Source organism: Perissodus microlepis, chromosome 8, assembly GCF_051167445.1.
Source record: "Perissodus microlepis isolate ML-2025 ecotype Zambia chromosome 8, ASM5116744v1, whole genome shotgun sequence".
Lineage (NCBI taxonomy): Eukaryota > Metazoa > Chordata > Actinopteri > Cichliformes > Cichlidae > Perissodus > Perissodus microlepis.
In genome coordinates this window covers 20,165,844-20,227,110 of record NC_140468.1, presented here as the reverse complement: position 1 = coordinate 20,227,110, position 61,267 = coordinate 20,165,844, and the positions used below count along the sequence as shown (strand labels likewise).

At 41.9% G+C, this 61,267-nt stretch overlaps 1 protein-coding gene across 1 annotated transcript; it reads right to left on the bottom strand.

The window, feature by feature from the left end:
* Positions 1 to 2,534: 2,534 nt before the first annotated feature.
* Positions 2,535 to 60,861, bottom strand: fam20cb (FAM20C golgi associated secretory pathway kinase b). Its single transcript, XM_084938112.1, has 11 exons — positions 59,538 to 60,861; positions 59,175 to 59,350; positions 54,589 to 54,667; positions 11,604 to 11,696; positions 7,560 to 7,675; positions 6,844 to 7,024; positions 6,438 to 6,547; positions 6,132 to 6,213; positions 5,042 to 5,101; positions 4,683 to 4,833; positions 2,535 to 4,253 (listed from the first exon to the last, which is right to left on the bottom strand). The coding sequence occupies exons 1-11, from the start codon at positions 60,047 to 60,049 to the stop codon at positions 4,137 to 4,139; spliced, it is 1,677 nt and encodes a 558-aa protein (XP_084794238.1). The 5' UTR covers positions 60,050 to 60,861; the 3' UTR covers positions 2,535 to 4,136.
* Between the last annotated feature and the right edge of the window lie 406 nt (positions 60,862 to 61,267).

The following is a 61,267-nucleotide window of genomic DNA, read 5'->3' as shown; positions in this document are numbered from 1 at the left end:
GGGTGCCGATTTTCCCCTTTTTGCCTTTGTCAAAAGTACTTATTGACGGTATGAACTAGTTATTATTAATCATTTTTATTGATCATAACACTATATATTAGGTGTTATTAATCTCTGGCTCTCTTCCATGGTTGTCTTGTCCCATTTTCCTCCCATGGCTGCCTCTAAGCCTGCTTCTGCCAGAGGTTTCTTCCTGTTAAAAGGGAGTTTTTCCTTCTCACTTTCACCAAGTGCTTGTTCATGACGGGCTCATTAATTTTTGTCTTTCTATGTATTATTGTTGGATATTTATCTTACAATATAAAGCATCTTGAGGCAACTATATAAATAAAATTGAATTGAATTGAATATATTAACATAACTGGTACATGCATATTAATTATTTGCTTGTCTAAAGCTCTTGTCTACAGATGTTGACAGATGTTATTTACAACTGAGAGGAAAAAAAGAAAAAAAAAACCTTTTAACCATAATTCCACAACTTCATCATCAGTTTGAGGGACCTCTTTAATACCTGGATGTCCTCAGTGGAAATTTTGGCAAGAGAAAGATATTTTCTTGTAAATAAATAAATAAAACGTCATTGACAGAAGGGTTAAGAAGAAGACAAAACACACACAAACACACACTTCCCCCGCAGACTCGTGCTCACACACTCACTATCACATTTATTTCCCTATAAGTTTATTGCCTCACACTCAATTTGGGGCTTATGTGATCACAGAGATATGGTGGCTGTAACAGTCTAACATCAGTTTAGATGCTTATAAACACAAATGCCTTGGAAGTGTTTTTACATTTTTTTTTTTTTTAAAGGAAAAAGGCGATGGTAACAGCCTAATCGTCTGTGTGCAAGAGGAAGACAACATGATTCACAACCAGGAAGGCTTTTTCCATGATGATGTGACAAAGAGCATCACTATCATGAGCCTTCCTGCCATTAAAGATCTACCTCCAGCAGTGCCTGCGTAAGGCCCACAGTATAATCAAGGATCACAGCCGTCCATGTAGCACACCAGCTATTCTCCTTGTTACCCTCAGGCAGATGGTACCACCCACCCCATGTACTTTCAAGAATTTTTAATTATTGATTATTTTTTAAATCTTATTTATCTGACTTCTCGCTACTTTTCTCATCTTAGCTTTTAAACTCACATTGCTTTTGGGTTTTTTTTTGGTTTTTTTTACCTTGACTTGAAAACCGAGTTATTATGGTTGTAACTGCTTTCACTGACGAGCTGTGCCCCTCCAAATACACGTCACCAAACTGGACTCCTAAAACATGTTTGTGATGCATGTTGAGCATTTATTATTATATTTTTCAGAATTATTGTTGCCAGTTAAATGACAGGGTGCTCTGTGTTTAAATGCATTTACAAACTGCAATTATCCAAATATAAAACATTCCCTCCACTCAAAGTTGGAAGGAGGACACTAGACACAAGTGGGAGTCTGTGGGGATTGATTTCTTTTTACAGCTTGCCTCAAGCAGCATCTAGAGCAGGGGTGTCAAAAATAAGGCCAGTGGACCAGAATCGGCCTAGCCAAGACTCAAATCTGGCCCACTGGACGTCTTAAAAATCTGTATGACGATATACATTTTGAGCTTTTAACTGTATTTTCAGAAGTATTAGAGCTTGTCTTACTGATGAATACCTGCAAAGCAACAGTTAAACTCCTATTTTTTCTACAATAGGAAATTCTGTTTTTTACATTGAGTTTACAGTAAAATAAATCTTACACATGTATTTATGTTTTTTACAATTTAAGCTCAAAGAGTCATGTTGATAGATTTCATTCATTAAATAGAGCAGCATTTCTTTTGTGTAGTAAAACTGAGATGTGCTGTTGAAATTGCACCTCTTTTTTTTATATTGAGACGTTTCAGGGATGAAATATACAACTACACTTGTTTACACTCACAGAACTGTGTTTTTACTGGTCTGCCCACTTAAGTGTTTGTGGCACTTGATGTAAAATGAGTTTTACATCTCTGATCAAGAGGAACTGCAATTTACCCACTTCTGCCTTGGCTTCAGATAAATGTACTAACTTTCACAGGTCTCGCAAGTTTGGGGAAAAGTTTGGGGCATTTTCAGGTAAAGTACCAACCAAGGAACATTTGCACATTTGTAACGAGTTATGAAGTTTTTTAAATGTTGTTGAACCACATTATGTGTTTCGTGTAACATGAAAAGGAACAGTAATTACTCCCACAAAACCAAAGGATCCACATTAAAGTTGAACGGGCCAAATCTAATCCAATATCCTATCCTAACTATCCCGAGGACTGAAGGTCAGAAGAAAAAGAGAGAGCTCAGAAAGCTGCGAGGCACTGAGACGGATGAGGAGGTTCGCTCTTCTTCTTGAGCTGAGTCAAAATGATCTGGCTCACTAAAAAGAGGCGGAAGAGTGCTTGCATATGATTTGTTTAATGACATTTCACATTACGTTGCTTGCTTTGCTTTAGAGAATGAAAAAGACACATTGTTACTGTCAGGAAGAAGTGTGTACAGAGGAAAAAAAGACTCAAATTATGCTGATTTTGTTTTATTGCACTTTTACCATGATGCAAAGAAATTCAAGATAAAATCCACAGAAACGATGAGCGGAATAAAAACAAAAAGAAAGAAAAAAAAAAAAGAAGCATTTTCACTTCAAGGACACCATCTAAGGTTCTCCGTTGATCCACCCATACATCCATACACACTGTACCGCCCTGACACAGGACTATGGAAACTTAATAAAAACCCCTTATGGAACAGATGGAGTCAGCACACATATGTAGACCTCTGTGTCTTATCTATAGCTCGTACCCAGGAGGAGCTTAACCCTTTCTGCTATGAATCCAGACATTCAAGTATTTCTATCATTGCACAGGCACTAGATTTTTCCTAATGTAATATATTAAACTTTCAGCCAGTGACTGAATCATCGACACCAACAGTTAAGCTATGAGCTGCTGGTAATGAATGAAATATACATCCTGAAAAATAATCTCTCCACAACAGCAACATCTGGACATCAAATATATATTACAAAGAAACATTAGTGCCACATTTGGCTTTTGGTACCGTAACTCTAACCGCATGTCTGTTGCGCTGAAGGCAATAAAGTTGGGGGAACAAAAAAAAAATTGTAAATGCTGTAAACACAGGTGGCGATGTGTGGTGCCTGTAAAATGGGACTGCCAGTACCCGGCAGCTGGCCACCCTTTTTGCACGTGCTCAGGTTGCCCTCTTGTGGACAAATTAAGGAAATTCAGCTTTAAGACAAAGAAAAAAGGAAAAAAGAAGATATGTTACTGATTAGTATTCATTTTGAACAATAAATAATAAATACTCTCTTAAGGACATGTAACATTTATGGGCAATAATTCATGGGCTAATCCAGGAGTAAACCTGTACTCCACTCCAGTCGAATATTTTTCATCGTCCAACTATGAGATGCTGAAACGGCTCAGCAGGAATAAAGTTAAAAAATAAAAATCGCAGCAAATCAATATCATTTTCATAATGACGATAACAGGAAGTCCCCTTCTACCTCTTCCAGCCACCCTGATTGGTTAACCATAACGCTTGCAATATTCAACAGCAGGTAGAAACACATAATTCAGCATGTGAAGAGGAGGGGGCCGGATTCTTTTACGAGTCCCTCGGAATTCACTGAATTCAAAAAAACGGGTCCTGAACCAGAAAGGCGAGAGAAGGCGTCCTTTGCAAGACTTTAGCGGTTTGGTTGGTCGGCGGGGTCGGCTGTGGTGGTATACTAAACTCAGGCTTGGATTTTTCAAAGGAGTCTAGGTGACGCGGGGTGGTTCGGTTCTGCTAAGCCCCGGATCGGTCCAGAAATCTTCAGCAAGTCTCGGGCATCAGTACAGTTACAAGTTATTGCACTGTTCTTTTTTTCAGTGCTATCCAGCAGGCGTCCTCTTCTGCGCAGCCTATTACCTCTGGCAGGTGGGCTTTCCTGTAAGTTCAGCAGAATTTAAACCCTCGGAGAAATTAAGCACAGATGGAGTTCATCTGCGTTACAGGATTGCAGTTCAGTTTAAAGGTAGACTGGGTTTGGTCTGTCCAGCCTCAAATCTCCAGGTAGTCAGTCCAAGTCCTGCCGCCAAGCGCCCCCCGAGGCAGCTACCTCCTTCTCGGGCTGTTGTGGGCGTGGTCTGTCCCTTGGTATCCCTGGAGGTCGTCCTCCACCACGTAGCTGTATCCCTCCTTTTCGATGCAATCTGACAGCACATTTAGCACCTGGTGACGAGAAAACGCCAAGCTTTTAGTACACGGTGAGCTTTTTTGTAACCACTAAGTACTGACTAGCTTTTCCAAGAACAAGAGAACAGTGACACCACTCTCAGACCTCTGTGGTACTGCTGATGACTCGTCAAAGAGCCGAGACTTCCAGTTCGTGATCTCTTTTTGTTTATGAATGAAAAGAAACGAGGGAAAATCTGGGATTAAGAATTTGAGACTGCATTTAAGCAAATGTGTTCCTCTTTTGTCCTCCAAACACACTTTCTACTGGTCAATGACTCCCGGAAATCAAAGTCTTCAGTCACTTCTAGCTGCTGAAAAACATTAATTATCAAATGAATGCGTTTACTGACTGTTTATAGTTTCAATTTAATACATTCAATAGACAATCCCAAGCAAACTGCTTTATGAGTGTGAAGCACTGACCTGGCGCAGTCGTCGGTCCATGGCGTCCAGATGTGGTTGGATGAGGATGGGAGAGAGGCGGTCCCTCACCAGGGACTCTGCCATGAGCACAGACAGCTTGTATTCTTCCTTAGCCAGCAGCTGCAGTCGCAAGTGGGTAGATTTCCTTACCCTGCAGAAAGAGAACAGCCGGGGGGAAAAAAGAGTCAGCGCGGCCACACGCTTTACATCTCTGCCTCTGCTCAGCAACACTCACACCAAAATACAACAACACCCCATGTGCGCCTTTACTAGCCTCATGCAGATTATAATTTTTAAATAGGTTGTTTTCCTTCTATATTGCACTATCCTTCCAGAACTATCAAAAATGAAGACCTCACCTGCAGCACTGGTTCAGTGGCACCAGGATGGACAGCTCATCATGCGAGTGTTTTCCAAAGCTAGGATGGAAAAGCATAAATAAGTGTGCAAAATGTGATGTGGTTCCAGATTTCTGTGCATCATGTCAACAACCCCTGAGCATTATTTTTTTGTTTCACTTATTTGGTTTAATTTGAATGGCCGGACAAAATTAAACATAGCCTGTTAAGATTTTCCTTAATTTATGTGTATACTGTTGCAATGGTGGATGCTCACATTTCATATACGAGCAAGTTTTAAATATGAAATCAAGTCTTATGAGCCAAAAGATGAAACTTCAAAGCGATATAAATTTTTTCAGCTTACGACAGTTTTTTTAAATTACATTTTTTTTGTTTTTTATGATGTCATTGAGAGCTGATATCCCTTATTTGGTAATCTCAGATATACAGCGCTGTTTGTGGAGCTCCAGAGATGCTAACAGTTAATTATGCAAAGCTGCTCTAGTAGAGCAGAACTGAAATCATGGTGTCATAAATTAGTATAAGGAGTTTAAACATCCATCCATTTTCTTCTCCTTATTCAGGGCTGGATCGCAGGAGGCCACAGCTTAAGCAAAGAAGCTCAGGGCGTCCTCCCGATAGGACATGCCCGATACACCTCACTCTAGAGGCAGTCAGGAGACATCATTGTTAGATAGCCAAACCACCTCGACCGGCCTACTGTGAGACCCTCTCAAATGACTGCACAACCTCAAACTATCTCTAAGGGAGAGTTCAGCTGCCCTTTGGAGCACGCTCATTTATGACGCTTGTATCTGTGATCTCATTATTTCGGTCACTACCCAAAGCTCGTGATCATAGGTGAGGGTAGGAATGTAGATTAACCAATAAACTGACAGCTTTGCTTTTACGCTCTGCTCTCTCTTCACCACGATGCACCAGCGCAGCGTCTGCATCACCGCAGCCAAGCCCTCCTTCATGAACAAGACCCCACGATACTTAAACTCCTCTATTTAGAGCAACAACTCATCCCTGACCCGCAGCGGGCACTCACCCATTCTAAACTAAAGCTATGAGTCAAAGTAGCAAACGTACTGCACTGACTCACCCTCTGCCATTGTCTAGATGGATGATGAAGGTCTCATTTCCAAACTTTTCAAAAGTCTCATAATGGTGGCGATCCATGTTTCCTGTTAAGAAAGAGGAAAACAAAAAACAAATCAGCTAGTGGATGTTATGATATGTGAGTAATATACATGCTTATAAGGCTACATACTGTATAAAAGTACGAAAAAATAAAAACCACTGATGGCAGTAGAGTCGTGGATGATAACGTTCGCTCGAATGAACACTAAACAATCCGACTTTTCGGTGTTGGTAGAAAACTGATTCTCGTCTTATGTCAGACACTCACCCATGAGGAAGTCAAAGATGGTCATGTCCATAATGTCCAGCAGTCGTGTGCCGCTGTCATAAGGTGGAGTCTGTTTGACCTCCTCACAGTAGTCTGGGTCCACCTCCCATCTGAAGAAACGTTTAATACTTTTCATTTTTTTGCATCTGATTTGGAAAAATGTCTTTTAAACCCTTTTCCCTTTCATGCTATGTACTTTTAGATCTAAGTGTTTTTTTCCTGCGTCGTAATAAGATTGAAATTAATGCTGTATAGCCAGCATTGACCTCTTGCACAGCTCTTACGAATTCATGCTGCTGGTAACTGTCAGTGACTTCAATAAACACCCCCTGATGCAGTGAATCGCTCAGTATTTGCTTCTACTGAACGCGTGCGAATGCAAGAGTGTCTGAACACGGGATCTTACTCTGCCTTCTTCCGTTTGTGGTACGAGCGTCTCCATGGGTTCCTCCAGGTCTTGCGTTTGGCAAGGGCCAGGTCCGGGAGGAAGGCGGCCAGAGATCCTTCTATCTGGTCAGGTTTACCACACAGAGCGTGCTCAGTGGAGCAGTAGTAGGAACACTCTCCATAGAAGCACACATTGTTGGCTAAAAGTCAGAAAAATAAAAGCAAACACATTCATATACTAATACTCTGATCAGCCAGTCAGTGCTAAATACTTAAAGAGTCACTGCACTCTTTTTCTCTTTTTGTCAGTCGGTCCACATATATTTAAAGACCATTTTCCACCCGATTGAAATGACCTGGGGACGCTCGCTGACCTGTATTAATTGCTGAGATTGTCAGTAATTTTAATCCTGTGACAATTTTCCTCATGTATAATATGTAAAGCTGCATTGCTAATTAACTGTCGTGCTTTGGCACAAGGTAAAGTCCCCTGATAATACTAATCCCATGCAAATGAATATCACAGCAATTCAGGCCAAAAGACTTGCTCTATATTATGATCAAGGAGGTGCTTTAATTTTGCTGTGCTTTCGCATTTTTTGAGGGGGATGTTAAAAAATCTTTTAAGGTGTTCTTCTGACATCAACAATTCAGACCATCAGCAGATGTTTGGGAAACTGCACATGGACACGAGCGGTTTTTGGAAGAGAAGCTAAAAATAGTCTAGATGTGTACCTGGTGAAATGAAGAAGGTCCTCCAGAGCTTTTTATCTCGTGTAACATCGCGGATCTCTTTTGTCATGTTAGCTAGTCGGCCGGCCACAGGAGGGACACGACGGAAGTCCAGGATCCTACAGGATGGAGACAAATACTCAGGGTCATTTGACTTTAGTGGAAGCCCACCAAAAAAGTATGAAAGCGATGAGTGCACGCGTCCAAACAAAAGATACATTAACCGTGGTTATTTGGATCTGGCCCGTTCGTCAACAGTGTTGGTAGTTGCAGTAATTGCAACAAGACACAGGTCATTATTTTAACCTAATGTTTCACTCTATGCATGGACTATAATAATATAAGCAACAACTGAGTCATAATTGAGTAAAATGTAAAAGCACAAATGTGATTTAGTTAGTTTAACTTTTACTGTCAAACATCAACCTACAGGCCACAATAGGGCTGCCAAAGGATACCAGATGACCCCTCCCTTCATTGTCCTTTGAAAATCTGCAGTGTAATGAACTTCTATGTGTGCACAGCAGCAACAGGGACCAGCTGTTTGTAAATCAGAAAAGCTTTTTCACACCAAATGGGAGGTGAACTTACAATCCCTCACTTAGAGGAATCAGTACTTCATCTGTTATGCCACTGAAGCGAAATACCTGTGCTGTCATAGTGAAACCTTATGTGATTGAACGTCACTACCAGAAGGGGGCACTGTGACACAAGTAGCAGACAGTTAAGCCACATGCTGGTAAACCTCCCTGTGGTTTTCATGTGGCTGTGGTCCTACATTAAGCTATTTTTTAACTTCAGTGCAGCTTTTTATTGCCTTAATATGCTGAGAGATATAAGTTTCCAGTGCCTTCTAATCTATTTCTGGGTTTGTGTTTTTGCATCATTTGACCGGAAACCAGCCCAGATACGCATTTGACAAAGGTTTAATATGGCATGAATGTCTTCCTGCATGCATGCAGCCACCCCACTACAGCACCAGCATGGGCTCTTTAAAAATTGATACCTCTGACAACACCTAATGGCCAAGGCCTGAGGGCAGGGAGACACGGGGAGACAGACTGATTAAATGAAATGAAGGCGCGGGAATGAGAGAAGAGAGATGCAGCGATATGGGAGAACAAGCCCATCATACAAATGATGCCATCAAGTGTGTTGGCGGGTGCAGTGACACAGACACGTGCAGTCTCTTTCCTGCTCTCTGTCAAAGAGACAGAAGGACACAGGATGCGGTGTTGTACGGTGCTGTTTGGCCTGCTGGGCCTGGGCTTGCTGCCATGCTAAAGGGAACAGCTAGTGCTGGCTTCTGCCTCTTTTATCGCTCACACACATTTTCTTCCATCTTCGTCCCCTCTGATAAGCCCAATTCCCACAGTGCCCATTTCAAACTTGCGTTATATTTAGTTTGGGTTTAAGAGAACCTGCTAGAGCCATGAAATGAACAACAGTGGAAATCGCTGCTTCCCATATTCCCAGCTGAGAAAATGTATAAGACCCAAGTGGGTCTCGTGAGATTGGGGCTTATATGGTTTAATATTTTAAGGTCACATTTGGCCTTGTATGACTTTAAATCTGCTGACTACCTAAAGCAGCACTTCCCAGTTAAATCCAATCACATTATTAATGATGCCTAAAGCAGTTTAGCCCATATAGGAAAAGACATTGTCAGTGTTGGTGTGTGTATGCGTGTGCGCGGCTGTGCTAGTGATGCTTTAAAAGTGCCTGTGCGTGCGTGTGTGTGTGTGTCTGTGGGCCCCCCTGGGAGGCAGTGTAGCCTCAGCCTCTGCACCAGCAGCAGCAGCAGCAGCTCTCTGGACAGGCTCTAATTTAGAACAGACAAAATAAGGAAAAAAATTAAGCGCTGCTTTTGGCAAACCCTGCCTGGCTTATATTTAGAATGGCACAGGGCCTTTCGTGCCTTTGGTTTCCTTTTCTTCCTCTTAACCCACACATATGCTGGAGCATATTTTCATGTGTGTATGTGGAGAGGAGGACCAGATGTGAAGCAGACTGGTGAAGAACGCCACTTCTAATGCAATTCCAGATGAACTGTGTCATTGTGCCTAAAGGAAAAGCAGATTCACCATCACGGCCTTCTATGGCCCTATTGTGTGTAGACATGTGTGTGTTTGTGTGTATGCAAGACCTCGGTATCATCTCGTGTCAGCACAGAGGAGCACCAGGATTCAGACTACAACACAAGCCCTCTGCTCATAATAGCAAACAGCTACAGTGACGTCAGCACGACTTTAACAGCAACGCACTAAAACTCATTGCTCTCGCTCGTCGATCAGAGGCCCTCGCGAGGATTTCTCTTTTCATTAAAGTCTCTCCAGCAGCCGGGTGGGCCGTAAAGTACTAGCCTGGTAAAGGCAGTGAGGTCAGAGAGCTTGGTTGTTAGCTAAGCAAGGAGGCTGTAGTCATTGTTCAGTCAGATGCTAGCTGCAGGAGTTCAGCATTCATCCGTTATGACTCATGGCCTCTCAGAGCTCACAGCTTCTGCTGGATGGGTCAAACTCGCACAATTCACTGTGTTTGGGTGAAAAAAAAAGAGTTTCTGAGGGACAGGAAGCAAATGTGAAAATAAGTGCAGAAGAATATGGAAGGTTTTCATCCACACGGCATAAAGACTATGTGTTGTTATACTTGGGGTGACTTCAATCGGCTATTTTCTTTTTCCTCATTCAAGCCTTTAAAAACAGGTAGAATGGCAACATTTTGATCTTTCTATCCTTTGATATTGTAATAACCAGATTATGCTAATCGAGCAATTATGTAAGAGAATTCACGCATTAATTAGCAAGGCTTCGCACGAAATATGGAGAATATTCACATGAGCACACGTGTCTTAAAGCGTTACTGTAAGACACCGGTACACGGATCTGGTGTTCCTCCCAGGCGGTTAATGAGCTGACACGAGGACAGGCAAAAAAGAAATAGCAATCAGGGAGGAACAAAGCCCTGTAGGATGTTGGCCCTCGCGGGTGGAAAAAATACTTGGGAGGTTAGTGTAAATTTAAGAACATGAGCTTTTTTTCTCCCCTCCTTATTAAGTCTGAAGTGTTTGTAGCAACAGGGCTGTTTCTGGGTGTTATGGTGCTCCAGGCCAGACACCCACTGCTGCCCCTGAAGGAAGAGGTCTTTTCACAGCTAATTCTTTAACGTTGTTTCAGTTAAATTGAGCTTTTGCCTTCTGGTTTGTGCCAAGCTGCATCTTTCCTTGTTTTAGCCACGTTCCAAACATTATTATGTTGGACCCAGGAAGCTGAATAAAAGTGTATTTTTATTGTGCTTCCTTTTGCTTTTTATAATGTGTTTTAATGAAGACGTTTATACATTTTACAAGTAAAAATCTGCAACTCTGAATCCCTCTGCACTTTAATAAAGTTAAAGGCCTTACATTTGCTTTGCATGTCAGAATTTTTAAGCTAGCCACAGTACCGTTGCTCACAAACAAGACTGTATGTTACCCAATAAATTGCCCTTGCAAAAACTAAACAGTCTGCTTTCGAGTTCACACTGACTCTAATGTTAAAAACCAACAAATTACAAATCAAAAATGATGTGATATAATTTGTTATGTGCAAATCATTGACTGCCTCGTCGACACGTTTAGGTTCAATCTGAATTCATCAGCTGGGTTATGGAAAAAGAAAAAGATGCCATTGTTTTACATTTTAAAAGTAAATAGGCAAGTTGGAATTTCACTGTTTGAATTGCTTTATGGTTTTATTCACTTAAAAAAAAGCATGGAATCAGATATCTTGCCTGTTTTTTTAAGGTTTTAACTGAAATAACTGGTTGGGCATGTCAATCTAGTGACGGTGATCTGTGCCTATACAGGCACATAAAATTCAGAATAAAACATTTACACTGAAAAGGTCTATCTTCTCCTTTATGGTGATGTGTAGCTCGCCTGCAGCTGATAATGTTGTCCTTTGCAGCAAGGTACGGAAAAGCTAAAATCTTTTGATCTTCTGCTTTATATGAGGGACTGGTGGTTTTCAAAAAGTCTCAGAGTATTGTGACAGGCTAGTGTTCACCTACTTGTCCAGATGAAAGGCTGCAATTTCAGCATTGTGTCTTTCAAAGTCAGAAAAATAGAAGAAGTCTGGCGGCGTTTCCTGCTCCCGGGTCTGCCTGCAGGAACACAAGAAAGAAAAAAAGCACAGTTAGCTGAGGGGTTACACACACACACACACACACACACACACACACACACACACGCACACACACACTCATATATATCTTATGCATAACCAGCAACCTGCAGCGATTTGACACTACGCATCAAGCTATGCGTGCATTTCACTGTTCTCAATGATTAATTAGCATGGATACAGAAAGAATCGAGCTGCAGGCATGCAAAATGACAGGAATTCAGTGTCACAGTCTTTGACGGGTGCACTACACATTAACCCATAACGCATTTCCACAGATGTCTCACTCCACAGCAGCCCAGTCAGTGATAATCCGCCCAGGCTTTACACCTGTGCAGCTAATACTACAAACACCATTTGTGAGTAATAACCTAGGCACAATAAACCAGTGTCCTTGCCTCACAAAAAGACCCTCGTCAGAGTTACCCAGGGTGTTTTGTGGGGCAGCGAGAAGGCGGGGACAACTCAAGGTCAAAGACTTTCTACTGAAGCATCCGCTCCTGTTCTCACCCTGTACCTATTTCTGTCCAGCTCTGATCCTTCCCTCTCTTAAAAAAACTGCATTCCACACACATTCTGCCTTAAAGCTCTTACTGGAGGGAAAAGAGGCTCTTAAAGGCTTAAATCCAAGAGCTGATGGAACATGGGCCAGGATGGAGAAGGACAGGCTGGATGGCCGGGGTAAAAATAAGAGGGGGAACGGGGGTCAAAGGAAGCAGAGGTGAAAAGAATTCCTGAGAAGATGCTGCTTATAGAAAATATGTAAATATCTATAAAGAATGCAAAGAGAGCCATGAAACCTTCTTCTTTTATACACTCTGCCTTCTCTTTGGTCTTTTTTTTGTTATTGACAACAGTAAATACTTTCCAGGAAGGCAGCTGAGTGTAATGATTTGGACTGCAGCCTCTGCCATTTCTACTTCAGCTAGTTGAGGGAGGATAAGAATGGAAACTATCTTGGCAACTTCTCTTTCTCTCCTTCGCTCTCTATTCCCTCTGGATGGCTCTCTCTGTTTATTTCACTCAAAATCCTCTATCTCACCTCCTCTGCTTCACTGCTCTCCCTCAGAACTGTTTTCTCTAGTTTCGTGTGTGTGTGTGTGTGTGTGTGTGCGCGCATTCACGGCTTAATACTTTCTATCTGTCTGCATCTCTCTTTTTCTCTCTCCAGTCCATCCGTCACTCCCTTCCTCAGCTGGCTGGCTGATTGTAGCTCCACAGCTGCGTGGCTGACATATGCACCAGTCATTAACTAACCCAACATGGAGCCCAGAAACACTCTCATCCACTAAACCCCCCCCCCCCCCCACACCAATTTCCTCTCCTTCTTTATCTTTCTTGTTCTGTCTTTCTAAAATCTATCCCCATCCTCAATCTCCCCTGCGAACATTTGACAGGCAGCCTCGTGCAGATGGGTGGCCAAGTTTGACTGCAGCAAGCAGAAAAGTTTGAGAGTGAATCCTGCATCAAAACTGCCCAAAATAAAAGACGTTCGGCTTGTGTTTTCGCATTAGACAACTACGTTCAGTATCTAAAGTTAACGTAAGCAGTAAGTTATTCCTCCTTTAACATTCCTCAGTCTTTGCTTCCTCACTCTCTGCCTCTCTTTTACTCTCGGCCTCACTCCCGAGCGGTCATTGAGACTCTGCCAGTAAAGGCCAACCGCTGTCTCTTGATTGTATCGCTCTCTCCTTCTGGATAGCCTCGCTTCAGGGACACAGCTCTCACTCCACACGAAGGAAAAAACATGAAATGATGAAGGCAGAAAACAGTGTCTATTTACACCCAACGCTGCTCAGCAGCTCTGCGACAGAAAAAAATATCATTCACGCCGACACATTAAGCAGCTACTTTATCAACAGCGGCGTAAAGTCAGGTGCTGAATCTATTGTTTGCCAAAACAACAGGGGGACTGGCCTCCAATGAATAAATGAATTTTGGAGACTAAAATGTGAAGAGGTAATGTTGCTTGGCATACAGAAGCAAAGGAAACAGGAAGGAACAACAACCAGTGCAATGCATCCACCTACCAAAAGTAAAGCTCACTAACAAAAACTACCTTTTTATTTACAACTGAACAACAGAAAGCTTTTTAAATGTACTTCAAGCGCTGCCTTGTTGTCCAAGTTCATTAACCACAGAAAACCTATAACACTGGCACACTTGTACCTCAGTTAAACTGATGGCAAAACCCAAGCATGCATTTTCTATAAGAGGGATTCCAAACGCATTGCTCTTTCTTTTTGAATTTAAGGGTTTGTTTTGAGAGTTTTATATTATCTGAGGTGAAGCTGATAAATCCTTATTAGCTGTACTGGGCCAACCTGTATTCAAGTGGGTGGAAAACTGACCATTCAAGGCTGGCTGACGTGATAATCACCTGTTTAAAATGTATCAAAGTTTACAGTTATCAGTTAGTTGCATGTCTGCTTTAGGTGACAGGCGGATGCACCTCCACTATATTGAGTCAGTACCAGACCATTCTCACCATGTTTGCGGTGCTGTTTAGTCTTTTTAATGGAATTACACGACAAATGTATCTATCAGTGCATTCAGTTGCCCTAGCAACCTCGTCAAGAAGCCTGTGCTCCAGTTTTGGCGAGTAGATATTTATTCATATAATACTAAATGCTGATTAGAAGATGGGTATAGATGCACCTTGCAAACCATATTCTCTTGTCTTGGCCGATATTATCAGCTGATATTACAGAAATATCGATATATTGGTATCACCAAATATAATTATTTGAAAATGAATATAATTTCATATTTCAGTTTTTAGCAGATAAAGGCGAATGGCTTAATTAAGAATTGAGGTGCGGTTTGGGGAAGGCTAAGCAGACTGAAAACAAGTAACCTACAACAAATTTATTCTCACCTGCACTGCCACATTATCTTAGTACGGACTTGTAAATAACCACAAATAACAAGTGTAAGGGAAAAGAAAAAATATATCGGCTGATATATCAGATTTTTCAAATCCCCAAATACCTAGGCTCTAGTTCGGATACAATCATCTTTGGCTCCAAAGTTAACAAGAAGGCGATGCCCAAAATCATAAACATTTTGAATGTTATGCACACATTGTGATAAGATGAGAAAGCAGTAGATAAAATACCCCTTTAGAAGGAACCAAAGCTGATTTCCAGCCCTGTTTGGGAGACTGTTGTATAGTTTAAAACAAAGATAATGTAAAAGAAAAAATACTACAAGGAAACGTGTCTTACTGCAGCCCTGACTTGCCAGTGTTTCATGACTGTGCTGACCATACAGGAGCGTAGTCATGGAGATTTCTTGGAGGATAAGAATGAACAAACATTCTAGTGCGATGATTCATGGCCACTCAGCCTTAAAGAAACTCACTAAAATACTTCACGTAGTCATGCTACACTCCTCTCCCTGTATAGGGGAAGAAACCACAATAAGGTGCTTTATTCGTGAGTGCTCCACAGACCCAATAATAAAGCTTGTCCAAGGTGCATATGCTTGAATCACTGCTGTTCTCTATGATGGTGCGAATAAGAATATAAGAGCCCAGCAGTATATGTTTATACTTGAGACAAATATCTCTGCCTGTGGCCTGGCTTGATATGTGGCTTCACTGATGCTCTCCTCTCACTGAATGCCAGCCAGGAAGCAGGAAGGCTGGATAATTACCACAGTCCACAACCAATTCAAATGTCAATAAAGTTATTTAGAGCATGTCATTTTGCCCCCCCCCCTGCCCCGCTGCCGAGTGAGAGCGGGAGGAAAAAGGGTAAAGAGAGGAAGAAGTGAAGGAAGGACGCGAAATAAATTGCGACGAAAGGTTAAACAGACAGATTAGCAGTGATGACACGGAGGACGAGCTACGGTACGTCTCTCAGGTACCTTTGAACTCACAAATACGCAGCTGTTTTGTATTATGTAACATTGTGTTTGAGTCGTGGAACACAAGCACCTGTGTTCTGGAAAATCTGCGCGCGTCCTGATCAAACAAACCATTAAGGGCACGTTACGAGGGAAGCGTTCCATCAAAGCACGGTAGAGGAAACATGCATAAATGCATGACCACATAATAAAGTCTATAAATGTTTGAGTACACAGTATGCACTGAGTTCAAAGGAAACTGTGAGGAGGGCAGAGATGTCGGCTGCTCGAAAGCTACTCGTCCTTTTCATTTTGGACTGCCTGCTCGAGCCCAACCTTTAAAATATTTACAAATCCACGGCGGACTCGTGCTGAACGAAACGTAGATATCTACAGCATGCATTTCTTCTCCTCCTCAGCAAGAGAAAAGTAACAGTATATTTAGAACTAGCTGTCTTTCTACACCAAACATCAGCTCCTTTATCATCACAAGCAGGTGAGATGCACTGAGCCGAGCATGCCCACTGTGACCCTGGCCCTGCTGTAAACACATAGTTTACACTGAGTAGCCAGACAGTTTCTTGGCTCTGCTCCGAGGGGCCCCCGGTAGCCACCGGGGCAGCGAAAGTCTATTAGCAAACACACAGCAGTGTGAAAACATAAAGGTGAATGAAAGCGCTGCATCTGGAAAATCTACCTGTGCATACAGGACATAGCTGACCTGTGAAACACCAGCGAGACACAGAGGGGACCAAGGAGAATGGGGGGAAAAGGCGTTTTCATTTGACCTGCTATTGACATCAAGTCACAGTATTTTAATAAGATCTGCAAATAAAAATCTAATCATTAGATTTAATGATCAGTTGAAGCTGAAATACACACGCCGAGTAACCTTGATGTGATACACTATGATATATTTTATTGTACCCTTATGAGAATTTATTCCTCAGTAAATTTCCCTAAGGGTACAATAAAGTATATAGTATCGTATCATATTAGATCTCCTGCCCTGTGTAAAATTATCTCAGACCAGCCACTATTGCAAATTGTCTGAATGGCCACATAAGTGAGCTATTACAGGATTCCCTAAATTTCCCATGGTACAACTCAATACCAGCTCTCTTTTTAAAAGTTCTTCTGCATGGTTAGTACCACGCAACAACCTCAGGGGTTTAATAATAAAGCCAGCACGAAGGCCCAAAACTGCAGTTCCTTAAATGGCCACTTGAGGCTGACATTAAAAGCAAGTCAGTCATAGTAGATTCATGTGGTAAAATAGCCATCTTGACAGTAGATATAAACATACAGTTGTCAAAGTTCATGAGAGTACACTAACAAAATTAATGTGTATGGTGTATTCAAAAGGAAAGGGGAAAGCCACATGCCACAAACTTGCATCTGAAAAAAACCACTAGCCTTATGTAACAATATCCTTTGGACAGTTGGGATTAAAGAGGAGATGGCTGGCTATAATGTGCAGTGATAGAAAAACCAAACACAGCATAGCAGAACAAAGACCTCATACCTGCTGTGAAGCAAGGTGGTGCAGGGATTTTAGCTTGTTTTGCTCTCGCTATGACGCGGTTCACCTTTCGCGGTCTTACTGTTTCTCAGGTTTGTTTTTTACAGCGCATTGTGTTCTGTGTCCTGATTGGCTGTAGACCATTGTCAATCAATCTTGTGCCGTGTCTTCTGTACAGTACAGCATGTGTTCAGCCTGTCACATTTACATAAATCTTCGATTGCTAGCGGTGTGACTCTGAAGTGCTGTACTGTATATTTGTAAGTTTTCTCCCCAACAAACACAACAATGTCGACGAAACGTTTTGCACCGTCAAAGGCAACCGCGGGTGCCTTTAGTTTCACTCTATAATACTGGACTTACTTTTCTATGAAGGTTTGAACTTTGAGAGTGTTTAAACAAGAGAGAGTGTTCATGCCTGTCTGGGAAAAGTGTATAAAGTGTGTAGTGAGGGTTTTGCAGCCTTAAAACATCTGTAATAATTGTAAAAAAAAATAAAGTTGGCTACTTCGCGGATTTCACCTATCGCGGGTTATTTTTGGAACGTAACTCCCGCGATAAACGAGGGACCACTGTACAGCAAAAATTGAGTCATGCAACAGGACAAGGATCCCGAGCACAGCAGCAAATCTACAACAACTGAAATCAAGTTGTTGGAACGACTCAGTCAAGTCTATACCGCAGCCTGACTGAAAGGCTGCGGTATGGACTTTAAGAGAGCTGTGCATAAACCAGGGGTGTCCAACTCCAGGCCTCAAGGGCCGGTGTCCTGAGGGTTTTAGATCTCACCCTGGGTCAACACACCTGAATCAAATGATTAGTTCATTACCAGGGGTCCGTTCTTCGTACCTCGCTTACTACATCCAAGATCAAATCATCGCGCCAACTTTGAGCTCGCTATTCCGGTTCTCCGAACACACCTGTTGTTGACGATTAGTACAGCTGGATGAAGTAATGTGAGATCACTGGGTGGCTTAGGAGCGCGCTCAGTATTTTTCGGCAGCAGAGCAAGAACTCTTGATTCAGGAGTTTCAGAGTTTAATTAAAACGCAAGGGAACACTGCAAAGGCTGCAAAAGCAAGGAGAGAGGGCTGGCAGAAAGTTGCTGACAAATTCAACTCGTAAGTAATTTAATAACAATAATAATAATGGATTGGATTTATATAGCGCTTTTCAAGGCACCCAAAGCGCTTTACAATCCCACTATTCATTCACTCTCACATTCACACACTGGTGGAGGCAAGCTACGGTTGTAGCCACAGCTGCCCTGGGGCAGACTGACAGAAGCGAGGCTGCCATATCGCGCCATCGGCCCCTCTGGCCAACACCAGTAGGCGGTAGGGTAAATTTATTATATTATATTATATTATATTATATTATATTACATGATATCCTCTTTCACATTAGAGCCACAACAGGACCCACTAGAACATGGGAACAAGTAAAAGTGAAATATAAGAATATTCTACAGAATGGTAATATTTATCACTTATATTGCTTTTAGTCTCTTGAAAAGAGACCCTGAAATAATCTGTTTGTTTATAACAGCAACCAAGAAAAGGGCAGAGCAAAAAAAGACAGGTGGTGGTCCTGCACCCCCTCGTCAACAAGTTGGTTAAGTAAATAATACCCTCACGGGAAAATCGATATCTCTCTATGAGCACACTGTCGCGCTGAGCTAAAGGATCCTGTCTATCCCGCAATATACGCTGAATTCTGAAAACTCTCCTTATCAATCTTGCACCTTCCGCAATGGGTTGCTCGCGTACAAACGGACAGGACATGGCTGCGACAGACTTCCCAAATCCACCTTCGCTTTTATAGCCGTGGTCTCTCATCTTGATTACACGAAGTAATTTACTATTACTACTCTAAAATATGAATTGCATCTGAAATAATCAAATACATGAAATAGAATGATTAATAGTACATTTCCCTTTTTTTTTTTTTTTTAGGAAATGACCTGTATGTATCTGTATGAAATCAATAAAAGAATCAAATACTGCATTATCTTTAGTTACATTGATAATATTTATTTATGGAAAAACAGTGGAAAAATATCGCTGTTGCTTTGGTATAAATGAAGCGGACATACCTGAGTGGCCGCGATCTAATCCTGTTTACATAAAGTAAGCCTGCTCCCAAGCAGGTTTACCCGTACGGATCTGTTGCTATGACAGCAAGTCCCGGATGAGCTTCGGAGAACCGAACGATCCAAGATCACGCGAAATCGTCAACAATCAAATCCAGCTAACTTACTTAGCGAGGTACGAAGAACGGACCCCTGGCCTCTGGAGAACTTCAAGACATGTTGAGGAGGTAATTTAGCCATTTAAATCAGCTGTGTTGGATCAAGGACATCTAAAATCTGCAGGACACCGGCCCTTGAGGCCTGGAGTTGGACACCCCTGGCATGCCCACAAACCTCAATGAACTGAAGCAACATTGTAAAGAAGAGTGAGCCATAATTCAGAGAGCGATCAAGTCATCCAGAAAAAAATTACATCAAGTTATTGTTGCTAAAAGTGGTTGAATCATGTAGTATACTTTGGTGCATATATAGGAAAGTATAATCCCAGCCTACCTGTTAGGCATCACCTCTGAACTAGACTTTTCAAATGCAAACTTCTGACAAAGAAATATGATTTCCTGTGCTGTTACCTGCATTGACAGCCTGTTAGATGTCTTTGTTCTATTTATAATTAGCTATGTTATAGTATTTTATTTGCATGTCAGGCTAAATTCTGTGATCCATTCATACAATCCATAGATTGTAGCAAAGCAAAGGTGCTAACCAAGCTAGCTAGCATTAGCTGACAACTGAGAAATCTATCTCGCTGTCCATGTAAGGCCTCTCAAGGCTTTAGGAAACAAAAGCTGCAGTTTTTAGCAGGTTTATATATAATATGCATCTTGTTTAAACTCTGTGTTCTGGAGTCTAATACAAGCTTTGAGCTCCAGAAGAAAGCAGTGTTTACCACAGTGTATTTCATCTGCTCCTTTATCTTTGAGAAGGTAAGATGTAAAAAAACAAAAAAAAAAACCCAAAAAACAAAAGTTACTCTCTTAACTATTTGTTCACTTTTGCGTTTTCAAAGTTAAAAAAAAGGTTCTCCTTTCTCAGAATGTTCCCTCGTTGAGTTTTTCCCCTTGCTCACAATCAAAATCCTTTTTAAGACATCAGCAATGCATCTCAGTGGCTTAAACGCATTCATTATGGAGAAAAATTCAAATGTGGTGACAGTCAAAATTATGCACAAAGCCGTTCACTGTGAATTCCTTCCACACAAATCATAATATATGCTTTTTTTTTTTCATTTGCATTTCATGGTTTTCATGGTCCAACTGCTCACTTTTGAGCAATTCTTGCTCGTGCTGCAGTATTCTGTTTCATCTGCAGCTGAGCTGAATTATGGAAACAAAACATCCCCAACATATTGTTTCATCTGACTTTACAACCGGAGTGAATATCCTATCCAAGGTGATGTGTAATAACCCGGGTGTCACCATGTCATGGTGCGTTTGGATATAGACCGGAGAGGATATTTTCTGTTGTTTCAAAGTCAAGCGGCCAATCGATCACCATAAGCCCGCAGCTATGGTCGCGGGCCAAAGCATAAAGAGAAAAAAAGCAGAGAGGAGTAAAAAGATATGCTGCAAAATATAAAAAGACAAGGGCATCTTCCAGCCCCAGCGGGTTCCCACCAAAGGGCTGACTCCACACACTTGTCACACATCATCTGTCAAACCCACGGGCATGGCGGGGAGAGCGCAAGATCGCGTGCACAAAAACGTATACGCTCGTACGTACACATCTGCACAAACAGAGCGTTAACATGCACACACACACATTCATAGAAAGAAGACGTAGCAGCTTAAATGATTTTCTAAACCCCGAGAGGGAGGAGCTGAGCGCCAAGGCAGCAGGTAAGCTTTAAATGCATAAGAGGGTAAGATAGCGAATACCATTTATGGGTCAAAAAATACCATCAGAACCACACGGAGATTGGGGATGAGAGGAGGCGGTGCATTGTTTTATCTCAAGCATAACGCGTGTGAAAGCTGACCTTTCGCGCAATGACATTTGATAAATTGAGAAAAAAGGCTTTTACCAGCATATGAGACAGGCGCACCTGCGTGTTTGTATCTGATGATACGTGTTGCTGTTTACTGGCCTTTGCTGCTATAACCCTCTGCTGTAATCTTATGTCTGAACGCAGGTTTTACCGCACAAATGGGAAGATGTGACATCTTATTTTGTATGAGTAAGTGCTCCGCTCTGTGGGTGGTGCACTGAGAGGACATTTTGTGTGTGTGAAAGAAAGAAAGCTAGAATGCAAGAAAGAAAGAAAGATGGCAAGGGAGGAAGGAAGGAAGGAAAATGACAGAAAAGGGTGCAAGACAAGGAATGGAAGGCAATGGAAAGAAGGAGAAAAGAAAGAAATGAAGGAAGGAAGGAAGTGGAGGGGAGAAAGAAGGAAAAAGTGCAAAACATTTTCTGTTTTTATATTTCCTTATATTTTAGGGAAGGTGACAGAAGGAAATGAAACCAAAGGAAAGGAAAAGGCAGGAAAAAGGAGCAACACATTTGTCTCTTAATTTCCTTATATTTTAATGGGGAAAAGAGGACTGAAGGAAAGAGAAGAGGAGGAAAAGAAAAGAAATGAAGGAAGGAAGAAAGAAAGGAAAAGGGAAAAAAGCCTTTTCATGTGACGTTAATGTGTTTTTTCTTTGAAATTCAAAATCATGATTTGACCTGCTGCACCTCAGTGCGCTCTCTACCACTCTTCTTTTAAAAGCATTTCAGGGCACCTCTTGAGTGAAAGGCCTTAATACTCCCATCACTGCTGAGCCCAACAGAAACGCCGCCTGTTTTTTTTCACACTGGCAATTACAAAATTTAAAAAATGAGCATTTATAAAGACACAAACTGATGTGAGCTGAAAAAAAAATCAGCATCAACCTTCAACACCTCGTAAAGTCCGAGCGTATCAGCCATAATGAGTCAGGTAGTAAAAATTTCACTCAAGGATTTTTAACTAGCACACCGCAAACACTCAAGGTCTCTCTAAATAACCTTCACAGACCAATCCAGGTGCATGTGTGTGCGTGTTTAACTTGTGTGTCACAGTTTCTAAGTGTGATAGCTGTCATGGCTCCCCAGGCACTGCAGTGCTCTTCATCCTCCACCTCCTCCTCCTTCTATACTCCTTTACCCCTTCAGATCCCAGGCCTGACATACAGAAAGACAGCTGCTTCCTTCTGGCAAAGCTCACTCTACCCCTCTCTCTCTGTAACACATTAACACACGCACACACACACACACACACAGAGGAAGGTGTGTAAACACACATTTTTGAGGGGTTTAGGTAGAATGAACTACAAATAGGCACATATAGGCTTCACAGAATAGGACACACACACCCTTACGCACACACTGGCAAGTGATGAAAGTATTGAGATTGCATGATGACAACTAGGTTAGCACACACAAACAGTGCAAAAATCACTGTTACAGCTTGAGCTATTCCCTGTGGAAAACAGCTATGCGTGCGTGTTAAATGCATTCTCAACGTGTGTGCATGAAGCTAATGTCAATATAATGATTTATGCAATAAAACTGATTTTAAAAGAATCTGTATTCAGCTGCGAATTGAGCTTCTGTGTCCTCCGGGGCCAGCACCATGTAAATGCAGTCATCCTGAATAAATAGCCAACACCTTTAGAACACAACAGCTTTTTTTCCTCCTTTTTTTCCCGGTGCCACTTCAAAGAGGCCTGTGCTTAAGCAAAGAATAGCCCTAAATGAAAATCACTGAGCAAAACACAGCTATTAGAGGTTTATTGCGTGGCATGACACCATGAAGTCTGTTAGCTGTGAGAGGAGAAGGAGGAGTAGGAGGGAGACGCTGAAAGAAGGATGTTCAACTAGATTGTTATTGAGAGGCTTTTTTAGACTATGGCAAGAGACAAGGGACAGAAAAAGGTGAAATGTGCGCGCCATTAATTTTAAGACTTCTACTGGGATTATCTTCGCATTAATCCGTCATGGTAAGTGTGGATATTGTGCAAATATTCCATCCAGATAAACTGGCCATAAAGATGAAGTCGTCATTTCAGCATAACCCGAGAGAGATACTCACCACTCAAGGTGCTGTATCTGTGCAGGATACAGCAACAGCACACATCCTAATACAGCACCAGCGTTTAGCTCAACACCTCTACTTATCTATCGCTTGCTTCATTAGAGACAAAAAAACATGCCTTTCTCTTTTTGTTTGTCAGAGGAGGAAGAAAAAGTACTATTTATGGAATGGCTGTGGATAGAAAACTGCCTGGGAGACACTTCCAGGAGTTGTCCTTTCAGTGCTGCAATATTCCTTGGAAATAAACAGTCGGTTCTTACTTGGTTTTGAATGCGCCAAAGCCAGCAGGAAATCAGCAAGGGCTCCGACTTAATTAAATTGGCTTCGATTAAAAATTGAGTGAAATTCAATTAAGTATTGCAAAAACGTCTAATGCTTTTTCCTTCCACCTGGAAGCTGGAGTCGGAGGACTTAATCATAAAGAGTGAAAGGGAGGATGGATGGATGGATGGATGGATGGATAAATTCTCTCCTTATGAAATCCTGCTTTCTATGTGAGAAACATAACATGAAGGCATAGTAAACATTCACAAGATCTGATTTTCAAACAAAAATGCAAACATGCTTCAGTGAATTCCCTTATAAACCACATAAGAGCAAGACTGAACTGTTTTTAATTTCCATTTCTAAAGCAGGGTTGGATAACGTGTGTGTGTGTGTGTGTGCGTGTGTGTGTGTGTGTGTGTGTGTGTGTGTGTCTGCAAGTGGGAAGGAGAGATGATGAATTTCCCTGTACGGCATAAAAGATGATCCTTAATCTGCCGCATTCATTCAGCTTTCAAAGGAACAACATCAGTGAAGCGCTGCCACCATCAGTTGGCTCACACGGCGCTGCGTGAATGAGTAACATGCAGGGCCACATATTGACCAAATAATCACATTATGTTACACAACTGTACAGACTGCGAATATATTTCCGTGCCTTTGAAATGTGACACTTTACAGCGAGGATATGCTACGACGTTTGTGGAGGAAATAAACGAGTGCAGCTTTTGTGATTTGCACAGTTGGAATCAGTGGGAGATTTCCACCCTTGCTTTTATTTTTTCAGTAAATCTTAGGTTTCTGATGTACTCCGTCTCTATTTCTAAGGTTCTTCGAGTTCTGGTACTCCAGGTACTTTCAAGGAAACACAAGTGTTGCAAGCCTGGCGGGCTAATGCATCTAAGTGCCCCCCCACTAAGCGTAAGCATCAGGGAATTATAACTTGCAAGTATTAAGTTACCTAATGTATCTTTATTAGCCTACTGTTACAGTTAATTATTATTACACATATAAAACAGCTTGAAAGACAGTTAAATTTCAACCTAACTCGAACACAACAAACAGCCTAACTGTACTATTTCCACTGAAGGATACTAAAAAACCCCAACAAACTAAAGGGAAAGCGCACCACCTGTCATTTCTGGGGTTTCAATTAAAAATGATATGGTCTTAATGATATAAATCCAATCTGAGACGAACAACAATACATATTATATTATACTGTGCCATAATTCATTTAACAAAATTGAGCCAAAATGGAGAAGCAGTTGTAGAAAACTAGACTTCGACTGGACCATCTTTTATTTCCCAGTCATTCTGTTGTAGATTTGTTGCTTTGATTGGGATCACAGTCCTGTTGCATGACCCAGTTCACACCAAGCTTTAGCTGTCAGACAGATGCTCTCACATTTGACTTGAGGATACTTGGATATATGAAGGAGTTAATGGCTGAAGCAAAAAAAGAGTCAAAATCATCATCCCTCCGCCACCGTGCTTGACAGCTGACACGAGGCATTTACGCTAATATGCTATCTCTAATCGTGGCGCTGTGATTTAGCGCCAGACATCTCCACTTTGGTCTCGTCTGTCCAAAGCTCGCTGTTCCAGAAGTCTTGTGCTTTGGTCACATGTAACTCTGCAAACCTGAACTGTGCTGAAATTTTCTTTTTAGAGAGAAGAGGCTTTCTCCTGGCAATCCTTTCAAACAAGCCATACTTGTTCAGTCCTCTTCAAATTGTACTGTCACGAACTTTAACATTTAGCATGCTAACTGAAGCCTTTTTGTAGTTGCTCAAACATTGCACTCTCTGACCTTGGGAGGAATTTGCTAAAATATCAGCTCCTGGGAAGACTGGGAACTGTTTTGAATGTTTTCCATATGTGAATATCTTCCTCACTGTCGACTTCAAATTCTTTGCAAATGCTCTTATAACTCTTCCCAGGTTGATGACCAGTAGCAGGTGCTTCTCTAAAATGATTGCTGATGTCTTTTTTCCTTGGCTTTGTACTAAGACACACCTGAATGCTCCAGACCTACAGCTGCTAAAGCCTCTGCTTTTATAGAGGTCCTCAAACTTGCTCATGATCAATTAATCAAATGCATTTGATTATCAGCACCTGGCTGCTACTTCTACTCTTAATTCCTGTGGAAGCAAGATGGGTGAAAGAGTTTTTCACACACTGCTTCTGCATTCTAGCTTCTTCTTCTTTTTTTTTTAAAGAAGTAAGTAAAATAATAAGTGCTGTTGTCCAGGTGAAGCTCTTTATTGTGTAAAACCTTAGAACTGACAGATGGTGTACTTTCCTTTCATAATAACTATCTAAAATCTGTGATTCTTCTGCTACATACTTTTGGTTATAAAAGGCAGAAACACTTATTTATTGAGTGTGAACATCAAAGGATGACAGTTCAATCTCAAGCACTGGGATTATATCTGCTGTTAGTCTGACCTCGAGTCTGATCAGCTGCTATAACATTTGTACATCTCATACGTAGCACAATAAACAACCCGGACTCAAGTCCGATAAGGAATCCCGTTCACTCACCCGTGTCTGTAATTTTTGCATATTTAACTTCATTGGAGGCACTTGACGTGGCAATTTGTAAAAAATAACCTCAATTCAGAATAAAAATCTCCACTGGATGATTAGAAGACAGGCTCAGCTAAGACTGATTGCCGTGGCCTTTCCAGAGCAATTCTGTCTCTGCTGAGTGCGTGCCTTCCACTCACTATTGATCTATCGACCCACGGTCCAGTAAAACCTTGCTCAGACCAAAAGGTGAATCGGACACACACACACACACACACACACACACTACAGGCACGACCAAGCGTGCATATACACTCACACAGACACAGACTAACAGGCATGTTGATTTTTGATGACAAGATTGATGTAGCCTCTCTGAATTATGCTCACGTCAACAATAGTCACTCCAGCTCGCTCACTGTTTGCGATTCTTTAGTGTGTGGCGGCGGCGGTTAGGTGCCATTGACTCAGTAAGTAGCTCAGTAAATAGGGTTAGGAAGGTAAGAAAAGGATCGGTATTGTCTGCTGTAATAAGATGCAGGTGGATGCACTGGGGGTGCAACAGAACACATCACCATATATATAAAAAATTAAAAGTCAGTGCAAAGAGTGCAGAAAATAAATACTGCATGAATAAGGGAAGGACTCTCACTACTGAGAGGAGTTTAATCCGAAAGTAAAAGGAGTCGGTCTCTTAAGTTTCAAGTCTTTCTGCAAGCCATTGTGACTATGTGAGAGGCCCTCTCTGCTCAGCACTCGAGCCCAAGCTCACTCACCCACACTGAACTTTTCTCTCCGGCGTGCAGCAACAAACGCTGGCGACTGCAGCTTGTGTGTAAGTACATAAAGAGCAGCTCCTTTACAGCTCTGTCATGGCCACTCTTTCTCTCCCTTTGTGTGTGTAACCCCACACACACACTCCACCCCACCTCACCCTGTGCACTCAACTGTGCAGAGGGAAGCTTGCTTTTTACAGCTCTACATTTACAGCACAAATGTGGCAGGCCCACATGCCAGTGCTGTACACGGTGCTTGGTCACGCGCTTTTGTTGTGCGCCGTTTAGTTCCTAAGGCGTGCTTTTGATACGCTCACCATCAATGCAAAGCAGCACTTAAATGACAGCAGCTATCAAGTTTATTTCTCATACATGCAATCTACAGAATATCTAAGACATTAGGTTAACACCGTATACACCTATCAGGCATAGCATTCTGACCACTGACAGGTGTTGTGAATACCTCTGATTATCTGTTCATCGTGGCACGTTAGTGGGTGGGTATGTTAGGGAGGAAGTGAACATTTTGTTCTCAAGGTTCACGTGTTAGAAGTGTGAAAAATGGGAAAACACAGGGATTTAAATGAGTTTGATAAAGGCCAAATTGTTATGGCTCCAAAACTGCAGCTCTTATGGGGTGTTCCCAGTCTGCACTGGTCTATATCTATAAAAGGTGTCAGCAGCAGGGTCCCATGTGGCTATATTCACTCTCACTGAAATCACTGAGACCTAAAAGCAGAAAACTGCCTGAAACCAAATATGTAAAGCAATCTGACACCTGAGCTTTTGGCTTTTATGGATTAATGAGACATGGACTCACCTCATTATTTGAAGCTTTGGCCTTGAAACAGCACACATATGACAGACATTCCCCTTTAATAACACTAATAACACGTTTTATAATGAATACCCAGGCACCAGTTTAGTCTCTAGGAAGAAGATTTAAAAGAATATTTAACTACTTATTGATGTTTAACATGTATAACTGATCAACTGAAAAAATAATAAGCTGATGTGTTCATTGCATCTGTAATAAGAAAGAAAATCTTTGTCTAATGGTGCAATCACATGAAATATAATATGAAATCATTTAGAATAAACAAAGCGGGGAACAGAAGCACTGTGAAATTCTTTGAAACGCCTGATATGAAACCCAAACCAATTGCCTGATTTCCCTCCTGAACAACAATTACCGCTAATTATCAGCTTCTCTGCTCTCCTCCGCCTCTGCCCTTAGCACTCAAGGCACGTAACACATATCCATCCCCTCACTTCTTAGGCCATTCTTCTTCTGTTCCATCTCCCTTTCGCGCAAACAGCCTTCATCTGCCTGTAACCAAAACAGACGAAGCCGGGGTGTCGCCGGGCCCTGATGGGACAGCGTGAGCTCTGGCACTTTTCATTATTCATGCCCGCCTTCTTCCTCGTCGCAGTTTCCCTTCTTCCTCCCTCAATCCCCCTCATCCGCCCTTTTGCTCTCACAGCGTGCAACGGATTTATTAGAAGGTATTACCAAGAAGGCCCGACGTTACTGCGCTTACATCCCAACAGACCCCGGAGGATGGGGGAGAGGGGGAAGCGGTGAGGGGGTGGATACTTTGGAGAGGGGTGGGACAAAAGCCAGAGGAAGGGAACAAGAGGCAACACAACAGCAATACTCGTGAGAGGAGATGTTCTTTCTTTAAAACGCATATTTTATAATCGGTGCCCGCAACAACAGACAGTTTTAATGTGGCTTCACTGAAACTGTCTTTTAAACCGCATGCATTGTTTCATGCTCTAAGGACTTGCATGTATACTCAGCATCTATTTCCTGTATCAATCGTCAAACCTTTTTCTTTTTGTTTCTGTCTGTTACATTTTATAAATTGCAAAGTCTTGTCCCACGACACTGAAGACAACCACAGAAGAAGATTTTAGACCGTACAAACAAAAGCATTAACGGTGATAGACGTGCTGGTGAGCCGACTTATCCTAAAGAAGACCACGTCAGTGTATCTCCATACAAGAGACTGATTATGGCTCTCAGTTCGGCACAGACTGCAGATGGACACGGGCAATATTAATCTTTCTTAGAGCGAGACTAGCCCAGCCTGACACACACACTTAGACACACACATACATGTACATAAATGGGCATGTGCACATACTCCCAGAGGTGATTGTGTCACAGAGTGTGCAGGTGCACAAATGTATAGATGTGCCTTTTTGCATTTGCAAATACGTCTATGTCTATGCATATGTCTACGCAAACACATTTTAATGACATACACGGCCACAACACGTTATTTTGTGCCATTTGTTGTATTAGAAGCAGAGCATGAAGCCCCAACAATGAAAAAAAAAAATACAGAAAACGGGGCTCTCCTAAGCTCATCAAGCGTCTCTCAGAGCTGATAGACTTCGGCTTACAGCACCAGCGGTAACTGCTGCTAGAGGCTACAGTGCAGAGAACAAAGCCAAGTCTCTGTGAAACATCACACAGGCCGGCGCCATCCAAACCCCCGAAGAACCTCTCCATCGCAAAGTTCATTGTGCTGCAGACTTATCAGGCCATTCCTGAATAGGACCCACTAATAGAATTATGTGGAGGGAATGAAAGGAGAGGAGAATGGCAGCGATGTTTCTGTTGAGAGGGGATTCATTTCCAAAGGAGGCGACGCTCTCATGGACATGTGTTGCAGATGTTGTCACGGTCAGTAACGCCAAAGCTGACACGGAATGAACTCTCGGGCGCAGAGTAAAATAAACCCAGAGAAGTTACATCTACTTCTCGGCTTGGGTAGCAGGCAACAGACAGAAAAAGAGGGAGAGATGAGACCTGCAGGCAAGGCTGTTTCCAGTGAGGTCTGATGCTGAGCGAGCAGGTGGAAAAATAGAATTTCAAGTCTCTCTCTCACTCACACACACACACACACACACACACACACACACACACACACACACACACACACACACACACACACACACGAGCTGATGGGTTGATCAATGCTACTGCACAGCAGAAAGTCTCACTCTGGAGTCAGAATCAAATCAGCACTTTTTTATGTCTATAACACACGTTGGTGTCTCATTGTAATTATTTTGTAATAAAGTGCACGAGGTTATTAAAAATTAATTCACAGTGCTGAATGAATTCCCCAAAAGCTCACTGAAAATCAACATTTAGAAAGTTTTTATACTTTTATCGAATTTATTGCAATTCACAAATTTGGCTCCTCAAAATAACGACTTCTACTGTAGCAGGAAAATTGGCGGTTCAGAGGTCATTGCTGAGTCCCTGCTACACAGAGCAAGCTGGCTCCTTTTATAAAGCCTGCTCTGTGATTCGCTCTCGGGTTTTTATTCATCTGTCATGCACGCTGAGAAGATTTCTCGCAAGCATCAATAATTTGGGCAAATGAGGCAAATTACCAAGTGTCAATTAGAGGGGGGACAGCGTGCTTTTCTCAATTGCAGTCATAATTTCAGTCTGATAAGATGGGTATATTTTCAAATAAAAAATTAAGTCTAGTCCATTTTCAAAATTCACTGCTTTTATCCCCAAAAAATTGATTGAGGAAAACCATTTTCATTTAAATTTTGTCATTTCTTTGAAATTGAATCATTTAGAGATAACTGCAGTAGTTTATATGCAACCCCGTGTTTCCATGTGCCAGCAGAGGTTGCCTGCTGCACTTGTGTTACTCAAGCTGACAGGCAAATGGCTGTATAAGCAGCGGAAATTGTGAAGAGGATGGATCACCACATGTCTGTGCTTTGTGCACATGATCAGGTTTTATATGACTCACCGGTGCTCTTGGGCACATGCAAATGGTAAATTGAAAATTTGGTTATCCAAATATGTCAATGGCCAGAGCGTCCGTGAAGGCTAATCTCATTGGAGAAGGCCTCGGCGAGCAGAAGGAGAGTGCAACATTTGTTGAGCTGATAAATTACGTTGTAAATTGAAGCAAAGAGTTTTTGTTTGCTGGAGCAAAAATTTAGTTCATCTATTATTTGACTAATTGTTTTGGTCCAGAAACTATGGTGGCCCTGAGAGATCAAACACACTCCAACTTATGGAAACACCAGCAAACACAACGCAGGTGTTTTTCGGGCTTTTTCCAGCGTTGTTTTAGACGAGTTCGTCAGACTAACTGGTGCATTGAGTCAGAGCCAGAGTTATTACAGTTTTGTATTTTCTAATTCTCTTTTTCATTTTGTTTTTGAGCTTTATTGTCAATTCGTTTCGGTTCATTTTCAGAGCGGGTCTGAGGATTTCACTCTGCTTTTTATATTTTGAAAATATTAACTTTTCATTCGTTTCAGTCGTTTTAGTTATAATACGGAGGGCATTCGTCAGGGGCAAGATTTCAGAAGTTGAGAATAAATATTAAAAAATCAACACTTTATTAAAGTAGTTGACTCACGGTCATGCAAACACTCATGCATATGCACCTAAGCCTCCTCGGGCTTGTTGGCTTGAAAACCTTAACGTAATTGAGAAAGACTAAAACCACAAACATTTTCTCCTTATTTTCACTTTTAGCTGAATATAAATGTACTGTGCAGAAGTCTTAAGTTATCCCTCATTTCCTTTTATTTTGCTTTCAATGAGCCATTTAGTCATTTTCCAGTAATAGTTTTCCAGGCTTTCTGAAGGTCATCAGATTTTGACTCATTTTCAGTCCAGTCCTTGTACCTGACCATTTTCAGATGTTTTGTTTCCTTTGTTTGTTAAGCCACTTAAAAACTGACCTACAGTATGAATCATTCAATCACAAAAACAGTACCTACCTCAAAGGATGAACCAGTGATGTATCTAGCAGCAAAGAAACTTTAAAATGGATCTTTTAGCACTTACTAGCAGCCTGTCATAAAACTCACAATTTGTTCCCATTTCTTTAGTTGAATCTAAAAAGATAACACCGTTTGACGGGCATAAAAACAACCTTTTTGTATCAATGCAAATTTGGCACATCTTAGCAAGGTGTGCAGCGTGTTCTTAAAAATTAACTGGACAAGTTCAGGACAAAAGTAGAAGCGGCATGCCGAGAAAAAAAAAAAAACAACTACAATCTACAGCAGATGAACAGTATCTGGAAGTCACGGCATCCGACCTGAGAGATGAATCTGGACCTTCAGTTGATCCATCTACTGTTCACTGAAGTGTCATGAGAAATGGTATCAGCAGAAAGGTGACTGCCAAGAAGTCATTCTTAAGGAAGGGAAACAGGGAGACATGGCTGAGGTACGTAATTACACTAGAACTGCACTGAAAATATGTGGCGACCTGTCTCGTACAGTGTTTCAACAAATATGTGCAAAACATGGTGGAGGCTCTATCACGGAACGAAAGGCCGCCAACATCCAAGGAAGGGTTTTGGAGTATGGGCCTACCTACTTAACCAGAAAGCTTGCCTGCAGCCAAATATTGACTTTTAAGCTCGTTAGAATTCTCTATTTTACTTTGGTGCTGGATCAAGACTTTTGCACAGTCCTATATGTAGAGTACTGTTGTTGGTCAGACAGTCCAAAAAACAGCCAAGTCACATGCCGAGCAGCAGCCCTCTCCAAAAGAAAAAAGAATCCTATAACCTCGCTTTTGTCCAAACCTGAACATTTTGTGCAGTTTGTATACCTCCCAACGTTACTGTGTGATCCAAATGGCAGCATAAGTGCTGGCCCGGATACACGTAGATGCCATCAGATTGCCTCTCATTGGGGATGAAGTCATCCTCCTCTTCTCTTCTCGTCTTTCATGTTTGCTACATTAGTGACAAGAGAGTAATCAAAGCAGCCATTAATGCCTGGCCATTTCCTCTGCCCTTGCCACGCAGGCCCACGGGCGTGATATGCTTCCACTGGACTGGAGTAAAGACTACAGAGTGTGTGGGTGTGTGTAGGAGTGGGGGGTGAGTGGGTGCAGCTAAAACCACCACCCTAATGGATTTTCCTCATTTCCTGTGGCTTTAGTCTTAAAAGAACGAGGAAAAAAACATCTGAGATGCTGCTGGTGGTAAGACTTGTGATTTGTTAATGGTTCAAATTTAGAGATAAAAGGGGGGTGGCGGGGGTCTATGTTTTAATCACAATTAACCAAATTTAGAAACATTTAGAGAAACAGGCAAGTCAGTCTTACAGCATGATTATGGGTTTTTAATGGGGAATGCTGGAGAATAATTAAACCCTTTTTGTGAAGTTTCCGTCTTAAATGACCACTAAATAAAAAGTAACACCGGTTAAAACTACAAATATAAATTTTTGTTTAATGACTTCAAATAATGTTTTTCTGTTCACTATTCAAGAACAACAAAACAGCTGCTTCACTGTGCACACGAGACACATTTTGATTTTCCCATCTAACTCTTGACAAGAGTCCGAAACATAGTTTTCCGACCTTGCTGCATAGAAAAAGCACGGCCAGCTGCTTATGGAGTAACATTATTAACTAAGTCAGCGGTCCCCAACCTTTTTTGCGCCACGGACCGGTTTAATGTCAGGCAATATTTTCACTGGTGGATAAATACAACAAAATAAAATGATCCGACCGAGACAAAAACGGTGGTATTTTGCAAATATATTAATAAAGGGGAATTCACGGTGTAATTGTGTAACTTTATTAGCAGCGTCCTCCTGAAATGCGCCAACAACAGAGTGTAACATCCTCCTCTCTGCCCCTTAATGCTCTCTGGTCGCTATGGTAACGTGTAAATATTTCTTTCAAAATAAGACGCGCAACTACAACACGGGAAAAGACCGAGTTAACGATAAAAACCCTGAAAACCATAAATTTCACACCCGAGCCTCAACTCTCGCGGCCCGGTAACAAACGACTACCAGCTGATTTATTTCTTAGGAAAAATTTGGGAACTATATAATGTCAAGCACGTGACTACTTTCAATAAAAGATGTCACCAAATCTTCTCTTGGCTCGTCCCCTTCTGAGAAGCCGAATTAGGCGTGAGGAGACAAACAGTTCATTCTGTCTACCTCCCAAGTCGTTTCTATCTCTGTCTCCTTCTCTCACTGCTTCCAGCACACAGCGCACTACAAACAACCAACAAGGTTTTTTTTTAATCATGTGCCTGCTGTGCACAATTTAATTTAACTCTGCCTCGACTTGTGAGTTTCTTTAATCAATTCTAGCTTAAAATTACCCACCATCCACCACTGCGCCAGTTCCTGACATTAAAGCTTTGTCTCTGTCCCAACACTCTGAAAACTATGTGAATAATTAGTAATGCAGCCCCCTCCAAATTCTTTCATGTCTGAATTGAAATTTATTGCTGAGACAATTAGTGTAATTATACTGTTTGCCGCCTGCTTAAGAAGGTGGTGGCATGCCACTGTAGCAGGATCCAACTTGTGCGCTTATGTGCATGTCTCCTCTTTGACTAATGTGTTGTTGCAAAATCATAAACATGGGAAAATGCGCACTGACTTGATTTAGCAACATGCAACATGGTAGCTGACTAGCACGTGTGATTTATGGCACCCAAATCTCTGTTGATCACAGCTCACACCTCATACCTAAAGCAATACGTGGTCGACAGGAATAGAAGAGCTGAGCGCTTAAGCAAGTTCTTTTCTGTATTTCCTGGCAAAAAAACAAAACAAAACAAAACCAGGGGCAGCAAGGGATTGGGAGTCTGAGAGCAACGAACCTCTGTGAAACAGCAGAGCAGAACACTGACTAAGAAGGGAGAGGCAGAAAGCCAAGGAAGTGGGTTAGCAGGGAAAGATGGTAAAAGAAAGAAATGTAATAAAAAAAATGGGTGTTGGGAAAAAGCATAAATAGGTATGGCACAAATCAAGGGATTTGGGAAAAGTTTTATTTATTTTTTTTAAATGAAAGACAGAGAGAACGGGGATCAAGGTCTGAGTGGCTGCAGCTAGGGCCTGTGGTGCCCTGAAATCCCAGGGCTGTGTCTGGTAAATTGGTGGGTGGGGTACATGGTGGCTGTTGATAAGCAGATAGAAAACAGTGCTCAGTGCCTATAAATACATAATAAATACACATAGGAAAACCGTGGAGCCATGGGACTAGCATGGCAAGGGTGCACAGGGAGGGAAGATGGACTCCCTACATAAAGATGTGGAGCACTGCTGCAGAGACGTTCAGTGAAAAACACAGAGATGGATACAGAAATATAGAAGAGGGTGAGAAACAGTGAAAGGGAACAAATTAGATGGAACGAGGAAATTATCCTGGAGAAACTGATGGGATCTCACTAACACGAGTCGTGTTGTTCTGTTTCATAAGACCAGAAAACAAAAAGAGGATGCATCTTACTCCTTCAACCTGTCTGGTTTCAACTTGTTTTTGCCATTGTGCCACCATTATATCCTCACAGATACAAAAGGAAACCGCAGAAATGAAAAATGGTGGAAAGCAACAAAACTGAGCTCGTAAAGCATTTATAGGGGCCGTCTGAGAGGCTTTATGAGCAGAGGAAAACAAGTTTTTGCAAAAAGGAGGAACAATATATGACAGATTCAGATTTTCCAGAGATGTGAAAGCTGGGAGGGTAAGTGGGTCACGAAACTCACAGGAGAGGAGCAGAGGGGCAGCAAATACGGCACACTGAGCCGTTTCCTTCCAGCTGAATCACTCATATTATATCAGGAGAAAATGAGAGGACGGAGGTGTTGTTGGAGGGAGGGAAAGCAGGGCTCGCCTCTCGCTTTCAGTTCTCCCAAGACCAGAGATTGATGGGTGTGGCTGGAGGAAAGAGGAGTGATGGTTAAAAGAAGTGACGGGAAGAAAAAAAGGGACAGAGAAAAACAGGAAACAGCCTGGGGAGGGTTAGATACGAAGCAGAAGAGAGGCGAATGAGGAAATAAAACTGAAAAAGCTGGAAGAGGAATGAAGAGGTAAAGGAGAAATGCCTAAAAGGTGCTGTCAGAGTCCAGGTGTGGAACATCACACTTACTGATTTTAGCATACAAAAGATATTAAAGGACAAAGTTAATGATATTAGTAATTTAAATATTAAATAAAAATTAGTAATAAAAAAACAACTAATTCCGTATTTAAACATTAGGCTACATGGATGAAGTTTAAGTCGCTGTTATCCTTCCTCCTCCTTTCTCATCAATCGATCAATCAATTTATTTATATTGCACTTTTCACAGGATAAAATCCACAAAGTGCTTCACAGTAATATAAAAACAGAAATACATCAAAAATCCAACATACAGCACAAATCTAATTAAAAGCCAATCTAAATAAATGAGTCTTAAGCTGCTTTTTAAAAGAATAAATACGATCAAGGCAACGTAATGATGGAGGGAGAGCATTCCACAACCTGGGGGCCACCGCTCTAAAAGATCTATCACCTCTGGTCTTAAAACGAGTTCGTGGGACTACCAACAGCCTTTGATTAGATGATCTCAGGCTGCGAGAGGGAACGTGGGGTTCTAAAGATCAGAAATGTAGGCAGGGGCATCACAATTCAAAGCTTTAAAAGTCAGTACTAAGATTTTAAAATGAATTCTGAAATGTACTGGAAGCCAGTGTAATGAACGTAACACTGGTGTAATGTGCTCTCTTTTTCGTGTCTTAGTTAAAAGCCTTGCAGCAGCATTCTGGACTAACTGGAGACGGTCAAGATTCCTTTTGCTCAAACAAAGAAAAAGACTGTTACAATAATCTAAGCGAGATTAAATGAAAGCATGAATAACCATTTCTAACTCAGATTTAGACAGCAAAGCTCGCAGTTTGGAGGTGTTTCTTAGCTGAAAAAGCCAATTCCTAATTAACTGGCGAGAGTGTTGTTCTAGGGACATAGCACAATCAAAAATCACACCAAGGTACCTGAGGCTCGGGTGAACAGATGAGCCAAGAGAACCAAGATGCTGTTTGATTAGAAATATCTGGTTGTCGGGGGAAATAATTAATGTTTCTGACTTCTCAGAGTTCAACTGTAAGTAGTTGTCACCAAGCCACTGTTCAATGGAAGCTAAACATTTATTAAAGAGGACAGTTTATGGACTTCCATCGGCTTAAAAGAGCAATAGAGCTGAATATCATCAGCATAGAAGTGATAAGACACCTCAGGGAACTGCCTAATTATAAGTCCTACATATACAAAAGAAAAAGAAGAGGACCCAGAACTGAACCCTGCGGTACCCCACATGTCAGATCCTAGAATGTGACATAAACTGATTTGCAAAAACACTAAAAGATCTGTTGGAGAGGTATGACTGAAACCACTTCAAAGCCAGACCGGACACACCGACTACGTCCCGGAGCCTGTTAATCAGGATGGTATGTCAATGGTGTCAAAGGCAGATGTCAAGTCCAACAAAACCATGACTGAGGATGCTCCGGAGTCAGCTGACATCATAATGTCACTAGAGACTTTAAGTAATGCGGTTTCTGTTGAGTGACTTTTACGGAAACCCGAGTGAAATTTGTCATAAATTTCATGTTTTTCTAAAAAAGTGGAAAGTTGATCTGCAACTACTTTTTCCAGAACTTTCGACAATAATGGAAGCTTAGAGATAGGCCTATAATTCTTAAGCTGAGCTGGATCCAAAGTGCTCTTTTTTAATATCGGCTCAACAACAGCATGCTTACAGAACCTAGGGACCACACCTGTTAAAAGAGAGGCATTGCATATCTCTACAATAGAGGGGCCAATGACAGAGAGAGCATTTTTAAACAGCCCAGCAGGTAGAATGTCATTTGCACAAGTGGTAATTTTCATTTTATCCAGCAGGAGTGAAAGGTCATGTATGTTCATTGGGTTAAACACTGACAGTAAATGAGGGGGAGGTGGCCCAGAGACACAAACAATATAGTGAGACACTCACTAGTTGCACTCCATATGACAAGAAAAGCAAACAGTGGATGGAAATGACCATTGTGGTTACCTGGTGGGAAATTAGGACGAGAAAGATCAAGCCAAGATGTTACAAAGTTGTGCAGGCTCCACGTTCTGATCGGTTCCAAGATTAAGTTGCTTTTTTTTACTGTTAAACTAAAGCCTTAAGCAATTATTTTACATTTTTACTGCTTACATTTGCCTTACTCTATGTCACTATGATTGCACTATAATGCTGCTGCTGCTGGCAACTTGCTTCAGTAGATTCACACTTCAAATTAGGAAGTGTGTCATCAGTGATAGCAGCTCATTGGAAAAGAAGGATGGAAAAAGCCCTTCCCTTACATACACTTAAAAAAGCATGCGCTCTGCGAGCCACACGCATCAATAAAACATTACTTTTTTCAGTATTTTCTTTCTTTTAGATTATCAGAAATATCATTATCACAAATCTTCGTGAAATATTGTATATATACTATAATTTTGAGGCTATATCACCTACTCCTACTTGGGAGCCACTTGTGGGGAGCATGTCTGTTTTCATGGTAATCAATTGAAAATGAGTAAAGTAACCAACTGACAGACCAGTGTTGCTTGGAGCAACATGGCTAACATTAGGAAAAGGCACTCAGTGTTAAAACCTCTTATTAGTTTTAGCTGAACTTTTGCGGTGCATTAGATTTAGTTCTGCGTCTCCTACATTTAAATCCTATTATTAAGAGATCTCCAGAATCATGTATGGATAGGAGGAATGACTACAACAACCAAAAACAATTGGGAACACTGTCACAAATGGACCAGATAGACAGTTTCTTTATGAGTTAGGCTTACATGTAAAAGGTAAAAGTATCTCCTAGATTCACAAAGAGAAAGGGAAAAAAGCTGAAAAGTGAAGAAGCCAAACTGGCCACTGAGACACAAACTGCCGCTCAGTTCCTCGTGTACCGTCACGCATTTTCCTACAAGAGCACCGAGCAGCAAATCTTCATGTAACATGCCAATTTTTTTTCTTTCTTTCTTCTGCCTCGAGAAAAACTGGCTTCAAATGCAGCAAGCTAACAGTAACTAATGATGTACACAGCATGACAGATGCATGCACGTTTAATTCAGCGTATAAAAAATACATAGGGGGGAAAAAAAGGAATCTGTGTATATTTGCATATTTAATGTGAAGCCTTTTCTTACATCTGCTGCACTTAACTGCAGCTTTTTCCATTTACTGCACAGCTGAATAAAGGAGTGCATATTCAGTGAGAGCGCAAACAAACTGCTTTTAATGTTTCCTTACACGCTATGAAAGATGCGAAAGCCTCTCTTCAGACTGACTGATAAATTACGAGTTAGACTCTTACATTTAGAGGAGGGAGTGTTTCGGATAGTGCGTGCTGCATGTTTAAGCGGTCTCCCTGCTTGAGTTGTTCATTGACAGTGAAGTAGGGGAGGACATGTAGAATTAAAGGTGAAAACCCTGCCTCGATTTAGACTCTAGGCTATGATTTTACCGGACCATTACTTTGAATGATGAGTCAGCCACGCCCCCTCTGAAGTTAGCTCGTGCGTGGGCAAGAACTGAAACTCCAAAGCTCATATTTGAATAGGCACTAGGCAAACACCGTAAATGCCCCCACCGCTACCACCACCCCTCGCCACTACCACCTCCCCCCTCCTCCATAGCCCTACACTGAGTTAAGCGAACACACAGCACATCATCACAGTTGGTAGAGAAGCACCATCGCTCGCAGCACACTAATCCGTGCAATTTTGCCAAGCTGCTTTCTCCTCGCAGGGCCTAACAATGCTGAAGTCACTTTTCCTGCCTCTCCCACTCTTTTTCTTTTTTCTTTTTTGCAAACAACAACAAATCATAATCCTTTGGTGAGCTCAGCCATATGGTCTTTTCTTTATCCTTTCTTTATCCACACCCCACTGACATTAATAATCTGTGTGGCTGGGGAGATGGTATAGGGCCAAAACACTCCCAACATTCAAATAATCCCACTGTGATTTTTTTGTACTTCTTTTGGCTGAAAAAGACATTTGCTTTGAAACTGATGGGTTGATGTATCGTGATTCTCCTGCAAATGATGAGGACACAAAAAAACTGTCAGACTGTAAATCATTCACTGCTCAACTTCTAAATATATTTACGTTTTATAGCAACTGAGTTGTAAAGGGCAACAGAAAAACACTGACAACCTGAGAGGACTTGCCAATAAATCTATAGTGCTTCGTAGCTTTACAGTAATTTCAGCTCTTTGTTTAGCTGACTGCTGCAGGCGGCGGTTGTTTTCACAAAAATCTTTAAAATCAATTTGTGCTTTAACTGTTCAACACCAGCACAGTGAACAACTAGCTGGTGAACACAGTGGGGCCTTTAGTTATTAAAGAGATATATGTTTCCTCCAAACCAGCGCTCAAAATAGGAAACGATGGACTTTTCATTGGGTGACCAAGAACTACATTTGTGCAAATGCAGACTGTAACATTTTGTAAACATTTTGTTAGCCAAAGGAGATTTAGCCGTTCTGTATACACATGCATGCAAAGCTGCAACCTAAGGCCCCAATCGCACAGGGCTAGAGACCAGTCAGTCACCCATAGCCACCAGTCTCTATGGAAAAAAAGTGTATTCTTTGACTGGTTGGTGAATGGTAAATGGAGGTTTCTACCAGTAAAACTTGTACCAAGAAACTCTTTGCGAGTTTCTTCGACTCCAGTCAATAGCATGTTCCCAGTAGTTAGCATGGCAGACAGTGAATGTCTTGCTAAGCAGCAGTCAAACTGATAGCTAAAAACATTTTTATTCAAAGTTAAATTTGTGTTTGTAATGTGCTGCTTGCAGTGGTAAACTTTCACTTTGAAAGCTAATATTCTCCATTGCAAATTTCAAGCTTCACTACAGCTTAGAGAGTTAATTAAAGTTAGTTAAAGTTTTTCTTGACAACTCAACTGCATCAGGCAACAGTGACACTGTGTTAGTGAGGAAACAATCACGACGAAGTATGCAGCGCAACCATTTTTGTTACCAGTTTCACTTGGCGGCAGCCAGCAACCTGAATCAATGACTCGACAACCGGGAAATACTTATTTTTCCTTAGCAACCAGTGGCTGCCAGATATTCTCTGACTGATCTTTAGGTCTGTGTGACTGAGGCCTAAGCAGAAGTTCCAAAAAACTGCAATTCACTGAATGACCACTTCAGGCTCCCATCAAAATGTTTGAGTGAAGATTTTGTTTATAATTCAGCAGGTAAAATTTAACTAAGGCTTAAAATTTACATTATAAGAGATGTGGCAGATTTGACTGGAAGGCGGTCGCCAATGCAAATACAGCCATCTGCTAGGCCTTCACTCATTTGGTTGCACAGCTCATTCAAGAAGTCTTCCATTGCAATCAGTTTTTGCGAGTGAAATTGTGTTATTGTATCTGTTGTATCCATGCAGTCATACAACCCGGCTTGCAAGCATCAGCCAGCAACAACAACTCCACACTTTTGTCTAAATATCTTCAAAAATAAAAGATATGGGCATGGTCATAAAAATAAATTTAAGGCATCAAATTGTGAGTCTGCATACCAGCACTAATGCAGGCAAGCAAGTCTTTCTTCCAGTAGATTTGTCTATTTTCTGAATGAGAAGCCTCCAAAGTCACATTACCGCACTTGTTGTCATTTTGTCAAATTATGTAACGATTGTCTTTGTTGTTTTTATTTCAGCAGAGAGCGCTAACATGCCAAGAGGGCCCCTATAAACTGTAATGAAACTGAAGTGTGGCCAGTAAAAAAACAAAAAAGAGCAACTGAGAATATTATTGTGCCACTAAATCAGCACATCCCAGTGGAACAAATTACATGCTGTCATCACTTGTAAATTATGATCAGTTCTTAGACATCCAGTCCTAAAAGGTGGAGAGAAAGACTCACAGTTCAGTATAGTTGTACGGTTTTTTTTTCCATTGCGATTCATGTTAGGCATCTATTCATGTTGAGACACGGGTGCTGTGTTTGACTTTTTAATCTTCCCATCTGAGACTGGCTGCTTCACTTGTTTCGAGTACCCACCCTGGATTTTTCTCCCCTCTACACAGGACGTCCACGGCTAAAACTTGGGGGAATATGCAGATATTGAATTGTGAGAGCAAAACTTTCTACTTTAATCGAGCTCGTGCGGTATGCAGCAGTGTGGCACAGATGTTTAATCTACATCTATACCTTAGCAAGTGCACTGACAGCTGTCCTCTTTCCCTCTGTAAACTTAGCTGCCACTCTGCTGGTTGCTAATTACGTATCACAACATGCCCTCGTAACACCACGCTCCTGAATGCTTCCCTTAGAGGGTGACTCTTCAGGGGGAGAGAAGGCCTAATTAGACCAAGTGTCCAAGAACTGACACAGATGGCTCTAGATGGTGAGCTCAAGAAATGAGATAAATGCTGCAAAAAAAACAAAAAACAGCCAAGGACCTTGCAGTGCTGTAATTAAACCTGACAATCAGGAATGCTGAAAAGCGATGGTTGAACATGGTATTTTACCTCCTGCTTCATTACAGTCTAAAGGTGTTTTTTCCTGACACTAACTGCAGCTTACAAAAGGGATCAGTTCCTGCTGCCAGGACAGTGTGAAGAGACAGTGAGCTTTAATGGCTATTGAAGGCGAAGCCAAAAAAGCAAGAAGGAAGATCACAGAAGAGGCCTTGAGCTCTGCTGCAAACCAGAGCGGAGCTCCAACACACGATAAAACGTTGGAAACTTTGCTAAAACCAGAGCTGTCCTGCACCATGGCAGGAGAACAGATTATGTTTGTTTCCCCCCTTCAGAATAAGTCCAGAAATAAAGACTTCTTCTTCTTTAATCAAAATGACTAGCAACGCTTTCACCAATACCTTGGCTTTGTTCATCCTGAGCACACAGGCTCAACTAACTGGACCGAGGTGTGCCGTGCCGCTCCTTAGAAGCGAAACTGCATCTAGGCCGATCGCTGTAAACAGTCCAAATGTGCAAGGACCAAATTGCGAGATGAAGCTGAGCAAAAGGAAAAAAAACTGCAAGGACTGATCCTCAGACTCAAGCGTTTTCTCCACACGCTCCTACGCTGGTAAAAACAGCACAGCAAGTAAATTAGTCCACGATTCTTGGCTGGAGTTAAAGGGACTGAAGTTAAGATTTATTTAAAGTCGCCCTTCTGCCAGAATTTCTGTCTTGACAAGATGACAGCTTTCTAAAACTCTGTCCAGTAAAAAATGAGCATGATGTGAGGAAGTGTGACTTTTGTTTACAGGTCCTGCTTGATTTGTATCTTGCGTCCTGAGAGCAAACGAACAACGAATACAAGCGTGGAAGCTTTAACGTGGATTGGCCCACGGAAAGAGAAGCAAAATCAAACAAACAAAATCAAAGGTGCGAAAAGCTTCTCTGAAGTTTATGCTTTGCATCAGTTTGCAGTCCCAGATTGTAAAAGCGCGTACTCGACTTTCTACCCAAGTCGAGTACACAATACCAAACACAGGACACATGACACTGACTCTCAGAAGACATTAAGGGCTCATTTCCAGCCACCCTCTGTGCCTCTGCTTCCAGCATCTGGCTCGCAGTAATAGCACCGTGGAGGGGCCGGACTCAGGCCAGATGAATCAATGCCTGCTGCCATTGTCACGTCAGCTGCTGAGGTGTACTGTGTCCAGACAGAGACAGAGTAAAGCCTGCCTCTGAGTGACAGTCCCTTCAAAGCAAAGAGACAAGATGACAGATGGTATCAAAGCCTGCATTCCCATAGAAATACAGAGCGGGATCAGGTTTTCTGAGGAGTTTATGCCCGAGTAATTAACTGCTTTTTTTCTTCTTTCCCCAAAAACAATGAGTTTATCAGTGATGAACCGCAATTGTGACAGAGTCAAAAAAAACGTGCTTTTGAGACCGCAGAAAAATGGCAGCACAGCACATATTTAAAATGCATGTCTGTGCGTGAGCATGTGCAGCTCTGGCGATTGCTCGAACACACATACACACAAAAGCACACAGATGGCAGAGGAATTTAGCCGAGGCTTTGATATGCAGATTGGATGCTGGCTTGTCATCTCTGCTGGCTGCAACACTGTGTTATCGTTTCTTCAGCACAACATTAAGGCTGATAACATTTACCTGAAGGGGGCAGTTGACTGATAATATCGTCAAGACATTCCTGCTCCTGGAAGGCCTGGGCAAGCGCTACGTGGAACAGTATCGCAGAAGAGCCATGCTGTATGCACAGGGGCATGAGTAAAAACACACACACACAAACACACACACACACAGACGCACACGGATCAGCACAAAAAGACAAAGAAATAGGAGCACACTTTTCTCATTCTTGTCTCCTAGGCACCGACAGTATGAGTACTGTGACAGCTGGGACGCCTTCATGTCCAAAGTCATCAGAGGTGGCAGTAAAACTGTGACACACACATACACAGACACACACACAGTGAGATTTCAATTGCAGCGACAGCAATGTATAGTGTGGAAGATGAGAGAAGAATGGATGCTGATGCTGGGATTGCTGAAAATTAATTGTAAATTACATAAAAGGAGTGAATGCCAGCGTCTAACAGACATGTCAATAGAATATGTTAGTGGAGGATAAAAAAGTATCTCAGGCTTACTAATACCTACATTCTACATAAATCATGATACCTGATTACTGTAGGTGGCAGAATGCCAGCAGTACATTAGTAGATTATTACAGTGGGACACTTGCTCATGTGCAGCTTCCTGCATCCCCGCTAGACCATAGATTATTTGCGTAAGCTTCTGCTGCTGAGTACTCATAGCATGGTTGGCTATAGTGTAGCCTCTATGCTGTCTATGACATTGGCCCAAATTAAGAGATTATTTCAGAGGAGAGAGAGTTTATCCTTTAATTTTAATTATAGGGAATTTCACAGCAGATAAACCGAGTAATTAAATAGATTTAGTGGCATTATTTTTTTTCTAAACTTCTTTTTATCACTGTTATTTTTTTCTTTTTGGGTTGATAAAACCAAGATATTTAAGGTGATTACTGATTACTCTCTACTTAAAGGTATGAGATTACTTATATCTACTATGTGCGTCTTCTATAGTCTGTACTTTTCCATTAGTATTAATATACGTGGTATATATAGAGTGGAAGTTCCAGGTTTGCAGTAGCAAATTACAGAGATTAGCTAAAATATTATGGATGCTATGATAATGAGTTCTTTTACAGCCTCTTACCGCCTCTAGGAAGTGGGTAAGTGGCAGCCAGGTGCTGTTAATCAAATGCAATTTAATAATTGATCAGCAAGTGACCACATCTGTAAAAGCAGTGGATGTTGGTTGCTGGTCTGAAGGACTCAGCTGTGTGTGTTACCACAATGCCACAGTTTTTCCAGGATTGGACGTCTCAACAAGATGTGAAGCACGGTGGTGGAGAGATGATGATTTGGGCTTGTTTAGCAGCCACAGCACCTGGATGCTTTGTGGTTTTTACGTCAACCATGAACTCCAAAGTATTCTAGAAATGTGAAGCCCTGTATGACAGCTAAAGCCTGGCCAGCACAATGAACCCAAGCACAGCTGCCAATCTACAACAGAATCGATGGAAAAGAAAAGGATCGGGGCATATCTCAAAAAAACTAAAGCAATGCTGCAGAGAAGAGCGGCCCAAAATTCCCCCTCAAAGACGTACAAGACTTCTAAAGTCACACAGAAAATGATTACTTCATGTTAGTGCTGCTGAAGGTGCTTTTACAAGTTACTGGCTCATAGGCTGTACTTAGTCATATGAAAAGGAAGTTTTTCACAGCACTCTATGCAGTGATGTGAAAATTGTCTTTTTCATATGACTGCATTTCATTCGTTCAGCTGCTCAGGTTGTGTTTAATTTACCATTAATGTCATCGTAAGTGGTAACCATAACCTTAGATTTGGTGAAGGCCAAAGTTGTTCCTGTTCCTATTCTTCCCGGGGTTAGGGGTAAGGTTAGGGTTAGGGTTGGCGCTCAAAGAGTTAATGTTTATCAGAAGGGTTGTGAGGGTGAGTTGCTGAATTAATCATTCATACTGTAGTAGGACAGGGACAGGAATATGAAGACTGCTGCTCTGCTCATTGTAAAAAAAAAAAAGTACATTTCAATCTGCCAAGCTGATATTTATCAAGAATTCCAGACAAAAAGAAATATGATTGCATTTAATTAGCGGTAATTGCGGTATGTAATTTGAGAAGTTATAGTTAGATTACTTGTGCCTGCTGCACTGGCTTTGTGTAATTAAAATGAAAAAACAAGTGACTGAAAACTAAGTCAGTTAACTGGAAATATTTTAGATGACTTAATAAGCATTCCAATGTAACTGTAATCAAACTGCTGGTATACTTTCTGCTGACTGAAATAAACTGGAGAAGTGGGACCGGTGTACAAATTTTGGAGGGTTATTCATCAATTAGAATAAAAGCTGAAGGGGATGATTTTTCCCATGGAGTTAATTTTGTAGCCTGAATGAGCCAATAATGTTGAATAAAAAGCTCTTAATGTAAGCTATTGCTTTGCTTATATGCTTATATAAAGGAAGGGAAACTGAGTACATTCTTAGTGTTTCAGGGGTTATAAAAATAAAATAAAAAGCAGTGATTTACTGGAACCAGGCCGCAGCTGAACAGCACAGTGTGCATCACTGCCCCGCAGCACTACCTTGTCCAATATCGATCATTTCAGCCACGCTTCACTCTAGCAACAAAAAAATCGAAAGTTCAAACATTTTTTTTCAGGGCGACCTGTCGACTGCCTCGTCTCAGACTACATCTGTTTTGTGATCGACGCTGTACTAATGCACCCAATCCCCTTATTCACCTGGGGACAACTGCAGGTGAGTTATAACCTGGCATCCCTGGCAACACTGAAGAAGAGTGAGATTATATTTGTAAGACTCCACGGCATCAGGGTGAATTACACCAAATTAGTTTTAGTCAGTCAGGATAGGTTAATTGGAAAATCCAAATTGCCATTAGGTGTGAATGTGCGAGTGAATGTGAGCGCGAATGGTTGTCTGTCCCTGTGTGTTGGCCCTGCGACAGACTGGCGACCTGTCCAGGGTGTACCCCGCCTCTCGCCCTATGACAGGTGGGATAGGCTCCAGCGCCCCCCGCAACCCTGAAAAGGAGAAGCGGAAGCGAATGGATGGATGGATGGATAGTTTTAGTCAGATTATTCCCATCTCGCTACATGTAGCAGTCAGACTAACACATTTAGTGGAAAACACAGTGCAGCTGCGTGATCCTGGCGCACAAGCGGCCCACAGTGTGTCACGGTCTCAGTGGGGAAGACAGAAAGGGGGTCAGATTACTAAGCCTAAGGGTTTCATTTGATCGTATGAATCATTCCGCTGCAGCGTGCACTCAGCTACTGCAAATTTCATCTACAGCACATGCAGAAGACTGGTGTGTGCGTTGTCCCTGCTTTGCTGGCGCGAGCACCTCTTTTAAATTGAGCACTCGTACACACTTTAATTTCAGCTTCGGCAAAGGCTGCACAATAATACCCTGGTGAAACAATTATAACACTGGGGAAACAGTCAAAATATTAGCCAGAGAGAGAGAGAGAGAGAGCAGCGAAAGGCAGTGAGTGCTGCTAAATCACACATCGCACTGTGGCTATAATTTCAGATTAATTATTTAACAATCAAACAGAACCAGCGGTAACGCACAAAATGAATAGGCCTCAGATATTTCATAAGGGCGGTCATTGCTTTTACAAGCGTTTATAATATTCTGCTAATATTCAGGAAGGCACGCGTGCCGCGATGCATTTACAGTAAAGCTCGGATTCTGAATACGCTTGAAGCTTGAATGTGTTATATTGGAAGCTGCCTGTGATCATAGAGCAGCAGAGATATGCAAGTGCTGATCACTTCTCCCATGATATTCCCATTGTTGGTCATTTGTGCTCTCAAGGGTTATTTTTAGATGTATACAAACAGATTCCGCTTAAATTAAAAGTGTGTATTACGTGGAAATTCTGTACACTCACAGTTTCACTGCAGCACTCTGTATGTTACAGGGTTTAATTGCTATATATGCTGCATGCATTTGCGCTACTGTACAAATATCTTATGCACGGTTAACTGCGGGCGCCAAAATATTGCGTTGCACCATTTCCAGACACGTTTCCCAGCAGTTTGGGGGTTAACGTGAAACTTTCAGCCCTGGTGTTGCTTCTGTGTTGCTATGAATTTCCTCTGTTTCCAAACACAGCTGCACTCATCATCCGCGCTCTGAATGACTTGTCCTCAGGCGCTTCATCCCTTTATTTCCTGACTCAAAGTCAAAGCACAGGCACAGAAGACCTTGTGAATACAATATCATACAGTAAACAAGAGCGCATGCACAAACAACCAAAAACCCAACTATAAGTCAAAATATATATAACAACAAAAATTGAGGGACAAATACAGAGCTTGGTCCACGGAGGCGTTGTGTTTGCTTGGCACTGTCACAGTTTGAATACATGCTGGAACAATCGCTGAACTGTCCTGCTCCTTTTTTTCAGTCTTTGGTCATTTGCCTCTTTCAAGGACAAATCTGGGCAGCTTGCAGGACAAGGATAATAAGGACACATGCCCTTATTAAACAAAGCTCCTTCAATTTTATTCTTTCACCCTCCCTTGATGACACATCCTCCCCGTACACACAGGCAATTTCTCACTAATATTTCACATTTTACACAGACGTTTCCTGCGCGCTGTTATTTTGCGCTGTGGTCAATATGTTATCGACACAAACGAGGTGACGTGTGGCATCAGTCTCTTGTGTCCCCGGCGTGTCAATCAAAAATTACTCACGGACCCCGACTTGAGACAGATATAGATCTCTCGATGAGGAGGAGCAGCGGAAAGAGCGGATATCTCTTCGAGGAACACTGGAATTGATTTGTGTGCGACTGAGCCAACAGCTGGGCTGATTGACAAGCGATACAATTAAGTGGAAGCAAGAAGGAACGGAAGACAATCATTATATCAATCATCAGTCCTTCCCCCGCATCCCTTCGTCGATCATCTGCACTCATCATCTAATGGGCTTTGTGTGCTCTGAGACTAATTTCAGTGTAAATATTACAGTCACGTCTCTGCCGTTGACACTAGCACAAAGTCATGGTGACAGAAAGACAAAAGATAGGGGGAAAACACAAGAAGAGATGAAGATAAATAGAACAGAAGTGCTTGCTTTCGTTACCTAGTGCCTCAGGTTAAAGTACAATCAAGCCCAGCAACAGCTGAACACACAAGTACTTGTACCAAAGGTCGCCCAGTTAATAGAGTATAACCTGCATACCTCTTTTTTTACTTCCACTAACAGGTACATGGACATTTGTGACAGGAAAAGGCATTATGTGTATTACTGTTATTTGAACTTGAACGTAAGCTTTTGAAGGTACAAAATGTGTCATTGCTGGAGTGTTACTCCCAGTGAGACTGTTACCTTTTAAAGGGGCAATTTTTTATTTTTTTGCCACCATGGACTGTCAGTTCAGTCAAGTGCAGTCTTTTTTTGCAGTTTCTGACCAGAACAGCTGTGATTAGTGATCCTTTGGGACTAATGTGAGATATTACAGAGCAGGACTTAACAGCTGCCAGTCCTTCAAAGACAGAAAAAAAGTGTTCAATTATCAGGGAACACAGGCACCCCGAGTGGTTTTTGGATTCATACAAACCCGGGTTGAACATGAAGTTAAAAAAAAATAAATCACAGTTTTCTGCTACCTGTTGGTGAGCCCCAAGGGCCTATCTGAGCTTGTCTTTGATGTAATACTGCTGCAGAAGCTGAAAATGTGATTTGCATACATGGTAATGGTAAATAGCAAAAGTCATTTTTGCAGTGTTTTGATCAAACGTGTGGATGGGAGGCTTTTCTGATATTAAAGTATCCTACGTTTCACGCAAAGGTGAGCTGAGCTGGGGTTGAGCATGGATGGATAGTTGGATGGTAAAAATGGACGATATCAAAGTTTACTGTAGTAGTACCATTCACAGTTACCATTCATTATTATTAGCTCAAAGCAGCTCATTTTGCCATTTAGACTATTTTTCAAGATTCTAGATCCTGTAAATATCACGTAATCCTACTCAAACAGGTCAGCTACACTTAACATACTAGCATTGTTTGGCTTGTTCGTGCTGTTGGCTGTGAATTGAAAACGATATAATGTTTTTATAGGTGCATAAATGCTAAAAGCAAATCATTTTATCCTGTTGCTGTGTAGTTGCTTGGCAACGTGATGATTTCTAATACAGATTTAGAACCTTCAGGGGCCTAAAATGTACCTGTGTGCCACACTTTGGTTAAAAGATGTCATTTCATATATAAAACAACAGTGCAAAATGACTCAACCAGTCCTGGTGGAGAGGTTATCATCACATATGCAGAAGCTTTTGTGGATGACTCTACCACAGTGCCACAGAAATGCAGTCCACTGTTTTGTTCAAGGCCAGCACGGCTGTAAAACATAAATTATAATAATAATAACAATAACAATAATAATAATAATAATTAAAAGAAAAAACAGCTCACTGGTTACTGTTTGATGTTAACTGTTAGACAACTTGGCACAATCTCCACAAACCTCCAACTTACAAGTGCAAAAGACACACCAAAAGTCTGTCTTTGTACCTCTTTGGAGGTTTGAATTTTATGTGTTTGAGGTCAGTTTTCATCTATTTGCAGGTACCTCCATCATCTAATGATCATTTTGTGTTTCTTTGCTGTCATTTAGCATCTGTTTGTGCTCAAATGCATCTTTTTAAGGCTTCTTTGCTTTTGCTGATGTTTTGCATCTAGAAATAGTTTGCAGTAATTGTTGGAATGGTTTTGCATATAATACAAAAGCAGTGTGACTATGTCTCATTTTGCTTTGTTCTACCTGTGAGGTGTTTATTCTCTTGGTTTTATAAATTCTGATTTTAAAAACCACTTTACAGGAACCCTACAACATAACATACGACATAACCTTACGTGCTCCTCCTGGGAATTGTAACTACATGTCGGTTTGAGGAATGCGATTAGCCTGTTCAGCACCCTCGATTCCTCCTGTACATTTCCAGCTACTTTTTTTGCTGCAGTTTTTTAATTTATCAGTGAGAGAAAAACAATCACACCTCAGGATGAGAAATAATAATCATAGGTTCAATATAAGGACTCGCAAATTTCCTGAAATGAGATGTTAAGAATATTGGAATGGGTAATGTCCAAAAAAGCAGAAAAACTTGAGTCATAATTATATGTGCACCCCAAAACATTACCACAACAAAAGGGAGGGAATAAAGTCCTAGCATGTTATTTTTTCCTATCAGCTTCCATTGCATGTAAAACAACAGGACATAACCACGCACTAATTAACACATAAAGCACCAGGACAAGCATAAATGTAGGCAATTGCCTACGATGTAATCACTTACATAGGCTACACTGTAGACTCTAGAAAGATTCCCTATGAGTCTCAGGACCACAGGACCAGCTTTTGGCTCCTCATCCAACTTAAAAAGTTTTTTTTCTTTCTTTTTTTGCCGCACTAAAGGCAGAAATTGTGAAATTGCTGTAAATCAATGTTCTTTCAGTCCAGACCACAGACATAACGAAAGCAGAGGATGACAAAGATGATAATTGAGCTTACTCATCCAGCTGAATGGTGCTCAGGTTACAATGCAGTTGTTGTTACAGACATTGCACAAAGATGTTTTCATCTGTCTGCTTAAGCAACACAGGGCTGGGCATCAGCTGGGATTTTAGCCCCATCCCGTGAAGCCTCTTCGATCCTCCAAGAGAGCACAGACTTAACAAATATTGCAAAATAACCCTGGAGTTAGATTAGACTAGTTAAGACTGGGTTTATTTCATGTCTGGAAAGCTGGACCACAGACAGCAGATTTAATGGTCTGATTCATCCCTATTGCATCAGTACAGACAGATACTGTAGGCCACTTTGTGGTGACCCAGTACAGCAAGAAGCTAAATAAATATCTGCCACATTCAAGTACACACTGAGGTGTACTTTGCTTCTCCAAATGCATAAAGAAATACTGACCGTGGCATCTGATATTGACTCTAACTGAGGGGAAAAACAGGGGAAAGAATACCTAAAGGATCGATACAGAAGGCCTGTTAATGGATTTCTGCATTTCTGCTGTTCAGTAAAGAGAGAAAAACACACGGCAGACAGTGTTGCATGCACAGAGGAGGAGAATGATGGAGAATACTAAAAGTGAGAAAGAGACAGAAGAGCTGATAACCATATAGAGAGGAGGAGCGAGAGTGCAGTTTTACACAGATATGGATGGTTGGAGGGTCGATCGTTACCCATACACTGCATGCATGCCTGCCTGCCTTTCGCTGCCTGATTGCCTGGCACACATTTGCATTAGAGCTGAGAGGAGTCGAGCAGAAGCGCACAGCCAGAGAAGTCTTTGATCTCTCAGCCTCTGTCTCTTTGATGCACCGTGTGGAAACACACCAGCAGATTTGGGAACGACGGGATGATGTTGGGTGTTAAGTGGATGTGTGTGTGGGGTTTTTTTGAGTGTCTGTGTGTGTCATGTGTGATCTCTGCGAGGGAAATGATGTACATAGCTGGAATGACTGTGCAAATCTGTCAAGAACTTGATTGCAGCCCATATGTCTGCATGGGTTGCCCTATTTTGTTAAGGACAAGTGCATTCAAGTTGGAGGAAATGAAATAGCTCCCCTTTGCTCCTGCCGTTCTTCAGGATTATCAAACATCACAGCGGCTCCGACAGCCACGAGTGTCAAGCAGCAGATTTACATCCAACACCATCGGCCCGTGCTTTTCTCGGAAAATGTCATTTCACATTTTGCGCCTGGGTTCAAATTCGAGGCAGTGCACCGAGATAATCTGTGGATTTGGACTCCGTGCATGTATTGACAACGCTCTCTCCCCACGTCTCCTCATCTGTCTCTCCTTCCTACCCCCTGTCTTCCCCAATCCGCCCCACCTCACCTCCCTAGACTCTCTCTCATCCTTTGCCTCCTCTCTCCTCATTCTTATCTCTGCTTTTCCCCCGCCTGTCAAGGATGATTTCAGGCTTGTTGCGTCTGGCCTGACTTTGTGGGGTGCGACCGAAACAGTAATTACAACAGTCTCTGAATAGCTTTCCTCCCTCCCTCCTACCTATCATCCGCGGGCTTAACCCCGCTCTCCAAACTGACATGCAGGGGCCAGAAAAACAGCCCGCGTAGAGAACCATTAACCCACAATTAAATCACAATCACAACAGCAAAGGACGGGTGACATTTAAATCCATCAATTGAGGTGGAATTAGGAGCAAAGAGCACTCTTCACAAGATGCATTCTCTTCTAAATATGATGGTGCAGACAAAGGAAAAGTGAATTAATAAAATATTTCACAGTATGTGGGCCAAAGGGGGCAGCTGGGAACCACTGGGTAGACATTTACAGGTTAGGCCAAAGGGGTTTAAAATTGTCTGCACAGGTAAATACAGGTTACTGTAGTTCACTGATTCACAAGTGGAATAAGATTAAAAACAGAAATGAGGCAAAGAACAGAGGCTGTGTGGCTGAACCACAAGGCTCACAGGAATTGTGGCACCACTTCACATGGGCATGAAAGCCCGTCGCCTTCAGTTTTATGATAGAAATATAAATATCTTCACATATAACCTGTTGGGTAGGTATTCAGCTTACAGTTTGGAGGTTATGATGTCATTTTTAGCATGTTAGCTGACTTTTTCTACAAAAGAACCTAAGGAATAAAGCTATGGACAGTACTGCTTCAAGACCGAAGGCCTTGCTCTCAAGACCCAGTGAAGACGGAAAAGTGGCAGCTTATAACTTTATCACCACCCTTAAACTTGCTACTGGTATTAGTCTTGGAACAAATTGAAAAAAAGTTCTGACCTAATGAAGAAAGAAGGTTATCAAAGTAATTAAAGCTCATCATCAAAGAGAGGGGAGTGTCTATACCCGCTTCATGGAGAAGGTAATGTGCACTTCAGTCCAAGAAGAAAAGAAGATGTTATGCAAACATCCAAAATATCCATCACGCTTTCTCTTACACGAATCATGGCAGTAGGTTCTGTGGCAATTCAGTTAGTAGTTAGTACAAAAAAATTGACCTGCTGGTGTACTTTAGTGTGGATTCGTCATCTGGGAGCCATGGATGTTAGTAGTAGTCTTAGTATTTACAAATGCCTTGTTTAACCTTTGCTCTGGACCAAAGTTTGACCAAAAGGTGAACCAACCAACATTGCCACCCCTACAGCCATGATCCTGATCCCTACCTCGATCTTGCCAATAATCACCAACAATCTATTAAGATGAAATAGTCTAGACAGGCAAATATCAGCAACAATACATTTTTACTGGATTATGATAAGCTGGATCAACGGTGTCTGCTTACATGTGGATCACATGCTGAGAACAAGATAGGGGCATTTAGCTCGAGTAGATGGTGCGATAATATCTGGACACGGAAAACTAATCAGATGGAATCAGTAACAAAATGTCTCAGGCTGAGAGCCGAAGGCCTCCAACATGGCCACCGAAGAATGTGATGTGTCATCCTAAAGCTGCGAGAGGTGAAATGCCTATTCAACATTTGGCTCTGACACAGCAGAATGATGTCGGCCTTCAATCTAATATCAAGGTTGTGCTGAAATGAAAGCAATTTGATATTGCCAGAAAGGAGAATGAGGAAATGAGATTGATGTTGTGAGGAGAATGGGTAGGTGGTGAGATGCGGAAAAAAAGGAAGTGAGCCAAGGCAGAAAGCTGCACAGTTCGTGTTTTATGCTGAAATGGCACTCGAGCTTTAATACCATATGGAGAAGGTCGTTTTTTTTGTTTGGTTTTTATTTTCTTAAAGAGAGCAGGGTCAACGCTGCTTCATGTGTGGTCGAGCAGGAGAAATGTAAGTTTAGCAGGAACGCACATCTCAAAATGAGAAAAAAAACTTACTTCATGGGTTTGAATAGTGCCTGTCCGTAGTTCTGGAAGGTCATGATGAGCTTCAGCTGAGTGCCTCCAGATTTCATTGCTGTTGGAGTCAAACAGACAAGACCGCTATTAACTTCAACTGATATTAGCTACACATGTTTTGCGGGTATGTTGAAGAAATGAGTCGTAATACTGTAGATGTCCTGCCCTGAGATAAACTGACCCACTGTATATCGGTTTTAGTTAAATCAAAAATTTCTCCCATTAAATTTCTGAATCATACCTTCTTGCTACTGTTTCTAAGTTTCTTTCTAAAATTTATAGCCCACATATTATTTATTAATGTTGTTTGCACTACTTTCTCGCACAATCTCACTCTTACTTTTTACTCTTTTTTTAACTTAACTTCACTTTTATTTTTTATTTTGGTTTTTAATAATCATTGTTGCGTATGAATAATTTTGTTTCAGGTATCTCACAGTATAAAGCGCTCATTAAATGCCTGTGACGCTTTCACTATAACTATATTGTTTATTTATTGTAGACTACACTATTTTGAATGATCTACTCTGCTGCTGTAACATAAAAATTAACCTCAGTAAAGTATCTATCTATACTGACTAGCTAATATCTCGCTTGACTAGCTAGATACTAGCTAGTGGTGTTAGCTACTTTTGCTAGCTAACCCGCAAAATTTTAACTTAAGCTAGGTATAGTTTTTAGCTCAGCTAATTCAGTAAGCTTGCATATCACAATGAATAAATACATAAATAGAATAAGTCATAGCCAGTGTTCAACTTTTGCCCATTCCAAGTTTGCAGCATAGCTAATTTCCATTTGATTATACTGTACTTGTTTTGAACTCTGGCGCTAAGAAAATTTAAATCAAGTCTGTGCTCACTGTTTTCAAGGTTTACTGAAAAACTTTCTCCCTAAAGCAGCACAGTCAAAGATTAGTCTGCTCATTATAGGCAACTGTTTTAATGTCTTTTACACTGCCTTATGTTTTAAAGAGAGAATTTACCATTGTAGGGGGAAAAACTCAATATCACTGTCTTGTCTAAATATTAAGACTAAGCTATTTACACATCAACAAAGCTAGTAATGAGGGCTCACCTCTCAAAGGACTTTAAACTACAAGTTTTCATTTTAAACACACCTTCATACAGCACTTTATACACTTGAAGCACATATACCTCACAAATGAACCTAACATACATGCCTTTGAATTACCAAAGGAAACACAACAAAAGAGAACATGCAAACAAAGACCCCAGCCGGGGTTCAAACCAGGAACTTTCTTGCTGCGATACAACAGTGTTATCCACTTTGCCAGCATGTCTCTCTTTATGCTATAGAACCAAATGTCATCTTTTTAAATGCATATAGTAAACTTGCATTTAAAAACACTTGTCACCTAACTTTATTTAGTCATTTCACACATAGTAACACTAACCATGCATGTGTATTAATGCAATTCCTTAACAGCAACAGACTTTGCACCCTTTGTTCTCATACATCATAAATTTGAAGTATGTTCTGCTTACATTTAGCAAACCTGTAGATGGATTAGACATGATCTTGTTTTAAATGGGAATGATTTGATTTACACTTGAGCGACATCTCACAGCACAGCAGAAACATCAATCTCCTCTGCTATTTAAGTGAAGAGCCCCGCTGCATATGTAAGCTCATACACGAGTGGTGGCAATGTGTCTTTTCTAAGCCAGTTATGTTTGTGTGTTTGAACTCCAAAAAGACCGAGAGCTGATGTCACAGTGTTTGTTTGATGGCAAAGGATAGCGAGAGGGTGAAGGACACCCAGTGCGCATCCAGCGCTCGTCGCTCCTCTGCTGTTTACTCCCTCCCCAGTATTCTCCTGGGGGTCTGTCCCTCTGTTGCTGTTTCTGTGTGTGTGTGTCTTTGTGTTTTTTTATTCATCCTTCCATCTTTCATGTTCTCTCCCTTTTTGAACACGATAATGCAGTCTAAAGGCCCTCATGGGACTCGCTGGTGCCAGAATGACAGGCAGAAAACCGAACTGAAATTCACCAAAAAAAAAAAAGGGAGCAGAGATGACAGAGTGCCCGTTATTTCCTACACACTGATCGACTAGAGGCTGTTTTTCGGTGGCGCGTTGCCAGAGAACGACCTCCTCTATCAATGTGTTCATTTATGTTTACATACATGAATCATGACGACAAGCAGACTGTTTACAGAAAAATAGAGGCAGAAAGATCAGTGTCCATCTGCCCCCCCACCTGCTGCTGTGCAAAGCTGTGTGTGTGCTTGTGCAGACATTTGGGATATCTCAAATAATGGATAACCCTGACTGTAGTCGCTAGGAACTCATGCATGCAAGGGGCCATGAAAATAATGTTTCAGCTTCCACTCTCAGTGAGCAAACCGTATTCACTGAGCCTGCCGTGTTGCAAAGCGTTTACCTGTGTCTCTGCTCGGGCTGTGAGCTTACAGGTTCATCCTATCAGCTTCGATATCGTCTTCTTTTCCATGCTCGGTCTTCATATAATACATCCAAGATCTCCTATGCCGAATTTGAGATAATAGATGACTACTGTTGGCTTCTATTGGTAGCCTGCCTGAGGCCTGTGCTAAGACTCTGTAATTACTGAGCCACCATGTATTCAGCTGGCAAGAGATGCTGAGAACTGCTTCCGCTATCCACCCAGGCCGACAGACAGAAAGCAAGAGGAAGAAAAATCTGAGAAAATTAGAGAGCGTCTTGACTAGAACAACAGAAAAGAAGGATATTTCTCTGCTAGTTATGCTGCATGAAGGCTAGTTTCATAAGTATACAGCATTCCCAACAATTTTTTAATCTTTGCTGCAGACCACTTAGATTTTAGTCACTGGCAGAAAAACCTGAAATCTGGAAATCTACCTTTTTACAGCGAGCCAATGATAGGAGACCTTAGGTAAACAAGCACTCTTGGAATGAGGAAGGTAGACTGAGCCAAGAAGGAACAACAAAAAAAAAAACAGAGAAAGACGGTAAAAAGAATTAGGTTCAGTATAGGCAGATGACCCAACACATTATCACCTCTATCAGGTATCTACTGACACTTTCTTCAAGTATTTGGGGGTTCTCTGCCGCTTGCTAGGTTTATGGCCCACCTGCCAATCAAATAAAAAGTCTGAGTTTGATTTGATTCAAACGGCAGTGTAGCTGTGTGATTTGCATCGAGACCAGGTGTTCTCTCGGGCTTGATGTATTCCACTGCGACGCTTTTGTGGAAATACATGAGAAGAGACCAGGGTGTTATATTATACCTTCAGCCTTGTGAGGCGGGAGCGTGCGAGCTGATCGGATTCAGCGCCCGCAGCTCGCTTCCATCTTCATGCACGCTTGTGTGTACAACTTTGAGATCGAGGAGCACGCTTCGCAGTCAGTTAGCAGCCCCTCCTCACAACCGCCGGCCCAACTTCGGCTGCTTACGCGAGCGTGCAGAGGAAATTTGTTTTGTGCGGCTTGCTGTACTTTGGGCCTCGCCGATGAAATAATTTTAGATACAGTTGTCCCTTTTTCCGCTTCAGGTGGTGTTAAACAGTTGTTCACATAATAACTCCACCCAGTAGTGTAGAGGGAATCAGAGCTGAGCATTACAGAGCAGTCAGTTCAACAGGCTCAGCATGCAGCGACTGAAAAGTGATGATCAATAAAAGGCACTTCAGTCACAACTAGGCTTCGTTTTTATCCCAACAAGCAGCCTTGAAGCTTTATCTGCTCCTGTAAGATTATTTTCTATCCACTGTGATCATGGTTTTGGATTTCCAAAACTTAAACATGTATAATAGAATTCCAGAGGATCATCATGCATACACTTAAATAAAAATTTAGAAAATGTGTGCTCTTGCTGAAATAGAGGTTATTTAGGTTAAAGCTCTGTAAATGTTTGTGGAAAGACATCAACATCAGTCGATGTTGGCCTTCTTAACCTGAAAGCAAAAGAGTTTTCTTGTTTCTTAACATATCAATTTTTGTGCTAGCTTAACATTCAGAAAGGAAGGACTTAAAAACTGTACTTATAATTTTCTCACCAGCAATATCGGCATCTGTTGTGTTTGCTTATCGGCATTGGCCACACTAGTTAAGCCATTTAATAACAGGTCATTATTTTAAAATGCCAGGAAAGAGGAGAACTGTGTAAACTGTAATTAAAAATGAGACATGTTTGTGATGATTGGGTGAGCTGACCCAGTCATCACAAGAGATATCTTTATTGGATTGCACAGGTTTTAAACCATGAGCACAACAATCGGTATCTGTGTCCATCAGCAGACACTGGCCTATCAGCCTGTTCTGAAGTAAGACACCGCACTCCCTATAATCTCGTTTTAGCGGTTCACCAAATGACACCGGAAAGGTGGCTGAACTCTTTCACCTTCAGCTGCAAAATGCACAGATTTAATCCACACACGCTGCAGTGACGCATGTCAGCCCAAAATAAGTGAGAAACGTTTTCTGCAGTGTCAACATGGTGTCTTCAGACCAAATGTAATTTTGACCCTCCATCTGTTCACTGAAGCCCACCTGCTGGTTTTTGTTTCGATCAAGCTGCCCCCCTGTGCTGATTTATATGACTCACCCACGCTGGTGATCCTCTGGGTAGCCAGGTCCTTCAGAAGAGCATCGATGACCGGGTTGTGTCTGGAGTACAGCTCGTATCGATTAATCCCAATGTGGAAGCGGAGCCAGTTGGGGTAGGAATCGGCTGTCAGTTCCCCAGTCGGGCTGAACTCGTCTATGTTGCTCTCCCCAGCCCTGGAGAGAAGAAGAGGGACAAGGAGAGAACAGGGAGGTAGAGATTGTTATTATTAGTATTCCTGTTACTGGTAATGTTATTACTTTATTATTGCACATGACTGAACTTTACTGTAATGTTCAAAGAAATTATGAAATATTTATTTGTAGGTTTTGTTGCATTAAAGTTTGGCTTTAAACACTTTACCATGCCTGATCCTCTGCTGCTTTGGGGTCAAATCTAATGTCCGTGTTGACGTTGAACAGCGTGTCCTCGTCTGTCAAAGGCGGCAACGACGTTTTATATAAAGGATGGTCATACAGAGCTGACAGCCTTGAACCTTTAGCCGGCACGTTCTTGTCAACCCCAGCGTCCTGCATGAACTGCCTCTTCCTGTCACCACGTTGTCCATGATGGTCAAGTCTCCTGAAAGCTTGGGATTTATCTCCTGCAACCGGGACCCTCTCCAGGGAGTGCAGGGAAACATTTGAGCTGGGCTCGTTGCTGAAGTCCTGGAGGATCCGCAGACTGTGCTTGTTAGGCCAACCCTGCTTGCCCCAGCTCTTTGGCTCCTCGCTCGGCGTGTGCGAGCAGGAGCAGCCGGTGCTGCCGTGCCTCTCAAGCTTTGGTAACAAGTCTATCATGATGTGCATGGAGCATGCAATTAGGAACACCATGAGGATCAAAACCCGGAATTTGCGCAGGAGAATCATCTTCATGGTCTCCCTTTTGAGTAGATGTGAGTACTTACTGCAAATGATCAGCACGCAGATGAACAGGCTGACTACATCGCTGATGATGTTTATCAGACTGGACGCCAATCTAATGAAATACACATTAAACACGTAGGACCCATCTTCGCTTGCCGTCTTGAGTAAAGGATTCAGTGTTCAGCCTTTGTATTTTCAACATCAGAGTCCTGCTTGTGGGTTTTAGGCGAGATCCCCGAAGCGCCAAACCATCCGCAAGAGTCCAGGTAAAACAGGTCGAGTCGCTTCAGACCAACGGTCGATTTGCTCAAGCCTCATCCTCTTCGCACTGGCCCCGGTCTCCTTTCCTTGTCAGCCAGTAAAATTATCAGAGGGAATGCAGGCTACAAGACGAGTGAAGCAGCCGGGACAAGAAGAGAAAACGATCCGTTAAACGTCGGTGCCCGAGTGGTCCGACAGCGCGCATCGATCTCACCGACCAGCCTGCGCAAGGAAGAGTGGCCTGGGTTAGCCGGGACGTCAGCCCGGAACAGACACACGAGAAGTGCAGCTCTTCACATTTAAGTGTTGTTTCTGGGGGAAAGTCCCCGGGAAGTAGTCGACGTGTTTGCTCCAGTTAACCTATAAGCGATCCGGGATGCGTAATTCTGCCACATCGAGAGCCGTCAAACCACCAGAGGCGAGCCAAAGGAGTAAGGTAACAGGAGACCGAAATCTCCCTCCCTCCCGGGGCCGGGCAACCTTTAGGAGTACAGCGGGACAAGAGAACGCACCTCTTGTAGAATGTGTGAATCTGGGTGGGTGTGTTAAATATGATGATGAAGCCGAAGCTAGATCCTGCCTTTGCGCAGCGTCATAGTGCACAGATTGGCTGAGGAGAGAGAGAGAGAGTGTGAGGGAGGGAGGGAGAGCGAGAGAAGGGGGGAGGACAGTGAGACCATGTGAAGCATATAACTGCTTGTCTGTATTCCTCTTGGAATAAATCCTCATTGCACATCCCGGCTGCGCAAGAAGAGGGCGTCTTTCTCCTGGCCAATATCCAGGCTGGCTCACACGCAGCAGCAAAGTATTTTATTTATTTATTTATTTATTTATCTTTAAATCTGAAATTCATCTGCTGGAATCCCTCTGAAATGTCTCCTCCGAGACGGCACTCAATCCATCGATGATACATTAGACAGGCCTATTAGATCGCTCATCAGTCTGAGGATCCAGTTCCATCCTCCA

What these genes read in the sequence shown, in the direction of transcription:
- fam20cb (XM_084938112.1), bottom strand. Translation starts at nt 60,049, where the DNA reads ATGAAGATGATTCTCCTGCGCAAATTCCGGGTTTTGATCCTCATGGTG. An exon ending in CCACTGAACCAGTGCTGCAG is followed by an intron (nt 4,834 to 5,041) that starts GTGAGGTCTTCA and finishes CTCTTTCTGCAG; the next exon opens with GGTAAGGAAATCTACCCACT. An exon ending in TGGACCGACGACTGCGCCAG is followed by an intron (nt 4,254 to 4,682) that starts GTCAGTGCTTCA and finishes TCTCGTCACCAG; the next exon opens with GTGCTAAATGTGCTGTCAGA.